Below are 52,804 nucleotides of genomic sequence, written 5' to 3' on the forward strand. Positions count from 1 at the left end.
GTGCGTTGAAATGTACAAAAAGATCAAGTATTGTGAGACGGAAGAAGCGAGGTCAGCACTGAGACATAGTTCAAACGATTATGCTGAACCTGAGATTCTAAACGATTTTCTGTTGAAGCACATAGGCTATATGTGGGAAACGATAAAACCATACTTATGAACAATGAACCTGGGGACTATGAGTATCAGGACTTTGGAGACATTTAGTGTGTTATGATGTTTCAAGTTTTTGTAGATAACGATTCAATTGTAAAATAAAAAATGAAAAAATGAAATATTCTTTGTCTTGTGTTTTCGTAAATGTGTAAAACGCAGCAAATATAGACAATAGTTTATTGTGTCACCAACGGTTAAGACTTGCCCTGTTACTGTTGTCAAAACATTTGAATTACATAAACTGAATGAAATTAGCTTAACACTATATTATTGAAATATTGTTGAACCTTTTAAATAAAGTATGGCTCACAACAACGGTCCAAAAAACTCAAAATGTATTTCGTATGATAAGAGACTCGGAAAACGTTTCAGAGCTTGCCATTGGTGCGGTGGCTACAGTAACATTGACTATCTCTTGCTCGTTATGAAACAATGTGCATTCGAACATTCCGCGTGTCCAGGCTGTTTTGATAAATACAACGGCTTTTGTCCTGCTTGTTGGATAAACCACCCGGCACAAAAAATGAATAGAAGAAACATAAAACGTTACTACAAAAGATTGGGTAAAATAAACAATAGTAACTCAGAAGGAAAAGATTATCTGGCCAGAATCAAGCAAAGCGCAAGAGAACAGTTTAAGCACAACGTACTGAGATTTGCGTTCTTAAGACTTATGATAACATAAAATAGACATAAAAACGAATGCTTTGAAATTGCTTTTTATTGAATTTCGTAATATTCACTTGTAAGTGGCAAAGTAAAGTAATTCATGAAAAATCTTGAGTGTTTTCGTTGAATAGTTCCATACAGGCAGCTTCGTCTAAGAATTGCTGGTTGTCTGTTTGAGATTTCAAGCGCAAAACTTCGTCTTCCAATGCCGTGTTATTTTGCTTTAGCTGATTGTTTTCCGCAGTCAGCTGTGACAGATTCAATGTCAAGCGCAAAACTTCGTCTTCCAATGCCGTGTTATTTTGTTTTAGCTGATTGTTTTCCGCTGTCAGCTGTGACAGATTCAATTCAACTGTATTGAAGTTATGCAAATGTTCTAACTCAGTTGTTAAACGAGTTATTTCATATTGTTGTGCTGTGTTAGTTTGCTTTTGCCGATCGTTCTCTCTGATCAACCTAAACACCTTTTGTTGTAGTGCGCCACATTTCTTGCGATACTCGGTCGTTTCTAGTTTGTTTTGCAGAAATGTTTTTTCGATATTGTCAAGTATCGAGACGATGTCTTTGAACGTAGACTCGTGCTTGTTATCATCCATACATAGTCTCGCTACGAAGCCTGTAATTTGTAAATTAAGGTTGCTTATGTCCGTCATGTTTGTATTGTGAGCTAGTTCACTGTAAGTGTTATATATCGTGGAAAAAAAACACAAACAAGTGAATTACTTTGTTATGATATAATGACTGTTGTTAAGATTAGTGTCATACACACTCTCAAACAATTATGTCGAGCCAATCAGCCACTCATTCTGATGATGATTCTTTCGAGCGTGTTGTAACCGAATACTGTAACGGTGATTGTTCTGATGATGATTCTGCTGGTGATTCTTTCAAGGAAATTGAAGCCGAATATGAAGATACATATACGTATTATGACATATTGAATCGTGTACAGGATGCTTTAGCAGGCATGGACAAAGGTAAACTTATGGAAAAGTATGAAGGTGGATATATATTCAGCAATGGTAGAAGTGTAGATATCAAATACATGGACAAAGGACAGTCGTACGTAGTATTTGATTTGTTTAGAAGTCGCAAGGAACGCATTAACTACGAGATCATTGAACTCAAATATGGGAGTTTCGACAACACGAAATATGAAAGTAAAGAGTTTGATCCACCAGTAGTGATAGTTTTCACTAATGATGTTCCATGTTTGAAGAAATTTCCAACGTATCGATGGTGCGTGTGGAATATTATAGACAATAGACTGAAAAGTTATGATCAAGAAATGTGTCAATGCAAATGTTGTAGAAATTCTTCCACATCAACACCGAAAAAAGAAAAGATAAAACACTAAAGAAATTTTAAAGATAAATGTCTTTACGAGATGTTTATTTCCTGAAAATTAAAATAACAATTACTACTAAATATAACTACTCTGTCCCCATCTCCGTCTTTAGTCTCCACTCAATAGATAGTTGGAGACAATGCATTATTTTTTTCATATTATAAGGCTTGAAATTTGTTACTTGTCATACTTATTCTCAAACAATTATGTCCAGTCAAGCATCGACACAGCAAACAACGCCTTGTGAGAACACCAGTGAAAACGAGCAAAAAAGCGAATCTTCTTCTCAGCAACCCATGGATGATATAAATGAATATGAAAAAATGATAGAGATGGCAGAATATTATTTGCGAGATGCTGAAGAACAAAAATCGAGCGAAATCGAATCCATGCAAGATGACAACCCAGACGGGGCAGCTTGTTATATGAGAAATTGCTACGTTTGTGACGGTTACTGTTATGATAGTGATAATTTTGAAGACATTGAGACCGTAGACGAGGAAGTAAAAATTGACGAAATTGAACCAAGCATTTTTGTGAGCGAAAAAAAGAATTGACATTAGTTTTCAATTCGCTCAAACATTTATGATACTTCATTAAGTGCTTTCCGAATGAAAAGGTTCAAACAATTGTTTTGATGTTTTAACTTTGAATAAATGCGTTGAAATGCAATTTGATTGTTTGTTTTATCTCGATTGAAAAATAGAAGCATAGTAACATAGTAGCAAGCACTGTACCTAGCATTGTAGATTGCATGGTCCATGGCTTAAAATAATGCAATGAGTAGAACGAATATAGTTCATATATAAAACTTACCTTTTCCTCTCATGTCATACTTGTCAAAATCTTCTGACCAAGTAATTACATTACACATTATGGGTTTCAAGAGAATCATCAGATTATGTTTGAGGAAGCTGTGCAAAAAGTCTTCGCATCACAGAACACCGAAAGAACTTGACAGTGTGGAGAGGCACACGTGCCCGAAACTATATCCGTGTTTGATTTGTTTCAAAAAAGGGGATGCTGAGAAAACAGAACAGAAAGCTGCAAGCCACCAGTGCCCTGAACTGTACCCCTGTTTGGTGTGTTTGTTGTATGAGGACTTGTCGAGTGTTGACAAAACGTGCTGTTACAAGCGTGTTGAAGATCTCAGCACCAGCGACAACAGTGAGAAAAATCAGAACCACGAAGCACTTCGCCAGTTCTTCGCCAGGCGTGGGAGACAGTTTGTGCCAAAACGTTGTTAACAATAAATTGAGTGATGAACAGACAATAATTATTAACAAAATAAAATGTATGAACTGTTCGTGTTTTATTGTGTTTATCTATAGTAATCTAGTTGGAATCACTTAAGCTTTAAGAACAACTATGCTTGCTCATTGTTATCAAACGAGTAATGGTCATATAGTCATATATATGTGCAAATCGCTATGCATAACTCCTCAAAGGTACACAGAATGTATCGTAAAATGCTACAAAGTACGATACTTAAGCAAAATAAATCATGAAATAAAGTAAAACAATCACAGACTAACATTACGATTTTCGGTACAAGCTATACTGAGCTGATTATTATAAGGGAAAGTGTTGCCTGTCGTGTTCACTTGGATACGGTTGAACCCATGTAAACAATACTCTTTGTGTGTAAAATTTGGGATATTTTCTGTGTTTGAAGGTACGACCTTGGTAGTTATAGTTTCTATAATGTTTTCGCGATTGAATCAAGCCGGGTTTATGCATATACAAGAGATATAAATGACTTTACGAGGTTTTAAACATTTCCAATTTCAGAAAATATTTCTACTTTCGATTTCGTTTTTCTCAAAATGAACAAACATTTTATTTTTTCCTAATGTTTAATTTCATAAAACGATACATAATACATAATTAAGATAATTTCAATTATTTTTAATGAGTGTATTTTCTTTATTTTCGTAAAAGTTTAAAAAATAAATAAATAATGCAATTCATGGAATGATATGACGTGATATGTATGACGTCATATTGCAGAGTTCTCGCTGTGCGCTGGTCGGCAATCTTGAAAAATAAATTGTGAAGGTCGTATTTCCAGCTTTCCTACGGTAAATATGACATGCATGTTTAAAAGTTTTATGCGAAATTGTGTCTAAATATATGATGTATCATATTACCAGCAAGTTTTGTCGATGTATCTATTGAATTCCATAAAAACTTCTGTCAAAAGAAATTGGTCCCAGCTCGTTTTAGAATGCTTCGAACATTCTCGAAGCCCGAGCTGCCGATTTTAGAAACTTTAATTCTCGGCTAGATATATTGAAAAACAAAGTAAGCAGTGTTAATTCATATCTCTTGTCTTGTTTATGTCATATTTTGAGTGATTTTAACTTTGTTTAGGGACCAAACTGACAGAAATAAGAAATGGCAAATCATGCAAGATTGATAAATATCTTCTTCTATTTCTTTGTTTGAAAAATATGTTGAAACTTATTATTTTTAAACCAGAGACGGCAGTTCAGATGCAGTCGTCTTATGTGTCAGAAAGCTGGTGATCAAAATGGTTGAAAGCAGTACCCAAGAAAGTACATTTACTAGTAAGTAAAACCACTCAAAATTAATTCCATGAATTGAACTGTCATATCATAATCTCAGTGCTTAGTCTGTTTGGAAATATGCTTGGAATATTTTTTTTATAAACTGATAATTTATCTAATAACAGACACTGTGTTTGATTTATTACATTGAACTGCTATTAAATAAATTTTCAGTTTGTGTTTGATATCTACCAATGCCATAAATGCATAATTTTGTTCCTGTTGTAAATGATAAGAAATGTTGGGAACATAATACCTTCTGCATGTGAACAGTTTTTCTGTTTCTGTTTGTATGTAGTAAGTATTTTGTTTTCAGGATTATTTCAACATTGTTGATGTGGATGAAGTGTGCACTTAGCCATGCTTTTAATGGAATGGAAAATGTAAAAAACTAACAAGCAATATGTGCAGTTTTGTTGATAAAATGTTTTGTTCCAGATTTGTGAGGAGTAACCTTGCCTATATTACGGTATATTACCTGAAGCTCACCCAATATGCAGTGTGTTCTGCTCTGTCAATAACAAGTAAGTAATTTCACCAAATTTCATCAGAAACAAATCTCAAAGTTACAATGAACAGTAAAGTTAACTCATCTTGGTACTTTAATATACTGAAACACTGAACCAACATGATTTGATTTTGCTCTTTGTACTTATTTCACATTATGATAGCAAAATTACAGCTATGTGTCAAAGAGATTCATGACATTTGTCATACATTTCACTCTTTCAGTTGTCAAACCAAATGCTAAGTGTCAAATCGATTCATGATATTTAGCATGTGTCATACATTTCACTCTATTATTTGTCAAACCAAAAGATGAATGTCAAATTATTTACACATGCTAAGCAGTTTATCATAATTTTACTCTTATTATTTGTCAAACCAAAAGATGAACGTCAAATTATTTGAAGATGCTAAGCATTTATCATACATTTTACTCTTTTTATGACAAATCGACTCACAAATTTAAGCAAACCAGGTGACGATGTACAAATCATTTAGGGTGACGAGCTTTTTGGTTACCTCGCCCAGCCAAACTAAAAGACTTAAAGTATATCTATAAGTCTTTTAGTTTGTTCGGGCGAGCGAGCCAAAATCTCGTCACCCCAAAATATTTGTACATCGTCTCTTTGTGTGCTTAATTTTGAGATTCAACTAAATCGTTCTAAATTCAATGTAAAAAAAAGTTTCATAAGGGGGTTACCCAGTGTGAAAAAACTACATCGCTTAAACGCAAATGCGCTTTGGTAGGTATATAGCTAAAACGCGAATGCGCTATGGTGAAAATCCAAAGTCAAAAAATTTGAAAATTTTGAAATGTTGTCCAATAAATCATGATTTTAAGCACTGTTTTAGTGAACTGCTCTGTCATTTGTAAATCAAAACTGAGGAATGGTTAATATGTTTTGAGACTAAGCATTTACAACTCACTGCAAATATTTTTTGGTGGTCAAAGACTTAATAGAAGTTAATTAGCCTGTGTTCATATTTAGTAAATGAAAATTAGTGAGGTGAAGCTTATATTGTTAAGTTTTATTGTATCTCATCTGGCAGGGAAAACAAGATCATTTAAGATTCATGTTTTTGGTGGCAAACAAATTGAACAAGTATTGTTCTTATATTACTCATTGATGTTTTCATTTTTCAACAGAAATGTTTTGTTTTTTTCAGCTCTGTATGGCTGGTCTGACCTCAGTGGAAGTTGTTCGTTTAAATGGTTTCGGGACATTGAAGTACAACAATACAAGGTAAAATACAAAGTGCTTATTAATTTTTTAACTTGTTCATCTAGTAGTATATGATAAAAAGTTTTTGAACTTGTTCATCCAGTATTATATGGTACATACAACAATAATGTAGAATATTAAATCACTGAGTTGCGGCTTCTCTGAACAAACATCTGTTCACTTTATGTCCAAAGTTTTTTGAGAAACAAACAGGGCATCTGTTTTCCCAGTTTGTAGATTTTCTCGTTTTGCAGAATGTCCCACCAAGAGTGAAGGGCTGCCTGTTTGCTTCAGATTACCAGTCCTCCTCGCTGATGATTTCTGAAGTCCTTACTCTTATTATTTGTCAAACCAAAAGATGAATGTCAAATTATTTGAAGATGCTAAGCATTTATCATACATGTTACTCTTTTTTATGACAAATCGACTCACAAATTTAAGCAAACCAGGTGACGATGTACAAATAATTTAGGGTGACGAGCTTTTTGGTTACCTCGCCCAGCCAAACTTAAAGACTTAAAGTATATATATAAGTCTTTTAGTTTGGTCGGGCGAGCGAGCCAAAATCTTGCACCCCAAAATATTTGTACATCGTCACTTTGTGTGCTTAATTTTGAGATTCAACTAAATCGTTCTAAAATCAATGTAAAAAAAAGTTTCATAAGGGGGGTACTCAGTGTGAAAAAACTACATCGCTTAAACGCAAATGCGCTTTGGTAGGTATATAGCTAAAACGCGAATGCGCTATGGTGAAAATCCAAAGTCAAAAAATTTGAAAATTTTGAAATGTTGTCAAATAAATCATGATATTAAGCACTGTTTTAGTGAACTGCTCTGTCATTTGTAAATCAAAACTGAGAGAATGGTTAATATGTTTTGAAATTAAGCATTTATCATTTTTGTAAAAATCGAATGTTATTAATGAAACCAAAATTTACCAGAGTAAACATTAATTTGCTATTGTATGTAAGAATGTTTCGTATTTTACACTGTTTCATTTCATTTTTTCAGATGAGATGCCATACACAGGGGATCCGACAGAAGACAGCAGACAGAATTCGTCGATCTATTTGAAATGTCATTGCTTATTTGAAAAAAGTTACCTATCCACACTTGTTCGTTTTAAAATATTGTTTTTATTATATGTGCTTCGTACCGTTGCTTTTTGTTAATCAGTTATTCTCCAACACTTGTATTTCGTGTTTTACATGAACATTGAAAATTTAACATACAGTAAATAATTTCAAAAAATAAAAATCAAATGGAGAAATACTGATTTATCTGCTTTGCTTTTATGTTTGTGCTGTCTTGCTTACCCCAGTAACGCGGGTCTTGTTTGCTATTGTGAGTACTGTTGTTTGTTTTTTGACCATCCAAAGTATTGTTCACGAAAGATAAACCATTTTTTTCATAAAATTGGTTACATTTTGGTCTGTCGATTTTTTTAACTGAAACCACAGTCAAACGGTTTTTCACAATATTTTTTTTATGAGAAACAGCCAGACTTGGTCACGGCTGAAACCGAGGAACATTTGTGATTGAACAAAATTTTAGCAGTAATGCTGCTTGTAATTCATAAATTTATTAAGCTTTGGTCTTGTCATATTGATTACGATATTGGTTGGAGCATAACTTGGTAAAATGGTAAACATTTTGATAGTGTGCACAAGAGCAAAATTTGCACTGCATTTTAATTTTTTTCATTTTTTTGCGAAATGCTGTTGACAAAATGATTTGTTTGTTCGTGCCAGCATGGGTCTACGAGATTCGTTTCTCACTGTCCTTTATGCGGCGGTTTAAGATGCAAGCCTGTTGTTTTGTCAATGTCTATAAAGTTTAGCTTGAATGAAAATTGAAATCAATATTGCAAGATCAAGCACTTTTTAAAAAAAATGTTAGTCAAAAGTGTTAGAATGTAGATTCGTTGTGAAATACCAGTGAAATGTACTAGGTTCATTGCATTCTTAGTTTGGTTTCGAAGTACAAAACTTCATTCATCACAAACATTCCTCTTGAACGACCGAACATTGATATGTGGCAATGTTTTCGTTCAGCAAAATGATTTGGCAAAAGTAATTTAAAGGCTAGCATGAGTATGGAGGTGTCGTTAGACCAGCTTAGTATTGGTGTAAGGTGGTGTACAGTGCCAATACTAGGAACCACTCATGTTCACCATTTCACGCTACAGGCAATGAAAGATAGGGAGTGGCAACTTCTTTGTATTGCCGTGGTCCGACAGTCCACACAGTCTTTACAATGAGAGGGGAAACATAGGCAATCGGATGCTTCTTCCTAATTGTGCCTTGTCGAGTAACTGCCTTTGGCGTTGCCTTTATTTTAAAATTTGTGAACAAATACAACTAGGTTAGGACCACATAGGCCCGATTGTTCAGAAAGTCGCTAAAAGTTAGCGAATCGTCAAATTAACAATCGCTACATTTTTTATGTATCGCTTGCTAACAAATTGTTAAAATTCCGATTGTTCAGACTATTGTTATCGCTATCGCTAACTAATAATCGTTAAACTATTTAACGATATCGCTAGGAAGTTTAGCGATATCGCTAAATTTTAAGCGACAAATGTATAATGGGGTTGACCCATAATGCATTTGCTTTTTCCACAATGCATTTAAATGCATAAAGTATTACCCACAATGCATTGAAAAAAACATAATGGCTGCCCAAGCAGACAACACTTTGTCATTGTCAGAAAAAAATAAGAAAAGAGGTTGCAACTTTAGTGCATATGAGAGGGAAATTCTCATAACTGAATATGAAAAAGTAAAGGACAAATAAAATAACTCAAAGGTATCACAAGATGCGAAACAAAAGATGTGGGATTGTATTGGAAGTGCTGTTTCACTTGCTGGAGTTGGGATAAGAACAGGAAAAGATGTGAGAAACAAATTTCACAACTTGAACCGGGTTGCAAAGTCAACAGAAATGCAACAAAGAAAGCATTTGAAGGGAACAGGGGGTGGACCACCATCTGAAAAACCGCCCGAGGAGGTGCTCCGCCTTATTAACATCAATAAGGCAGACCCAGGCTTCAGTGGGATTCCTGGTGGGCTAGAAACCACAATTGCAGCAGAGAAGGGTATAAGACTTCTTAATTCATTGTTTATTTATAGATTTAATCATCAAGTACTACTTAATTCATTAAGTATCATGTTTATTTACAGATATATTTCTACACTATCAAATGCTTATTAAAATATTTCCGTCTGCTAAAAAGATACATAAATGAACTCGACATGTTCTAAAAATAGAAAATGGAATTCCTACCTCCATTTTGTTCCATGTGGAGTGTGAATATGACAAATCCTTGAATAATGATAAGATGTCATGATAATTTACCATAGTCAATTGGCCATGACATAAGTTCATACCTTTGCAGATACATGCTACGTGTCGCAGCATCAAATATTATCCAGTAAAGCGATTTTTTTCTTCCAGCGCTTGCCAACTTCTGTCATGATTCATGTGCCACTTGATTGTAGAATGGTTTAACCGGTTTATGTTATTAAAATTCGAATGTCACAAACTTTTAACACGATGAAATAATCATTAAATCACAAACAGTTGTAAACAAATAAATGTGATACATGTTAAATGTATCTTTTGCAAGCATTTATATCATTTTGTTTAGATCTATTAATTTATTTATTTAAAATTATTATCAAGCAATTCTATATTTCATGACAGTGCCTTCCCTTGATATTTGAGGCCCTGACATGGGGTCACCATAACCCATTGTATAAATAAAATCCAAATTTTGAGACGGTTATTAGTATTGAACTGCTTCGATACAGCACATTAGATGCAATGGATTTTATTTTATCCTTTCAATTTAACTTTGTTTCATCTATCATCGATGTAACTTTATAAAATAAACATAACATATATTTTCAGAATTAAAGGTCGATGAGCTGCCAAATGGTGATGTGGTTATTCAAGTCATACCAGAATCAGATGTATGTTTATTTTATTCAATTGTAAATTATCATGTTGATATAATGTATACATTTATGAATTAAATACCTTAATTTTTAGCAATTAAAATTGAATTATATATCAACAATTGATCATTAAAGAGTGAACATGTAATCACACCCTATTCTTAAATAGTACACTTCGATGTATGCTTTATACATTTACAGTCAGAAGCAGAGAGACGTGCAGTGTTCGATTTGGACGTAAGAAATTTAAAATTATTTTCTAGGCTGTATTAAAAATGTTAATGGATTTAGAGGCTGAAGGAGGAAACAAATTCTGAAATAAAATATATAATTAAATGGGTGTTATTTAGGGTTATTTAGGTCAAACTCAGCTGCAAGATATATATTTTATTACATTGAAGGTAAGGTACACACATACGAAGCCAAAATCATGACTTGTAAAACAAAACAATAATTCTATCCAATGTGTATTAATTCTATATCTTAATTTGCTTTCTCATATCAGACGATAGAATTAGACAGAGGAAGCCAGTCCACCGGCAAGGAATTCCAAAGTAGAATGCAATCCTCGAGTAATCAGCAAGTGAAAAAAATGAAGTAAGCAATTTTATACATATAAGGAATTGTTAACTTTAAAATGGAATACTAACTTATTTGAACTCTGGAATGAAATATGTAGCTGTATATTTATGCAACAAGACGTGAATAGACATAATAACATTGTATTTATCGCATTGAATGTTTTCGTCTAGATATGAAGATGATACTACCTTCAATAAACTTGGTTTCAAATACAAGCTGAATAAGCAATAGATGGGCAACGCTGCAAATGTTGTTTTATTTAGTTATTAGATACAATAATTTTAAATTTTAATTAATGTTTTTTTTTTCATTAACATGTTATCCTTGCAGAACATCTCTGCAGGAAAAGGTGCAGACAGCTCAACTGGAATGGTTCGAAGGACAAAATAAAAAAGTTGAGCTGGAGATGGAGCTTTTGAGGGAAAAGATCGCAACGTCTAGGGAGAAAAGGAAGCTGTTTAAAGCTTTGCAGATAGAGTTGAAGGGGAAGGATGACATGGACATAATTCCATTAGTTTGTGACGAATAGGGTAAGTGGATCAGTTAACAGAAATGCATAGAACACGTAACATAAACTTTACTTTGTTACATCAAAACAACAACATAGCACCAGCTGCATGCTTCCTTCCAATAGGAAATGTTCCTATCCAAAATAGGCCTGCGCAATATGGTCACGGATGGCAAATCCATTTTCACCACCAACATAGGGTATAAGTGGAAGTTCATCCACATCGCCGTCATCAACGTCAGGTTCACCAAACAACATGGCAATGTTATGCAATACTGCGCAAGCGACAATCTCTCTACATGCTTGAGCGGGTGTCTTCCTTACCTAGAGTATAGTATATAAAACAAATTGAATAACTTAACATATATAGGCAAAGCTTCGAGCTTATATATATATCCTTTTTTATATCATTTTTTTAAGATATATAGCATTATTACATAACCTAAATTAATCTATCAAACAGACCTTCTTGCACATGACGGAGAATCTTCTCTTCCATCTACCAAATGTTCTTTCTATAACAACCCTCGAACGGCAGTGGGCTGTGTTGAATCTGGTTTTCACCGGTGTATCAGAGACTCTGTACGGCGTCAACATGTAACGCGAACAAGCATATCTTAAACAGACAAGAGAGAGAAATACTTTAATCTTGTGGCTGTTAATAATGTTATAATTTGTTGTTTCAGATTGGACCATAGCAGATAAGAAACAGGGGGAGATCATCAGTTCTGAAAATAATACTGTGTTAAAAAGATGACACTATTCATTCTGAGTATTAATAATGTTTTAATTGATCTCATATGATAAACATATTGAATTCAAAGGTTTGAAATATACATTATAACAGTGTGATATACTGTTGTAATAATAATTAGATTAATTTTTTTTTTATCTTTCAAATGTTTGTGTATATTGTGTGTTGCCCAAAAGTTTTAATGTGGACCTGCCCGCTGTCAGCAAGTAGAACACCATCTTCAAGTGTATGAATATTTTCCTCCAGAAAGTCCTGTAGCGAAGACGCTCGAAAAACAAAACTGTCATGCGCAGAGCCCGGTCATTCTGCATTTATGAAAGTAAATCTTCCTGAAAATAAGGTTAATTCACTGAACTTTATCAACAGACGATTGATTATGGGATCATAAGGTCAAATGACCAAGTTAATTGTTATCTTTTAAAAAAGGATTTCACCTTGATAAACATAAGACCCAGCTCATCCTACATCTTCAAATATAAATTCAAATACTGATGTTAATACACAAAACATGATTTTGAGGTCAGTGTCCTTTTGACCAAATCACTAAATGATATTAATCCTTTCCAATAGGCGAAAATTCAGATTCAGACTTTTACTTTTCAAAATCGGGCGGAATACTCAGTTAATATGCAATACACACGATAGTTTATGATAAACACATACGTGAACAATTAAAACAGGATTCACCTGAATAATGTATTGCAATATTATGTACCTTTATTATCACAAACTGCCATTACATTTATGGATGCCCTTCCCTTCCTGTTAATGAACGGCCTTTCTTCTGTTGGGCCTGGCTTCGTAATTTCAACATGTGATCCATCAATGGCACCTGTTGTCGAAACACATTTTATTACAAATGAGCATAATTAATATAAATTGATCACTATGAAACGGAATGGAAATTCTTTAATCCATCTACAAATATTTGTTTTTAAGATTAATGATAAATTTAACAACAGCTTTAAAAAAAAAAATGAATGAATTGAACCAAAATTAATGCAACATATGAACGTATCAGTGATAATGTGATGTTGGTTACACTCATAATTTTTATATTTTTTAATACATATGGATGATTTCGCACCAATCACATTTGGAATCCCAGCTACATCCGCAAACCCTGCCATAATGTTGCGACGGGTGTCCATTCTAGTCGGCCAACGTATAAAGCGATCTTTCATCTCTACAAGACCTTCTGTTACATGTTTTACCACGCGACAAACTGTCGCCTTGTCGCGCCCCATGGTGTCCCCTACCACATCGAAAAATGCCCCAGTGGCATAATAACGTAGAGCAATGCAAACCTGAGGGTAAGAAAACATACGTATGTTTTCACGTAAGTTTTTGTTTCATTGATAATACATTTATGTTTTCTACGAATTTATTATACAGTTCTCAATATTACTAACTGTACTATTATTTAAATAATTATAACGCTCCTTAGCTTTACTTTTTGTTCATTTCTTGAGATTCTGTTTTCCACCGATTTTTGTATTGAGAATATTTGAAGACGGGCCTCTCTTAAACACTACGAAACCGGTTTAGCAATAAAAAAAATTAATCAATGCTATCATAAAATTGGATACAGAAATAAAAACACCAGGAAAACCGTGTATACATTTGTGGATTACACTCAAATTGCAAGACACATAAGGTACTTTACGATTTGATTCAATGCATTAATTAATCATTGTTTGAATCTTATCGTAGATAACTTGTATCTACCTGTAGATGACACAAACCTACTATTCAATTTCAACAGTGGAAGGTAAATTTTGCTTTGTCATTCTGGCATAAGTATAAAATTAACAATTAATATCACGGGTCTATTAACTGATTAAAGGTCCATGTTAATATTAATGATTGAAAGGTATATATATATACACATAAGTCCAATTATAATTCCTCTGATTAATTGAAATTTGTACCCAAAATGAAAAAAAAATGGTATAAATATTTACCTGCTCTGCGGGATCCATGGCACAACCTTTACCGGTAGGTCTACGGAGCCTTTCTTCAAGCTGGTCAGTTATAAATTGCAACCCTTCCTTACCAAATCTGTACTTTGCACGCAGTTCCTTGTCTGTGAGAGTTTTATATACAAAATTTGGCCGATAAACACGTTTTTTCCTGATGTTTACATTCTGAGCACCAATTATTGCGGCCATTTTGTTTGTCGTCGTTAACCGTCGCTAAATTTTTGATATCAGGGTAAGAGGTGATTTAAATTTGTTGTTAGTTTAACGAAAATGTTGACGATCGCTATTGCTAAAAACTTCTGAACAATCAAAAACAAATTAGCGAATATCCTAACGATCGCTATCTGTTTATCGCTAAATTTAACAACGATTTTCGTCGTTAACTATTTAGCGACTTTCTGAACAATCGGGCCATAATAGGGTAACGATAAAAATTAGGTTTCCCTTTTAATGTTTGAAGATAACAGCCACTGGCGTTATACTTCAAAAAATGGCTCGCAATACATATCACACAAACATTCAACATTTCAACATTTTGTCAGCAGCATTTTTCATTTTTCAAAAAAAAAATACTCAGATGTACAAAAATAATGCAAAAACATGAACAGCAAATTCACAAATTCTGCTGTGTTGAAATTTAAAAAATCAAACATGAGATTGTATGAAAAAGCTTCTTTTTTATTTTCAAACATATTAAATCTGACGATCATAAGCCATATGTACAAAAATAATGCAACTCTGAATTGTAATTTCATGCTCTCAACAAAAAATATGCATCGAAAATTGTGAAAAATTGTGAAAATCTAGAAGTTGACGAGGATCTCAAGATTTCAAAAAGGAACTATAGGCTTTATTTCACACAATATTTCATGAAAAAAAAATCAAATCTTCATAATGTTCAAAATCTAGAAATTAACGAGGTATCTCAAGATTTCATAAAAACATTATAGGCTCATGCAACTCTCAAAAAAAATAACAAATTTCAATAATGTAGACCCACGTCCATGTAGCACGCAGAAAATGTTCTTGCTTCAAAAAACTAGCGCCGACATGAAATTTTCATATTCATTTTTTTTTTCAAACAATTGAGATATCACAATCATAAGCCATATGTACAAAAAAAAACTCTGAATGACAATTTTATGATCTGAACATTCGAATATTTTGAAAATCTAGAAATTAACGTAGGATCTCAAGATTTCAAAAAAACGAACTATAGGCTTCATTCTTCAAAAATTATAGGCTTCATAAAACTCACTCAAACACTCAGATTTCAAAACCTTCAACATTTGTGCTCTGAAACTAGCGTTCACACCAGTTTTCATGAGAAAAAAATAAAATCTTCATAATGTTGAAAAAATATAGGCTCATGCACATCTCTCAAAAAATTACAAATCTCACAATCATAAGCCATATGCACAAAAAAATGCAGCTAAGTCGATGAAACATGAAAAATTGATATCTTTCTGAGACTGGCGTTCACACAAGATTTCAATTTTTTTTATAGGCTTCATTTATTCAAAAAATTATAGGCTCATGCAAATCTCTCAAAAAATTATAGGCTCATGCAAATCTCTCAAAAAAATACAAATTTCACAATCATAAGCCATATGCACAAAAAAATGCAGCTAAGTCCATGAAACATGAAAAATTGATATCTTTCTGAGACTGGCGTTCACACAAGATTTCAAAAAAAAAATTATAGGCTTCATTTATTCAAAAAATTATAGGCTCATGCAAATCTCTCAAAAAATTACAGATCTCACAATCATAAGCTATATGCACAAAAAAAATGCAGCATCAAGTCCATGAAACTTGAAAAAAATGATATCTTACTGAAACTGGCGTTCACACAAGATTTCATGAAAAAAAATAATATCTTCAAAATGTTCAAATTCCACCAAGTCCATGAAACTTGAAAAAAATGATTTTGCTGAAACTGATTTCACATAATCTTCATAGAAAAACTACTTCATTCACATATTTCAAAATCTCGAGCCATTTGTACAATAATAATGCAAGTGATAATTATGAGACTACTTCATATGAGCGTATAAATAAAAGCGGTTAAAAAAATAGTCCTAACAATTTATGCACAATTATAATGCGATGCGCATTAATTTTGGCCATCGGGTATATAAGCTCCACATTTTTCAATATTCGTCATTCCAGTAGCAAGCTCTTAGCTCAGAAGTGCTATTAGTCTGCTGGGAGCCCAAAGTGGGTTTGAACTTCTCAGATTTCTCCTCGCACTATGAACTTGGTGCATCAGAGATACAGAGAAAATATCTGAGAGTTTTTTTTGACCTTCTGGTTTGAACATGAGAACCGTATGTCGCGATACCTCATAGTTTTTCGCTCTTGAGTCTGGCCAGCTCATGTTGTCGATCACTTTGACATTGCCTGACGAATACGATCATTCTCTGTGATAACCATTAGATCATATACAATTCAAAAGCGATTTTGGCAAGTGATTTGTTATTTGCGTCTGGTAGCATGAGCATAGAAGTATAGCTTCGACGAGATTTGTTTCTCATTGCTCAATATGCTACGGTCTTGGATGCAATGCGATGATTTTGTCAACTTCGCAAAACATGTTGGCAAAAGTAAAATTTGAGAGGCTACCATGAGTATGGAGGTGTCGTTAGACCAGCTTAGTATTGGTGTAAGGTGATGTACAGTACCAATACTAGGAACCGCTCATGGTCATCATGTCGCGCTACAGGCAATGCAAAATAGGGAGTGGCAACCTCTATGCTCACGAGTACCCCTTTTCTGTACGCTAGTGCATGCATAGAGAGTGGACGAAGCGAATGGGGCGCTAGTCCTAAGTGTGCCCTGTCGAGTAGTTGCCTTTAGCGCTGCCTCAGTTTTTTTTCAAAATTCAAAATTCAATCGCTTCTTTGCTCATAAGGTGCGCTCATAAAAGGAAATGCTTTCTGAGATTATAGTTAGCATTTCCTGCCTGCAAGTAAAGCGAGCAAATATGCCTCTATGTGCTTAAGAGGTGTGTTTGAAAGTGAACTCTGTAGCCTTCTCTTAGCTCAAAAGAGAAATAAGTCTACGAGTTTTCAAGCCTAACTTATGGTTGAGGTACTTGAAGTTGATCGCAGAAATCCCTTCTGTGATCGGACAATGCGGCTGAGGCACTCGATTCTTGCCCCAGTACAGGCCTTCTTGTATCAGATATCACTAGTTCGGCGTTGTACCTACAACGAGTCAGCAATACCCCGTTTGTTTCACCCGAGTAGTCCAGCACTCTACATTATAGGTGTAACAAATTGTAGAAGGTCGCCTGGAAGGCCTCTAATGGGTGCTGATTTTGCGTAGTGTATGACACTAGGAAAATAGGTTTCTGGCTCAGAGTTACCGTTTTCCGATCTCGCTCTTACTAAAACAATCGCTTCTTTGCTCATAAGGTGCGATACATAAAAGGAAATGCTTTCTCAGATCATAGTCAGCATTTCCTACCTGCAAGTAAAGCAAGCAAACTTGCCTCTTTGTGCTTAAGAGGTATGTTTTAAAGTGAACTCTGTAGCCTTCTCTTAGCTCAAAAGAGAAATAAGTCTACGAGTTTTCAAGCCTAGCTTGTGGTTGAGGTACTTGAAGTTGATCGCAGAAATCCCTTCTTTGATCGGACAATGCGGCTGAGGCACTCGATTCTTGCCCCAGTACAGGCCTTCTTGTATCAGATATCACTTGTTCGGCGTTGTACCTACAACGAGTCAGCAATACCCCGTTTGTTACACCCGAGTAGTCCAGCACTCTACATTATAGGTGTAACAAATTGTAGAAGGTCGCCTGGAAGGCCTCTAATGGGTGCTAATTTTGCGTAGTGTATGACACTAGGAAAATAGGTTTCTGGCTCAGAGTTACCATTTTCCGATCTCGCTGATGCCGTGGGTAACCTGACCAATGCCAGTCACAAGTCTGGATGAAAAACAGGGAGTGACCACATTGCATAACAAAATACTTTTCACATTGAATGTTTGACATTATAACAATTGTAAACATTTGCTTGTGTTTGATTTCATGAAAACAATTGTTTATAATTATGTATATTGATATGTTTGCAATGTTATGTATGTTATGCATGTTTGTACTTTGTTATCTGCTTACATTTTGAATAAAACTGAAATTAGAAGCATTAGTCGTATATGAGAAATTTTCAATAGTTATGCAACGATTGAGTGAAACAAAATTTAAGCATCATGAAGACTTCCGTCTTTTGAAATGCTTCAAACTGCAATCATTATGCTCACTTCACTTTCACGTGAAAGCAATTTTTAAATTTCATATATTTTTCAAAATCTTCAAACATAAGAAAAAACTCATGTTTCCTTTGTATTATAATTTCAAGCTCTTATAATCTTCACTTCTCAGCTCATTTGCACCAAGTACGGTGGTCGAGTGGTTAAGGCGTTGGACTCAAGTTCCAATGGACGATGTCCGCGTGGGTTCGAACCCCACCCGTACTAATACTTTTGCATTTAAGGCAATATATATGGCCCGGAATTAACATAACTGGGTTTTCCCATGCCGGTACAAATAAAAGGTGAATTTCGAGCTATTGAAATTCATGTAACAGTCCAATGACTCTATTGTTTCCGAAGTAACGTGTGTATATTACAACGGTTTAATTTTGTTTGTACCGGAGGATTAGGTTGGGAAAACCAGAATATTTGTAATTCCGGGTTTAAACTATTGTCCATTCGACTAAGCGTAACTGCAAAGTTTTGTAAGGATTACATGAGCAATTTGGCAGATCGTATGACCTTTGCATTATAATTTCAAGCTCTTATAATCTTCACTTCCCGGCTCATTTGCACCAAGTACGGTGGCCGAGTGGTTAAGGCGTTGGACTTAAGTTCCAATGGACGATGTCCGCGTGGGTTCGAACCCCACCCGTACTAATATATTTTGCATTTTGGCTGACATGCGATTAGTATCCAAGATATTTCGTAATTTGGCATCACCTCAGCATGAAAGAAGAAACGCTACAAGAGTTGCAACTACAAAACGATGAAAAAAAAACATTTGTCAAATTTGTGTTACGGACAAAAAGTGTATTGTGTTTACGCCTTGTGGCCATTTGACTTGTCATGAATGTTCAATCAAAACTAGTAAATGCTATTTTTGCAGAACTGCTGTTATTGGAAAATATCAAATTTATGAATAAAATGTAAACAATTATTTGTATTTTTGCTTTCTGTTTATTTCATTTACATGGAAAGGTGAACTGTGTTAATCACTCAAACACTACCAGTTCTGATTCACACAGTTATGCTGTAGACAGCCGCAATACGCTAGTTAGCTCAAATTTCTAACATTGGTTAGCAAAGTTGACGAATGCAAGTTCGAGAAATAATGTATACGCTTTTAAGAGCATTTCAAACTATTTAAACACACAGCAGTGACTGTACTTTTCACTAACTATGGCAAAACGATATACTGACATCGTTGGGTTTGATGGACTACAGTACAATGATTATTTCAAAAGATTCTGTTGGGAATGCCAATTGTGTTGTGCTGGAGTCTTTACGTTAGAACCTTGTCAACGACATGAGATTTTGAACATTTTCCCTCCAGCTGGCTACTGCCAAAACTGTTTTAAGTATGTGTGGTAATGTATTGATTGTAAGGCTGATGAAACGCCACCAAAAGTGCGAATGAGAAACTATTGTTTGTCATGCTTCTTCCACCGATATGACAATCTTGCAATCTTGGCCGGCTAACCCTGACGTGGTTGAAGAAAGTTTTCGATTTGACAATTATCTTGTTTCACAAAATAAAAAATAAAAACTTGAAATAAATTACTTTGTTTTTGTATCTGATACCAAGACGCTCATTTTTTTCTCTGATGATTTTCAATTTTCATTTTCAATTTTCATTCTAAATTTTCATTCTAAATTTTCATTTTCAATTTTCACATTTTTCGTTTTTTCATTTTCACCCTCGTGGGACTAAACGCACCCAGCGCCGATATCGGGTTGTATGTTAAATAGTACTTCAGAACGCCAAACAACATACTGAACCTCACCTTTTGAAAGAGGCAATCTCGAGAACAATTTGGAATTATCGGAAGTGGTGTGTAAGCTGCCGGATACAGTTGAAGAAAGATGAACGACTGACACGGCATAGGCGTTGACATGCGTTGTGAAAGAGGTGGAAATTCCGGGGGTGGCGTTCGGGTTGATGGCGGTAGCACTTCTTGTTTCAATGTACGAGTAGGCAGTTGTCGGGGTTGTGTCGCGATCACTTCCTCCAACTCCGGCCCGTCGGACTTCTTTGGGGTAACATGAAAATGGTCCATCATAACTTCCACTACATCCACAACAGAAATGTTGGCTTCAGCCGTTATAGAAAATACACTAAAGAAAAACAGGCAAACACACAAAATTTAACGGTCAAAGTTAAACGTTTTATGCCACCACTACGTTAAGAAATATATTTGCAAAAAGTTCGTTTATTAACAAATAAGACACGATAAAACTAACCTGAAAATAAAAAAATGGTTCTATTGTAATCATGAATACGTGTTCACATTACGCTTTTGTGCAATTGTTATGAAGACAACGCATACCACTGCAAATAACACACATTTATATATAAAAGAACTAGTTGTCTGAACACTGGAGTAATAAGCGCAATATCTGGTGTTTCCGTGAAACACAAAACACAAATAATGTAAACATCAATCGTTGGAAGAATAATAAAAATGCAACCAAAATAATAACACAATCCCCCACATGTTATCTACCTTGAAAGAGAAATTAATCAATTTCAATAACATATTTTATGTTTTCTATTTCATTACATTACATGCCAAACATAAATAATTTGAAAGAAGTTTATACTATCCCGTCTGAGCGTCGAATGACAAATTCAATACTATAGAAGCACGAGGAAAACTACTTATTTACGCACGAGTAACCAAATCTATACCAAATAGTACTCTTATAATCCTATACCGCAGATATAATAAATACATTTATGTTTTCTATTTCATTACATAACATGTCAAACATAACAAATTTATTATTTACCTAAAGGATAATAATATAAAAAGAAGACAATGTCGATATGCCACAGACGGGATACTTTAATCGAATGAAAAAGAACGGGAACCTTCTTCTTCATGTTTTAAAACAAATTCATTTATTTGTTACAGTTGATACAAGTTATACTACAAATAATCAAATATCATGACAGAGAAATATATTTACATATGCATACAGATATATAATTATATTCAGTATGTCGTCCGAAACATATTATCAAATATTTTAAAAAGCAGACGGAAACAAGTTGTATCGAGTTTTCTCAAAACATGTAAAACGAGGGTTGCGTTAGATCGATCTGCAAAGACGGTCCTTAAATGATGTTTTGCAAATATCACTTTATGCCAATAACGTAAGATAAGGAATTAACGTCTTATCGTTTGTTTTAGAAGGACGAAAATTAGTTTCAGAGTTCGTGCAGGGGCCTTAAAGCATGGCACAGAGAAACAAACGATCTGTTATTACAGTCACGGGCGGTTCCCGGATTTGATGTTGGAAGAGGCGAAACGTAGGGGCGTATCCTTTTGACTTTCACACCTACCTCAGAACCGATTTGTTTGTTTAAAATGTTGGCAGAGAGTTTGAGGGTATTCCTGCAAGAAGTTCTACTCAAGTGATTGTTAGATGTATTTTATGACTTTTTTCACTAACATTGGACGTTTTAAGAGGTCATTATCTTATACCGCCCCCACCGGATACGCTAATGCATCATTTGATGCGACAATTTGAATTACCCCTATAAATTGTTATTTTGAGCACTCGTGGAAGTACAAAACTACACATTCAGTAAACGCCTTCGAAAAGTGAGAATAGTACTTGAATCTAACATCGGCATGAAGAATTCACGCACGATATACCGAAATTTGACACCTCATTCATGTATTGGGCCGCTCTGTCATGCTTGTGATCGCTTTGATATTTTTTGCCGTGATTATTACAAACTCAAAATCTAAAACGTTTCTTTCATTGTGACGAGAAGTGATCTTCTGTGTCAAGGTAAAATGCTCGCTTGCCACATAATCTTTTCTTTTCATTTCGATTAAAACTGGTCGAGGAGTTACGAATGTCTTTCGGTACTTTACATATAGTAAACTAAGGTGGTAACTTTACAGTGTTTCATATCATACAGAGCATTATAATGGTATCACAGCTGCAGACGAAGCGATACTTAAAACTGTTTTTATCTTTCATCTTGATCACTTTAGTAATTATTTTAAGTGGAACTGGATATGTATTTACAAAACCATCATTGGAATATAATGAAGGTAAGTCGATTATTTAAGCTGTTTTAATATCAACATATACAATTGTGTAATTTGTTATCATTTGAATAAAAGTCGTAATTTTTTAGAGTTCTTGAACCCTCACTACCATAGTGTGCGAGTATGTGGGGTGGTGGGGGGATATAGCAGTATAAAACAGAACAGCATTACAATTATAAAAACGTAAAGTGGATGAAATCATGTGTATATGTCAACAAATTGGTATTTCAATTCGTTTTGTTATTAAATTATCATATCAGGGATATTTCAGTACAATTGAGTATGAATAGCACTTGCTTTCAGACGCAAAAGAACTACAACGGTTTTTAATGGGCTTATATAAAAGCAATCTGAAACTAATCTCGATGTTTCAGTCAAAAGACATTCTCTTCGGCCACAGAAATCGGCGGAAAAATCAGTTAACGAAACCGAGAGTTTATGGAAGAGCGTCCGTGTTCTCTGCCTCATTCTCACTTCCAAAACCGGTCAAGCAAAGATGGCCGCCGTGAATGAAACCTGGGCCAGCAAGTGTGATAAAAAGTACTTTTTGTTTTGTAAGTGTTAAACCAAATTTTGTTATCTAGATAAGAAATAAGCTTTACTTGAGAACGAATGTTTGACGTGGATATATTATATTATTATTGTGTACATAGTTTATACATGTTTAACCCCCAGTTAATTTACATTTACTGACCGTTCCAAGGCGGTGACTAACAATCCTTGATAAATATACCTAGTTTTTTATATATAGTATGTATGGACTGGTTTTGAATTTTAGTTTTTGTGTTCTATGTATTTGGCGTTTACCCAGTGCCATTAAACCGAGTTTATGTTTAAACATTTTGCTACTGAAGATTTTCACATTAGTATAAAGTAAAGCTACGCTAAGCATTGGGCAAACTGTTCAGAACTTGCCTAAACTTACCAGCGATGTTAAGGTGAACTTTGTTTGATGTGCTCAGGAATTTAACTCAAACAGCTGAACGTTTAGTTTCATGGACGAAATAAGTTTGAAGTGTCACAGCTTGATAAAAACACTGCAGTTTACAAGTATATCATGGAAACATCTGAAGCAGTAAAGAGTTTAAACTTATCAATCTGACGTTCAACTGTTGTTGAGTCAAACAAAGTTCTGATCAATTGGTCCGTTATCTCCTACATTTATATTTATACACACTGAACAAAATTTCTACTTAGGTAGCCTAAAAAAGATATAAATTTAAATAGTTTAAATCCGGTATTAAATGTGTGAATTATACTTAACCTATCGTATGCACTAATAGAATACATAATGTTTAATCTAATGCACTCGAGTGAAAAGAATTGTGTATGCACATTTCGCGTGAAATGTTCTCGTGCAATCCGTGGTTTTCGTACATGATGATCTTCACTTGTTAATACACATTTTATGAACTGAAAAACATAACAAAATGGCAATAATGATCATAGAAGAGCGTGGTTTAGCGGTTGGAATGGTTCCAAATTCCAAGCAAACCGGAAGTGTCAATGACCGCAGGCGGAATCCTAAATCGAGAGTTATCACACGCCGCCAGGATAGGTACATTATTTTGAGTCATTTGAGTCATCGTTTTTAACCTGCGACGTCGACAGCGAGGCAAACCTTGGGTTAACATGGTGGAAAAATACACCGAAGACTGTTCGTTACAGCCTCCGCGAGGTCGGTATCAGATCTAGACGACCAAGAAAATGTATCGTATTACCTCAAAGGCATCGGCATGATCGGCTAGTGTGGGCGCGTTCTCACCTACGTTTCATGCAAGCTGATAGGTCTAATGTCCTTTTTTGTTGACGAGACGAGGGTAAAGTTGCAACAAGCTAATGGTCGGGTGCGGGTCTACCGTCGCCGAAGAGAACGGAACCACGCGGAGTGTGTAGTTCAACAGAAACCATTCGGTTGTGGTTCAGTTATGTTTATCTGCAGGCATGTGCATGCACACCAAAACGCCATTGGTCAGGGTACAGGGTTATCTGAATGCACTAAGTTACCAAAATGACATACTAAGACCTGTTATCCTGCCACACATAGCCGCCAATCGAGGTTTGTTACTTGCCTAAGAGATTATGCCGTGTCATGACGCAAAAGCAACGCAGCAATTGCTAAAAATCAGCAACATCCGAGAAATGCAATGGCCAGCTAGGAGTCCGGACTTGAACCCCATAGAGCATGTTTGGGACGCGCTCAAATGCTCAATAAGAGAACGGCCACAACCAGGTTATCTCGGACAACTTGATCAGGTGGTGGTGGATGCATGGACTGGGATTCTCCAGGGAACTATCCAAAAATACATTCGCTCCATGAGGTCGCGCTGTTGGACAGTGATTGCTGCAAATGGGGGCCATACAAAATATTAATTAAATTGTGACTTTCTAAACTGGCAGTGGTATTTATGGAATTGGCACAGATCATTCACTTTTCAAATGAATTTAAAATATAATGCTATGTAATTGTGTCAGACGAGTCGAATAGTCTTCGAATAGTTTTTGAGTTATTGTCTTTAAACTCATGTGACTTATTAGAAATTTTGTTCAGTGTATATTGGTATTTCTTAATGCTTAATTCTCCTTTCTTCAACGAGATGAATCTAAAATACCTAATTATAAAGTAACTGAAAAGATTTATCAATGAAAATATAGTTTTCCCTTAAACCACAATGTCCATTGCCCAATTGTAGATTTTTACGGTGGTCCTTTTCTTTAAACAACCTTACTTCACTATTAACTATCACTTTCCTTTGCAATCATCCATCGCCTTAGCAACAACAAATTTTGTTTGCAGCAATTTTTTTTTCTATGAAACTTATAACTTCCTAAAAAGCAGCTTGCTTCCTTAATAACCACATCTTCCATCAACAGCTATGGTCCTCCCATGCAACCATCAGCCGACTGCCTTTACATCAAGTTGCTTTAACAATCAAACTCTTTGTAACTATAGACGTCCACTTATTTGTCTCAAATAAGAGTCCAATGACTTCCATGGTAATAACTTTCTTCCTTAGTCCCTTTATAACATAAACCTTAAACTTTCTTAGAAACATTATTTTCTTTAAACGAGTGATCACCTTGGCCTTGGCTTGCTATCGTATTAATCACCACATGAATCAGCAACCACTAACAGAAACTTGCTAAGCAACCAGCTAATGCCTCAGCAACCACTTACTCACTTGGCAATAATTTGCTTCCGTAGTTTCTCAAGGTTCTCATATGAGCAATAGAGGGCCATATTGACCCTCTTGTTACGTACAAACGCAATTTAATGGTGTAAAGCTGCACTCTCATAGATAAACCATTTTTACATTTTTTTTGTCTTGGAAAGAGCAATTTTTGCATAAATTTCTGTAAACCAATGATTAAAGATTGCTGACAATCACCAGATCGTAGATGTTCATATTTCCGCTTAAACACTTACTAATGGTTTAAGAAAAATGAAATTAACATCATTTTTGAACTTTGATATAAAAATCTGCGATCTATTTTTATCAGCAGTCTTATATTACTGGTTTCCATGGATTTTTGAAAACATTTGCTCCTTCCAAGACAAAAAATAAAATAAGTCAAAACGTTCAATCTGTTAGAGTGCAGCTTTAATGGTTGATTATTTTTTCGTTTTATTTTTTCATCTTCTTATTGTACATAAACATCAAATAACAAAATGAAAACTATAGGGAAGAGCCCCGGGGTCAAAATTTAAATATGTAATATGTTAAGAGTCACATGGTCATGGCCCAAACTCCAATGAAAGTGAGACATCAGCGTACACACACCAACACACACACATACAAACACCTAAAAACATATACGCCTCAAATTAGCTTTAGGAATTATCGCATTGGAATGGCATTGACACTCCACTTCACTCAACACGAGTCGACTGGGGCTTTAAACAAGTTGATATGACCATATCCCTATATCATCGACAAATGCTAGATATGAAGATTGATCAATGCACGTCAATGTATTCAATAAGGGTTTATTCATCCGGGAGCTTCTTTGTGAGTTTATGAGTTGCCTACACGCAACGACTTTAAAAGAGTGTCTATTTAAACATATATAATTAGGAGGAAATCAACCAAAACTGTGGTCGAGCTACACGATCTATCGGCAATCTAAATAAAATTTGTTTTACCTGGCTATCATCGATGGTATGTTTTTGTAAAATTGTAAAAATGTAATACCCTTTTCGTAACCTAATGACTTCGTTAAATATTAAACTAACATTTAACATTTCAGCTCGTGAGATAAATAAAACGGATAATGCTGAAATGCTTTTCCTTCCTGTAAAAGAAGGACGAGCACATTTAACGGCCAAAGTAAGATATGCCCTGAAATATGCATATGAAAAACACAGGAACGAATTTGATTGGTTTCTGAAATGTGACGATGACACTTACATCATAATGGAGAACCTACGTCATTTGTTGGCTAGTACAGACCATAACAAGCCGAGTTATATGGGATTTCACATGAAGGTAAGCTTTTTAAGATGTTCTTATTTTATATAGGAAGTGAAGAAAAAACAAAGCAGCCACACTTTTCGCTGTTACTGTTTTTAAGGTAACCCATCTATCATTTTAATGTGTTGTTGTTGTTGTTGTTGATGTTATTGTTGTTGTTGTTGTTTAATTTTCGCTGGCTTTACTCTTCCAAGATTGCCCCTTCCTTCATTGGGCGCCGCCATTTTGTACGACCCGGATTTAAGATCTTAATATCTCAAAAACTAAAGATTTAAATATCATCTTCTTAAAATGGGTGTGTAATTGATCTTAATTAAACTCATCATTTATATTGTATTTGAAAATGAACATAACAAAAAAACAGTTTTATTTCGAAAAAGTAATTAAATGTGTCAAACATGTGTTTTTTTTCAACCAGACTAAAGTCCAGAATTAGCCGATGGTTTCCTCAAGTGTGCGAAAAATTTTAAGGTAGTACGAAATGAGCCGACAATGCATGATCAAATGATTGACTCATAAGAGAGACACACGCCGTCTGATAAGAAACTCAGAAAGGTCAACTGGGTAGTTCCATCAATATTTCTAACTTGATAAAACAATTACAAGCCTGGTAGTATAGGGCGTTGTTGCATGTGACTAATCAGGCATTAGGTCGACAGACAGAATTTTCCAGTGTGGCATTGGAACTGAATTTAAATTGTATTTCTCTAACATTTTTGTCACCTATTTGAATCTGGGAGTAGGATTACTGGTTCAGGTTTTAATATGCATTTCCTATTTATCACCTTTTTTTCTTCTTCAATGCTGGCTTTAGCCATACCCATTGAAAGATAATGATAACTATAGGTAAAATAATTATATTACATCTTGGCTGTTCGGTTAGCGCAGTGGTTAGCGCACTCGCTTCTCAACAAGGCGACCCGGGTTTGATTCCCGGTCTGGAAACATGTGAGTTTCGTTTGTGGTCACCAAGCCGGACAAGTGGGTTTCCTCCGGGTACTCTGGTTCCCCCACAACACAACACTACACTCTCGCGCATCATTGTGCCAACGAGAGTGATTGCTATAATTTTGTAATAACTTGTTTCACAATCGTTTTAAAATAAATAAGTTTAGACTAAAGTAATTATATTACAATCCACGTCTAATGTTAACAACCTTTCGCTCTTTGTTTACACATAAATTTCTGAAAAGAATGCTACAATTCATACATAATTACTTAACAGCTGTTTGTCAAGAATGGCTTCATGAGTGGTGGTGGCGGATACGTCATCAGTTCTCGGGCTCTTCATGACGTGGTACGCATTGGTTTTGAAAACGGCTCCTGCAAGATCGATGGCCACGGTGAAGATGTAGAAATTGGAAAATGTCTTCAGGTAAGATCACTAGCAGCATTAATATATGTTAAAATATTTTTGTGAATATGGTTACTCTATAGACGCATTTACTGGTCAGTAATATGACACATATGAATTGTTATATATTCAAAGGCTTTGTAGTATACGCATGGTAACACTATTAGAAACGCATAAAACCATAAAACCAAACACATACACACGCACGCACGACCGCAAGCAAGATCGCCCAAACGCCAATACACACGCACGCACGCACGAACATACGAACACGCACGCACGCACGCACGCACGCACACACACACACACACACAAACAAACAAACACACATTAAGATATAACTTTCAAAGTTCATTTGTCTGTACCCAATGGCAGATTATTAGTTCGATTAAATTCAGGAAGTTTCAGGGACAAGCACTATATCACGGGGGGATTTTTGTTCTGCAAAGTTCCGGTGACGGTACTATCCACGGATATAGGAAAGGTAGGTGGTCAGCATTTCTTTGGAGAACGGGGAATGTGATTCGATGCCCGTTGGATTTATCGTCACGCTGGTCTAATATGAGACCAATATATCAAAACATCGTTAAGTTATGACGAACGTTCCGGCTCTAAACTGAGTGAAATTCAATAAGAGGTAAAGTGTTGTACGATTTTCATGCAGTATTTAGTTGTATTCTCGTCATATATCACTGCAACAACAAAATATTCGTTCCGTTATTTATTCCCAGTGAGTGGTTTAACTCTGTACGCTATTTTAAGGAAAATGCGGGCCACAATTTTACGGTAGCGGTAGTGATACTGGTGTGGAGGTTGTGCAAGATAACATATATTAACGTTATCCGCTAGGATCACATGTTAAATGTACTATCTGGTCAGGTGAACGTCCGTTCGTCTATAGCTTTCAAAACGGAATCGCAAAGCTCAGCATATCCAAAAAAATCATAAAGTTCATAATTGATGCCGAAATGTATATATGATAATATGCTTGTATTGCTTTTTAAGCGTTTTTTTTTAAAATGTGTTGGGAGAAAAATGGAAACAAACAAGGAATGTGTTTACTTACTTTTGTGATATGCGTATTTTCATATGTCATAACACATTAAATTTAAAACTGCATTCTTACAGATTGAACGTTTTCACATATTTTTTTTATTTTTTGTCTTGTTAGTAACGGTTTAAGCCATAAAACATTAATTTTCGAACAGAAATATAAGAATGTGTTATCTGATCTTTTGTCAACAATCATTTGTCATTGGTTTGCAGATATTTACGCAAATATTTACTCTTTCCGAGACAAAAAAGTTGTAAAAACGGTATATCTGTGAGAATGCAGCTTTAAAAACAAAGACACATTTAAAAAAAAACACACTTAAATTCAAAAAAATGAGTCAAAGCTGACCACCTAACCATCCGTTGACAGTACCGTCACCGGACCTTTGCAGAACAATTTTATCGCTTCACCAGCGGTAACGGTTACGCGCGATTTGCATAGCGTATTATAAACATCATTTAAATTCATGAAATGCTTGGAAACTGTCAAAATGTCATGTTTTTGTCGAGTAAGAACAATCGTCTAAATTGTCAATCCGAAAAGACTAGCACATCATAAAACTTCAATTTGATGGAAAACGTTAAAAAATATGATGCTATTTTTACCTTGAAATAAAGTAATCCATCACATCATCCTGACTACATTGTGTATGCCCACTCACATGGGTCATGCATTTGTAAAACAGGAGTTAAAATATATCGATACTTTTCTTGATTAAAACAAGAATTATTATTCTCACCATATATTCTACAGTAACTACCAAATGATTAAAAAGATTTTTGTATTATTTATATGTTTCTGCATTTTGTTTTCTGGACTATTTATTGTGCGGAGGATAAAAAGATCTTATAAACCAAGGCCGACAATTGCTCTTACCATTTACATTTGCTATTGCGTTTTGTTCCCTTTGTTGTAATTAAAGACTTGTTCTCGAACTCTTTTAGGTCGAAACATATAAAGAAATCAAAATGGAAAATGTCAATATAAGGATTGCTTATTTTTTTTCGTGCGTTCATGCAGTATGAAGGCTCGGCCGCGATTTTGCAAAAAAAAACCAATGAAGCGCTTTAGCTTCACGAAAAATAATAATCAATTCTGAAATAAATGTATGCAATTTACATACCAAATTAAGTGACTTAATATTAAACTAATAGTTTTGGCAAATAATTTAAACTCATCCATTCTTATTTTATGCAAAAGTAAGAACATATTAAATAAGAATTCTCTTTTACTTGATATGTGTTACAAATACAACATATATGTTTAGTACTGATCTCTTCTCTTCAGATATAAATCATTCGTGCACTATGGAAGATTTTCTTTACCTACAGATTTAATGTCCTTGATATTATGTTTTCCACTGTTAAGTAAATTTTGTTTGTTACATTCAACGCTTTGAAAACAATCGAAAGCAATATATATATATATACTTTGCACTTCATTCTTTACATACGTATAGCCAGCAAATGTTTTTTTTCGATATTGTCGCAATGAAACTTTTCACAACTATGTGAAAATAATACTTAATAATATCTTCGACAATCAGACATCTTAAATGTGACTGAAGAGTCTATTTCTTCTGTCCAGGCTTCCGGTGTCAAAGTATTATCAACCCTTGATACGACTGGAAAAGAGACATTTCACGCATCCAAACTGTTCCAGCACTTAAGGGCAAATCCCAAAACCTTCTGGCTGAAGAAATACGCATGGAACAACCATTCAATGGTAAGTTTAAAACAAAAAAACCTGACATGCATTGGTGGTATTTCATCGCTGATGTTTGTCTTCTTAATAAGTCAAAACACATTTTGGCTTTGAATAAGCAAATATTTTTTGTCCTTGCCTCTGTCTGCTCATTGTCAGAAGTGTGTTTGTTATTATCTATGCACTTAAAATCTTGTATGTGGTACATACCATATATACAAAGTATAAATCAGAAAATAAAAAAGTGATGTTTTCCCTGTCAATTAATTTATTATGTTTCAAATAATGGGTTTTATCTAATATAATTCGGCTTTTATATTATATGAATAACTTTGTTTTCAAAATAAAACAACCATAATTCTAGGATCATTTCAAGAAATACATGTTTATTAGCTCACCTGTCACGTAGTGACAAGGTGAGCTTTTGTGATCACTCTTCGTCCGTCGTCCGTCCGTCCGTCCGTCCGTCCGTCCGTTCACAATTGCTTGTGAACACAATAGAGGTCACAATTTTGACCTAATCTTTATGAAACTTGGTCAGACTGATCATCTCTATAAAATCTAGGTCAAGTTTGATATTGGGTCATCTGGGGTCAAAAACTAGGTCACTAGGTCAATTAGTAGAAAAACCTTGTGAACACAATAGAGGTCACAATTTTAGCCTAATCTCAATGCAACTTGGTCAGAATGATCATCGCTATAAAATCTAGGTCAAGTTCGATATTGGGTCATCCGCGGTCAATAATTAGGTCACTAGGTCAATTAGTAGAAAAACCTTGTGAACACAAAAGAGGTCACAATTTTAGCCTAATCTCAATGCAACTTGGTCAGAATGATCACCTCTATAAAATGTAGGTCAAGTTCGATATTGGGTCATCCGCGGTCAACAACTAGGTCACTAGGTCAATTAGTACAAAAACCTTGTGAACACAATAGAGGTCACAATTTTAGCCTAATCTCAATGCAACTTGGTCAGAATAATCATCTCTATAAAATCTAGGTAAAGTTCGATATTGGGTCATCCGCAGTCAATAACTAGGTCACTAGGTCAATTATTAGAAAAACCTTGTGATCACAACAGAGGGCACAATTTTGACCTTATCTTTATGGAACTTGGTCAGACTTATCATCTCTATGAAATCTAGGAAAAGTTCGATATTGGGTCATCTGGGGTCAAAAACTAGGTCAGTAGGTCAATTAGTAGAAATACCTTGTGAACACATTAGAGGTCACAATTTTAGCCTAATCTCAATGCAACTTGGTCAGAATGATCTTCTCTATAAAATCTAGGTCAAGTTCGATATTGGGTCATCCGCGGTCAATAACTAGGTCACTAGGTCAATTAGTAGAAAAACCTTGTGAACACAATAGAGGTCACAATTTTAGCCTAATCTCAATGCAAATTGGTCAGAATGATCATCGCTGTAAAATGTAGGTCAAGTTTGATATTGGGTCATTCAAGGTCAATAACTAGGTCACTAGGTCAATTAGTAGAAACACCTTGTGAACACAATAGAGGTCACAATTTTAGCCTAATCTCAATGCAACTTGGTCAGAATGATCATCTCTATAAAATCTAGGTCAAGTTTGATATTGGGTCATCCGCGGTCAATAACTAGGTCACTAGGTCAATTAGTACAAAAACCTTGTGAACACAATAGAGGTCACAATTTTAGGCTAATCTTAATGCAACTTGGTCAGAATGATCATCTCTATAACATCTGGGTAAAGTTCGATATTGGGTCATACGCAGTCAATAACTAGGTCACTAGGTCAATTATTAGAAAAACCTTGTGAACAAAATAGAGGTCACAATTTTAGCCTTATCTTAATGAAACTTGGTCAGAATGATCATCTTAACATAAGCTAGGTCAAGTTCCATATTGGGTCAACCCAGGTCAAAAACTAGGTCACTAGGTCAATTAGTAGAAAAACCTTGTGAACACAATAGAGGTCACAATTTTGACCTAATCTCAATGCAACTTGGTCAGAATGATCATCTCTATAAAATGTAGGTCAAGTTCGATATTGGGTCATCCGCGGTCAACAACTAGGTCACTAGGTCAATTAGTACAAAAACCTTGTGAACACAATAGAGGTCACAATTTTAGCCTAATCTCAATGCAAGTTGGTCAGAATAATTATCTCTATAAAATGTAGGTCAAGTTTGATATTGGGTCATCCGCAGTCAATAACTAGGTCACTAGGTCAATTATTAGAAAAAGCTTGTGAACACAACAGAGGTCACAATTTTGACCTAATCTTTATGAATCTTGGTCAGACTGATTATCTCTATGAAATCTAGGTCAAGTTCGATATTGGGTCATCTGGGGTCAAAAACTAGGTCAGTAGGTCAATTAGTAGAAATACCTTGTGAACACATTAGAGGTCACAATCTTAGCCTAATCTCAATGCCACTTGGTCAGAATGATCAACTCTATAAAATTTAGATCAAGTTCGATATTGGGTCATCCGCGGTCAATAACTAGGTCACTAGGTCAATTAGTAGAAAAACCTTGTGAACACAATAGAGGTCACAATTTTAGCCTAATCTCAATGCAACTTGGTCAGAATGATCATCGCTATAAAATGTAGGTCATGTTTGATATTGGGTCATTCACGGTCAATAACTAGGTCACTAGGTCAATTAGTACAAAAACCTTGTGAACACAATAGAGGTCACAATTTTAGCCTAATCTCAATGCAACTTGGTCAGAATGATCAACTCTTTAAAATCTAGGTCAAGTTCGATATTGGGTCATCTGCGGTCAATAACTAGGTCACTAGGTCAGTTAGTACAAAAACCTTGTGAACACAATAGAGGTCACAATTTTAGGCTAATCTTAATGCAACTTGGTCAGAATGATCATCTCTATAAAATCTGGGTCAAGTTCGATATTGGGTCATACGCAGTCAATAACTAGGTCACTAGGTCAATTATTAGAAAAACCTTGTGAACAAAATAGAGGTCACAATTTTAGCCTTATCTTAATGAAACTTGGTCAGAATGATCATCTTAACATAAGCTAGGTCAAGTTCCATATTGGGTCAACCCAGGTCAATAACTAGGTCACCAGGTCAATTAGTAGAAAAACCTTGTGAACACAATAGAGGTCACAATTTTAGCCTAATCTCAATGCAACTTGGTCAGAATGATCATCGCTATAAAATGTAGGTCATGTTTGATATTGGGTCATTCACGGTCAATAACTTGGTCACTAGGTCAATTAGTACAAAAACCTTGTGAACACAATAGAGGTCACAATTTTAGCCTAATCTCAATGCAACTTGGTCAGAATGATCATCTCTTTAAAATCTAGGTCAAGTTCGATATTGGGTCATCTGCGGTCAATAACTAGGTCACTAGGTCAGTTAGTACAAAAACCTTGTGAACACAATAGAGGTCACAATTTTAGGCTAATCTTAATGCAACTTGGTCAGAATGATCATCTCTATAAAATCTGGGTCAAGTTCGATATTGGGTCATACGCAGTCAATAACTAGGTCACTAGGTCAATTATTAGAAAAACCTTGTGAACAAAATAGAGGTCACAATTTTAGCCTTATCTTAATGAAACTTGGTCAGAATGATCATCTTAACATAAGCTAGGTCAAGTTCCATATTGGGTCAACCCAGGTCAAAAACTAGGTCACTAGGTCAATTAGTAGAAAAACCTTGTGAACACAATAGAGGTCACAATTTTAGGCTTAACTCAATTCAACTTGGTCAGAATGATCATCTCTAGAAAAATATAGGTCAAGTTCGATATTGGGTCATTCGCGGTCATGTGGGGTAAAAAACTAGGTCAGTGGGACAAATAAAAGAGTGGCCTCTAGGGGCCATACTTTTCATTGGATCTTTATGATAATAGGTCAGAATGTTCACTTTATTTAGCAAAGCTACAGGTGAGCGATACAGGGCCATCATGGCCCTCTTGTTTTAACATAAAGATGAAAATAGTTATTTGTACCATTATAGTTGTCCTTTACATGTATCATGGTCAAAAGTTTCATACATAAAGGTTAAAGAATCACTAAGAATGGTTATATGTCATAATTTCGTTAACATCTAAAAGTAAATACTACTTTCTATCACCAATTTTGCGTTCACATATGTACTATATATAACTTTTAGATGTAATATATAGAATTTTAAAACTGGTGTTTGCAGTTACTTTTTCTTTACACTTTTTGAAGAAGATTAACAATGATTTGTTGTCATCATTCATTGAATTAAATGTAAATCATTCACTGTGGAAGATAGTTTTAGTCTTAAGGCCTAGTATACATGAAACTGAAACGACAACTGTTCTTTTGTTTCAATGGAATGGAACTACAAATAAGGCGTATTTTTTACTCTTCTGAAATATCTTCATATATGCCCGACTGCAACGTCACATCTTAACTTGCATGTTCTACTCTGTGTTTAAGTGAAATGCACTTTGTTACATATTTTTTTCTATTTCATTTTGAATTTTAAAAAGGCTATATATTTTTAGCTTGCTTTTACCAAATCCAGAAGAACCATAAATGAAATATATTCTATCTTGTATAAAGATATCCGTGCATTGCTCAAAAATCGTATTACAATATGATTTATATGACATATTTGTACAAGCAAATGACAGATCATTTAAATAGAGTTCTAGCATTTTCTTGACATAGACCCATATATTTGTATTGTCAATTTCTAACATTACCATTTCTCCTATTAGAACAATTTGAAACTATTTTGTAATTAACTCGGTTTTCGTTCATTTTCACAAATCTTTACCAAAGTTTCACTTAAGACCTCCAGTGTTTTACATATGTGGCTTTAATGGATAGTACCTCATACAATGTATTATTTGGTTTATATTAACCAAGACACAGAAAGAAACGCATAGCCCTATTTTGGATAACTTCTATACGTGTATATGATCGAGTTCCCCATAAGGAGAAACCGTACGATATAACCCGGCCAAACAGTTATATCATATACTCTCTTAAATATATTGCATGGGACAGGACCAACTGATTTGCATTTTGCTATCAATAAACAAAGAACTCGGCCAGCACTGTGAGCAACACATATAACCATTATGTTTAATTAGGGTATCCATACAGCAACATGCCCATATACTGATTTACAACTTAAATATTTTGTCCCCATATGCAAAACTAAATGTTCTGTTTATAAATCGGGGTATAAAATGGACTAAATTACTTTAAACAGGATTTACAACCATGATATTAGATGTACACCATGTCTGTATAACATTTAACATACTTTGTAATCAATTCTCGTTATAGAGTAATAGAGATATTTTCTAACTATCAATACAAGTTCTTTAGTCTGGTTCTTTGCTGTTAACAGCTAAATCATTCATAAACAGGTAAAACAGTTATGGCAATAGTCTGTTTTAAACCAGATTTAGACATGAATATTAACTCAAATTATTGACATAATAGGCATAGTGTGAATAAAATTGAATCTCTCATTAGAAAATAAAATGCTTAAATCAGCTTTCCATGAATCTTAGACAACATGATTATAAGTTGTTTGAAACACTGCCATCAATACATACCAGTTCCATAAGTGAATTTTTTTTTCTTTTGAACTGCGATATTCCTATATTACCGATGGTCCTCCAGAAGTCGCTACTATTACTTTTACAGTTTGCAGCTAAATCATCCTAAAAAGAAATCCAATATGCACGCTGAGAGCGCTGAACTTTTTGATCGGAGTATTTTCATGTAGAAATGATGACAGCTATTTACTTACTCTCTTTTATGATTAGTTTCGTTATATCTTAACAAAGCTCGTTCTGAACTCGTTCCGCTCTGTTCACGGCCTTGCTGATGTTTCGCATGGTTAAGGCTGTTTATCTTTCTTCTTTACACAGCTCGGAAGAAATGGACACCGCACTGTCAATTGTACCATTGGGTTGGATTTTGCTTTCAGAACCTGACGTTGCTGCTCTTCAGATTCCATTGTTACAATGACAACACCAGGTGTTCGGTGGTTGTTATTCTCCAGGCGTTTAACTGCCTTAATCTGTGCATCATGACCATACCAGAGTTTCTACCTTAGACACACAGATCTTAATTCACACCCTTTGGTAGCTTTCTAATAACAATGTTCATGAATTTCTACATCTGAATTATTTTCAGTTTGTATAGCCTCAACAAGGAATCAACTTATCCTGTCATCGTATCAACGTCATTTTGCAATTCAGCTTTTATAATTTGTATACGCTGATCAACAGCTTTATTAATTTTATAAATTTAATTGTTCTCTCCTTTATCCACCAACTTGGCTAGCTTTTCAGAAAGATTGTCAGAGAGTATTTTTCTCAATCTCATTCGCTTAGTGATCTATACGTTTAGTATTACTCTTACTTACTGTTTTCATTTAAACTGATAGCTGATTAAGGTTGCCACGAATTAATGAAACTCCATCATAAATGTCTGTGGCACTTGTTGTTGGGGATTTGGACTTAAAAGAGTTCTTACTATATATAAATTAAACTGGCTGTTTAGCACATTGTTTGTATCTGAGCATGATGTTTCATTACGTTTCTTAGTATTATTCATACCAGTATCACTATCCGAAGCGTGTCTTTTGCGGCCTGCACCTACTTTAATAGTGGCTGGCGATTCAGTAGCTCTCAAAATGAAAAGTAGCTGGGAAGCATAACTAAGTCAACTGGCTAGGATGCGATGACTAAATCAACATACTCGGGTGCATCTGCAACGTCAATCGGATCGGAATCGGGGGGGGGGGGTAAGCCGGTATAATCGTTTGGGAACTTATTTACCCGCCTACCGGTAGCAACAACGATGTGATCGGTGCCTATCCAGAAGTGTTTCACCAACAGCTCACTTAAACTGTGATTTGCTAACGAAATAGTTACCATTTACTGTTATATGTATGTTATTTAATATTTCAGGGTCCGATGTGTTGCAGTCGTTACTCGGTCACTTTCCACTATGTTCGTCCAGAGGACATGTACAACTTCCACCATCTGCTGTACCACACAGAGGTGTTGGGAAACTTGCGTCCACCAGTTCCGGATACAATCTTTAATTTACAACCTGTCAATCCCCCTCCGTAAAAATATGTTATCACGCTAATTTTTCATTTTAACATGTCTCAAACAGTTTCGTCTGTTACAATATTTGGTGGTTATAAACTAATGTTATTTCGATAAATCGCTTAAATGAAATATAAAAAAATGTCATTCGGGCTATTGAAATATGTTTCATTATGTTCACCTAATTCATGGGGAGGCATTTTTTTTTTTGCCTTCTTTTTCATTCAGTCAGCCCGTACGTCACAAATTGTTTCCGATTAATAAGTATCGAAGTCATGGACCAAGGAACTTCATACTTGGTACGCAGGTTGATTTTCACCAGTAGATGACTCTATTGATTTTTATATCAAATCGGCCATGATAGTTAGATCAGGCCCAATTAATTTTAAAGTCAGTAGGTCAATATCACATTGACCTTCAGGTGATAAAGGATTTATGATCACTGATCTAATGCAGTAGATGTTCACTATTTCATACGGATTAATAGACCAAACTTTAAAGACACTGTTGGTTCGTCTCAAGTCCGAAAGAACAAGTTTCATGTCCATGGTCATACAAATTGTAAGCGATTTTAACTATGTTGGGTTTGTATTTAGTGAAACTGGTAATTTTATCCAAAATCATGGAACATTTGTTGGCAACGAATGTTTTATTTTGTAAATGCTAGGTGTATGACAAAAGTATGTGTCAGTTATTCAATCCTTCGTTGACTATTTCTTGATTCTGCAGGAGAAGTTTTGTAATATTGTTTAGACCAATCCGAGTGGAAAGAATACCTGCAATGCTAGTGTGGACCCATGTTTAATTAGGGAGATAACTATTTATATATATTTAGATACGTATATAACTATTTACACTATTGCTTTAACGTGGTTACCGCTGATAATAGTGTTAAAATACATATAAGCAAGTTGTGTGTGAATATAATAAAAGTTGCCGTAACTAGTATAGATTGCTCACATATTGGATTATTTTTAATTAAGTTATGTCTTAGATAAAGCTCTTAATAATGATAATAAGACATGCATATAAGTATTCAATATAGAAAACATAATGTCTTTGCTGCAATTGCATTTATGTTGAAAACGAATTTTCTTTGTGTTTCGTCGATCATATTACGATATTTGAAGAAATTAACATAGCTTAGATGTATTCGTAAGACCATCTGTGTTTAAGCTTTTACTTGTGTTCCAATAAACAATTAAAATCGAACGACAAAACTATGTTCTTTTGTTACGGAGTCTCTTAAAGAAAGTCATCGGAACATAATTTGGTTGTTTTCATTAACCTTCTTATTAATAAAATTATTAGACATGTAAACTACTGCAAAGTGTATTTTTGTTGTTTTGCTTTTTGTATTGTATTGTGCACATACACCTCTACATATGTCATATTATATGTTAGTTTAGACATAATTTATTGAGCAAAATAAATAACATTGCAATACAAGTACATTGTCAAAGTTCAGGATAAGAATGGTAGGAATAAAGTAAAGGGGTTCCTTTCCGTTTTATAATAAATTACAATTACCACTTGAAGCAGTTAATTCCAATATTATTATTACTATGCAAGCTCAATCTCACAGATGATTGGAAGTGATACTTCAAATGCAATTACTTATATTTTAAACTAAAATGTTTATTTTGGATTTTTGAAAGTATCAATGTAAAATAAATTGAGAAAAGAAGAAAAAGAAAAAAGGCAAGGGAAAAGATGTTTGAGTGTGGGTCGGTGAAGTCGATCACTGGCTTTCAAATCTTTTTGACATGTAAATAAACGATTAACCGCATCACACGTAGTACTAGTTTGCTCTTAAGTCAAGGTGTCATTACCATATAATAAAAACGGAGGATTTCCTCAGTCAGAGATTCAACAGGAGTGAGCATATGCTGTGCACAAATGAAAAAAAAATGCTATGAGGTGTCTTGTCTTCCACACCTACAAAATGGTGAGGGAATGATATAATTGGCATAAAGTTGAAGATTCAGGGAACTTCATGCGTTATGGAGGCGAGTGCTCAGAACCTGTATCCGCCGTTTCCCATAATAGAACAGTCTTTGTGTTTTTGGCTTATCCGAATAGAGGTATGATAACTGTTAACAGATTGTTTACAGCCTTTTACTCAACTTGGAGACATTTCAATGCATATTTTGTAGAAAGAATACATTAGTTCATATACAAAGATGTGCGGATTCCGTACTAGATATGTTGGATGAATTTCTTAGTGATCTCATTGAAGCTTGTCCTACTGTCTGGGGCACCAAAGCCGACAAAAGATCTGGAGTATAACCTTTTTTCATTTTAAGGAAGTAAATCAGTTTGTGTTTCTCGAGTCTAGTATTTAAAGTATCCCAACCAAATTCGAATTGAAACAAGAGCAGAGAAACAATACAAGTAAAACCAGTGACTATACGTTCATATTCATTTTGTGTTTAGCCAGTTCGTATTTTTCATAGTGTGTACTGTTATCTAAGAGAGCGTCGGCATACATAACGATTGGCCTAATAAAGGGGAGAAACAATACCTCCAGAGACCGGCTAGTCGATAACGAAGTTGTTTTATAATATTTACTATAGACAAGGCATGTTCTTGATGTAGGCAATATAAGCATACAAAATGCAATCATCAAAGAGAAAAAATACCTAGATGTTTATGAGATTTAACATAAGGTATAGCTGTGTAGAACATTTACACTGGTCGATAAAGTGGTTTGTTTCATTTCCGAGATATGGCCATCGATTTCGATTTTGAAAGATTGAACTTAAAAAGCCATCTGTTAGCCCAGACAAATATTATATTAATGTCTGCATGTAGTTTTAAGGCTGCAGTTGTAGGGACGTCGACAATCACAAAGAGACTTATATCATCTGTTAAAAGGTTAATTTTGCATCAACCTCCACAACAATATCGTTCATGTATACAAACACAAAACAGAACCCAAAATTGAGCAATGTTGAATCCCGCTTTGATATCTGATAATGAGATAGATCCTGGAATTACAACGCGCTAACACTAATTTTCTAAGTAGTTGGAAAACCAAGACGATAAGCGAATACCCAGTCCTGTTTGATCGAGTTTGTACAGTAGACAACGATGCCAAACTTTATCAAATGCTTTACTTATATCGAAGAAGACACCTCTGATTCCAAGAATATCATCGCGAGCATGACAACGTATGCATTAGAAGTTAGTTAGCTTGTTAATAAATGAGTTACTTGGCAAACCTGATCGGAAACGGGTAAAGAAATGTAAATCACGACGAAAATAGAAGGTATGTTTAAAATTTAAATTTTTAAACATTTATTCATGGGATTACCTGATGTTAACTACCTTACTTGAAATGCAACAGCCGGTTGTATCAGAAATTTTTTGGGTTAGATTGGTCTATATCAGCATTCCTAATACTTGTCTAATCTCTATCCGAAAGCTTCTTGTTATTGATCACTTTTGCCATTTTTATGTTTCCAAACTTTACGAAGATAAACCTTCTGAACTGGTTTTGATACTAAAAATTTCAAAAACAAGGCAATGAAAGGGAATGTTTTGCTCGGGAAACGTCTCACCAATACCTTTATGATTTAGAGATTTGAACTAGAAACAGAAAAATGGACGAGATGGAATTTGATTCCTTATTCCTTATTCCTTTTATGAATAAAGTTAATGAACTAGTTCCTTATTCAAAACGAATTATTTTAGATGTGCATAAAATCACTTCTTTGTAATGTGTTTCGTATTTTCATTACTATTAAACAACTACGTGAACAAAATAATGAAACGAACATATATAAAAATCGAATAAGGAATAAGGAACTAGTTTCCTATTCCTTATTCAAACTTTTTTAAGTAATACATTTTTTTTTCAAATAACTATGCAGAAGTGGTCAACATAAAATATTACAGAAATTGCTTGTCTATTCAAGAGAATTTTGGGTACTTAACATGCTTTGAAAACGTACTAAACTCCGAATAAGAAACAGAAATCATGAACACGTCAAAAATTTAACTTAGTCGGTTTATATCTTTTTGACAAAACAAACTATGCAGACGTGATTAATTTAAACAGTTTACAGAAATGTTTTGCCTATTTAAGAAAGTTTTTGTGCTTAAGGAGCTTTAAAAACGCTCCAAAACCCGAATAAGGAACAGAATTTTCGAAAAATACTCAATTTCAAAGGGCATCATATGCTCACCTTTTGACGAAATATCAACTGCACATTGATCTTATTAAATAATTTGAATAATTGCGTTGACTTATTCAAAGGGATGGTGCGTGTCAAGTACTTTATAACGCGCAATAAGTCCATTAAGGAATAAAGGACTAGTTCCTTATTCGTAAAAGGAATAAGGAACAAGTACCTAACTTATCGTCCATAAGATCTATGATCGAATATGAATGCTAGTAAAATGTGTTGGGCCGAAAGCTACATAGCTCAAGTCTATACTGCTGTGACGGAGAATGAATTGACCGCCCTTAATTATCCGCATGAATGTTAAGATTTAAATTAGCTGCTTCAATACCGCTGTCTCTCGCCGAGACTATTGAGTCTTCAATGGGGTTATAGTAGTTGTTACCAGAACTTGGAGGGCGATACAGGACACCAAGTGGAACATGTTTAGTTTTTGCGGATCTTTATTTCCGATCAAATACACTTAATATGATAAAATTATTAATTATTTCTTTCTTTCTTTTAAATTGATACCGACTTAGATATAAGTGGCAACTCAAATCATACGATTCTTCGCAACGATCTTTCCGGACGGGTCGAGCAAGTCCAGGAATAAGAATTTGGTTGCCTTAGTAGCTAACAAAGCTTCCGAAAAGATAAGTATATTAAGGCCACACCAAATTGATATTTCGTTCCTCGGATTTACCGCTCCTATTTTTTTGAAAATGTAAAAAAAATATTTTTATTTTTTTTTGTGCGCCCGCACCTCCATTTTGATCGCCAAGCAGAATTTTTTCAGGTAATAATTTATTAAAAAGCTAAAGATAATCAAGTATAATTTTTCTACGTTAGTTTTCGTGTTTTTGTAAAGGGAAGTTACCGATGCGTAGTGTTTTTATACTGTATCTCGATCGGTTTAGCCTGGGTTTCAATAAATTCAATCAAAATGGCGGCTTCCGGTATAAACAATGTGGCTCGAAGTTTGGAAATTAAATATTATTTTTGACAATAAATATGTTTTGAGCATGCTTGAAGTCATTGTTGATCGTCTCATGCACTAAAGGATCATTATTTAAAGAAATCATTATGCAATAAAGCATGTGTATCAGAGACTGGTAGCGATTATATTGCGTAATTAGTGACTCGTTTTGAATGGAAATCGGAATGATCAACTTAGTACTGTACTATTTTATACAAGTCATAATACAAGGGACCAAAATTTTACCTCGTTACGACGATGCTGAAGATGATATGGAACATGAGTCATGGTTTGGTCCAAATTGATGTATCAAGCTCATTTTTGATCAAATTCTGACAAAACAACAGTTTTGAACAAGAATCTTTTCACAAATAGCGATATAAACACTGGTCTGGATATAACTCAACATAAGTAAGCGTAAGTTTATCACCTTATATTTTGTTTTTATTTGCAGCATAATCCGGGATTGCAATGCACTTGTCAATTGTAACCACTGCCCCGCCCACCCCTCGCCCTTGTTCCAGGGGTATACCGGGGACAGCAGAGGCAATGGGCTGTGTTTTTACCTTACAGGTGGCCCCCAGTGCCTAGTGAATGTGGTTTTGTCTTCATATTGAAAATAGTCGGGAATGGGCCTCACATAGGTATTCGGGGTTGCGGGGCCATTTGGCAGGGATTTTACCAGCAGTGTGTCCTTGCAGGTCGGGTATTTTACCCGGGTTTTGACCGGGAGTCAAAGTCCCCGCTATTCCGGATTAAGGGGGGGGGCGGCATATAAAATTGGCTGGTGCATAAAAACATCTAAATAACCAAAAAAGTACTCTAAAAAATATCCTTCTTTTTGTTTTAATAAGCACATGTCATTGCATTTCCTGTGATAATAAGAACAAAATTTAGTCTATGTTAAATGGAGTCTGATGTTTGATGATGCCTGTGTAAGTGATCATTTTTTACAAATACAAAATCAATCCTAAGTTATGTCTAAATACAGTTGCATATGATGTTAAACTGATTCAGGTAGATTTATATAAGTCGTTTCAAACTTTTTACTAAAAGCAGGGTTATTTATTATTATGAATGATCGTCATATTAAAGTACGTTTTAATTATATAAGAAATTAGATTTATCCATATAATGTTTGTACTAAACACGGATGAATAAATAGTGTCTATTCCGACATTTTCCTAATGTCTATTAGAAGTTCAGTTTAAGATGGCATTAAAATGGGTTTAAGGGAAATTATTTTGAACAATCCTTCTTATTTATATTGCATATAAGGAAAAATATTTTTTTCGCTCTTCCCTCGCTTCGGTTTTAATGAAAACTGACAAAATTTTATTTTTATTTTTATTTCGCTCGCTCGCTCCAATTTTGTTTGGCAAAAATCCGAGGAACTAAACATTAATTTGGTGTGGCCTAAAGGATATTAGCTCAGTTGTCGGTAAATCCAGTTTCGGTAAAGGACATTGAATGTTATAGTATATAAGGGACAGGTAGTTAGGACTACACAGAAAATTCGAAAGATTAAGAGAAATTTCACCACGCCGGTTGAAGAATTCGATCTGGGTGAATATCACCGGACAATGAAAGAATAGTGTACAACCAAGCTATTATAACCGTTGAAAACATAACCCGATCATCATAATACACGGTGCTACGAAATGTACGAGTACAGAAAGGTAAAAGTAGGATTTTTTTACGTCGCAATGACCATTGACAATCAAGAACATGTCAGAAAATCTCTGTAGAGCTATTTAGCGGCGAACGTATGCAGTTTTTAAATTATGCTATGTACAAGTTGTTAAAAACCAGTAAACGTTTATGGGTTGTAACCAGTATTATTATCAAAAAAGTTCCAAGTGGAGCTCGAACCTGGGACCCTAAGTTTAAGAGCGACAATTTATCTATTCGGCCATCGCCAGCAATTACTCGACCTCCTCGGCCATTTTTCATCGGAAACGACCTCGGATGTATGCCGGTACATCAGTAGTACACTTTTAAATAATAGTATTAAAATTGTAATGTATGAACGTGTATTTCGTATTATTAATTTAAAATTGATAGCCGGTGAAGGGTGTTATTGCACAAATAAATAAGATTCTCTAGAGTTTATTCTTTAAGTTAAACTGCTTTATTGAAATAACTACGCGATCTACTTGCAGCATAGTGAAATGTAGAAACAATCTGACTTGTAAACCTTCCATGTTCATCCGAGTTTGTTTTCGATGGAAAATGGCCGAAGTGTTCGGATGCGACATGTCGTGATGACGTAATGGTGATAACAGTATGTGTGCTTCTTTATTTTGTTGTAGAGGTAAGAGGTATTTCTCTTAGAGAGGCACAATTTAGGTTAACATTTGATTTGCAGTTCAATGAATTAGTCTTTCTATCTTTGAAAAGGTTTTTGCATAAGGTGCTCTGAATTGTATTCCTCCGTTTGCAGATAGAGTTGGGAGCTTTAATTAAAGAAGTACTTGGGGTTTACCTATGAATTTATTATTATTTGTTTTATTGTTAAGTTTCCTTAAGTTAATGCATACTTTGATAAGAATTACCTTTTGCGTTTTATCTTAATTTAGGATTGTTGGGATAAGAGTGAGGTTTGTGCACTTAAACTGGTTTAAACCCCCAGTAAATTTACATTTTACTGACCGAGGCGGTACCTTTGTAAACATACCTAGTTTTTTTATATATGGTATGTATGCACTGTGCTGCTTGTGCTGTTCTTCCATGTTTCTTGTTTGTGATTTTATGTCTTGGCTTTTACTCAGTGCCATTAAACCGGGTTTATGTTTAAACTTTTTGCTACTGGGCTTGTTTCTGTAGCTTTTCACATAAATAGTTCAATGATTAATTAAATGGCCACGAATTCCTTAGTTAAAAAGGCGCCAAAATTTCGCTCACATATTTTAATCTGTAAACAAATCATGTTTTGTTTTGTTTTGATCATTATATTCAAATGAATTAAACATAATATACCAGAAAAAAAGTATAAAATTTGGCACCTACCAAGTGTTACCTATGTAAATACTTAACTTTGTCTAAAGACATTAATAACGTTCAGTATAGTTTGGCTTGCACGCCTGGCAGTGACATGCACGAATCCCTTATTCTTTAACGCCGACACAACAACGCTGAAGCTGCTTTTTCCTTGAGTGTTTGTAGAAGAACTATCTTTTCCACATAGAGCACTCAATATTATAAGTGACTGCAAAAGTATTTTTATTCCTTGAGTGGCACAAAAAACATTTCTTTTTCCTGGAGTGGCAGTAAAAACATTTCTTATTCCTGGAGTGGCAGTAAATAAACATTTATTTTCTTCGAGTGGCAGTTAAAAACATTAATTATTCCTGAAGTGGCAGTAGAAAACATTTCTTATTCCTGGAGTGACTGTTTAAGCAAATTCACAAACGACGTTCATTTAGTCAACATGTTAAACAAATAATAAACAAATATATATTTTAAGCATGTTTTTGCTATTATAATTAAGAAATCAAGTATTAAACATTTTTCAGCAACTTATCAAATCTGATGTTCAACTGATCTTGTCATTTATTGCAACGTTTATGATAATGTTAAATACTGATGCCTTATGTGGTCCAATATAGTTTGGTATAATTAATCTGCCAACATTATATTAAGCAGTGGTTCCTGACATAACATATTATACTACTGTAAGACATTTTTTTTATAATTTTCTAGTAGGCTTTTAAACGTTGAAAATTACAGGAACCTGGTGAACCTATTGGAGTAATTCAAATTTGAAAACAGCTTTAAGGCCACACCAAAGTTGTTCATCGGATTTTTTCCAAAAAATAATGGGGCGAGTGAGCGAAGTAATAATAAAAGAATTTGTTTTGCATTTAGCAAAAAAGAGGAGCGAGCGAAGAGCGAACACACATATATAGTCATTCAACTCACTTTTGCTCACATTGTATTCACTAATTAACTAAACAATGATATTGTAAACAGTACAAGGCTAACATCCAGTGAAAGAATGATAACACTAAAAGCTAATTCTATACAAATATTAGTTTTGAGATCAAACAAATGCTATTTGAGATCAAGCAAATGTATTTCTTTAAAATATTTAATAAATGAGAAAACTCAAAACCACAGTTTTCCAGTTTTTTAAACCTTTTTATTTTTTTTCCAAAATACCCTATGCATGGCTAAGTTAAAGCCTAGACACAAGCGCCAATGGTCACAGCCACCTGCCTGCCCAATGGCATATCCAAATCTATTAACTAAGTTTTCCACTTTTCCTTAGGAAGACTTGGTTAAAAATAATTCTCTATTAAAATTCATTGTCATATCTCATGCCATGGAAATGATTAGACAAGGTGACTTGAAAAATAACTCACAAAAATAAATATAGGCATTTACAATCAAATATAAACTACATCTATCACTCATGCAATGACTACACGATTGGCCTTGGTAGCCATCTTAGTTTTGGAAGAGAATTTACAAAAATCCTACACCGTATTGTAAACCATTTCAGCACCAAATATGTCACAGAAATTAAAGCCAGCGCCAGATTGAATTTAGGCTTTCTCAGATTTTAACGCCTATCTTTTTTAAACTTCCAGATTTTCCATATTTTTTTAGATATCTTGTTAAAATTTAGACAAGTAATAGAAATAAAAAAGACTCTTTTACTTCATTTTTACTGCAAATACTGATTGTGTCAATTTTCTTATATAGCAAAATAATATTTCAAGAAAATACAAGAATATGCAATATTTTTTCATAGACAAAAACCAATCAGCATAAATATTTAACACTTGAATGATTTCCATATATAGTTTAATATACACATGAACATCTAAAATATCTACAAACATTTATTCACAACACAAAGTGGGATTAATACCTTTTTCCAATCACACAGTCTGACACCATTTTGTTTATCCTTTTTGACTAATATTTACACAATATACACAATCCGGCTTGTTTGATGTTTTTTTGTAAATAGTAAAACTCATGGAATTGCATGAAGCACATAGGAATGTCAGCCAGGTTAATTTTTAGCGTCATCCTACTGTCCATGAACATTGACTCATCGGCGACCAAGGCCTCCACCACGAGCACGCCCTCGTTGCCTCATGGGGACAGGAATTTCATGATCTGCTGCATCGGAGGAATCTGAAATTTTAATAAGCATTATTATGCTTAAATGTTCATATCTGATTCCATGTGCCGATTTTATATCAAATTTCAAGACCAATTTCCATATCTGATTTCAAGAGCCGAATTTATATTTGAGTTCATGCTCAACTGTTGAAATTATGTCCTCAACACATACACGCTTCTCGAATTCTTAATTTCCCGAAGAACTCTTGTTATCATTTTAGTATTCAATACAATTCGTATATCCTTATATCAATAATTCCAATTAGACTATTGGCTAGTTATTTTTAGCTCAATCAAAACAATCAAAATTGAGCTCAATCTAAGTTTTTTTTTAATTCAGCCCTCAACTGACAAGCATACCTCTCTTTATTGTCAAGAATGTCGTGCAAGGTCAAAGCTTTTTCCTCTCTCTTCTCAGAGAAGGTTGACTGTCAGCGTAGACTTCTCTGTGCTGTAATTGCTATGACCATTGATACTGCAGGCGGCAGACTGTAGTATAGTTAGTGTTCAGAAATACATTTTTTTTTCATTTAAAATTGTAGATGTTGCTCACAGCACTCATTTTCACTTTTGTCCTGTTCCAGTTACGACTTGGCCCATTTCAAACCGTAATCGGCCATTCCACCTTATCACATTATCTAAATTTGACTATTTTTTTTTGATTTCTCGCTCGTAAATAACCAAAATATTGAAACACATTCTAAATTTGTTATTTTACAATAATGTGCCTATGCTCTGTGACCTTCTCCCTCTCCCTTTCCTTTGCCAAGTTAAGCCTATATTCATTCCGCTTACATTGCATGAACTTAAAATACGACAGTGATTGATCTTTAAATAATTTCGTATTGATTTTTGTTTAAGACAACATATTTTGATATGGATAAACAACGTACAAGCTTTGTATATAACGTAGTGGTAAAAGTGCGAAGGTAAATAAGTCAGTTATTATTTTTTTTTGAGATATGTACATACAGAACTGAAAATCTCCGATCTTGTAAGCATCCAACAGATAACACCCGGCCCTGTTGGCCGTAGATCATCAATTGGGAAAGTTTACCATAATTTAAATTAATATTGAATTACAATTCAAAATATCAATTTTGAAATTATAAATGTTGAAATATGATTTTAGTCAGCTATTTAAGCTAACGACACTATTATGGAACTGGTTATAAAATTTAGCAGGACTTGGTCGAAAATAGGACACTGAATAAGAGGTTTTTTTATTTTTGGATTTTTAGAAATATAACTACCGCATACAGTTCTGCAGTCATTATGTAGACTACAATCGATCACGAAATTTTTTCGTCTTCAATGGGTCACATGTCAGACAGCCAACAAAGTCTGTGCTCCACCGGTTCACGGAAAAACCTACCTGTCCTTTTTCTTAGTGGAAAGTTCAACATCTAAACTGATATAAGATAGAGCCTTCACTTGTACACAGAAGCAGGCTGATGTTGTTTCCAATCTTAAATGTGTCATTAAATAGTGTATATGTTCCATCTTGAGGAACGTCTACTTGCCATTTTCTACAGTGAAAGTCTTTGGTTGTTCATCAACTTTAGCTGAGTTCACAGTCTACTTTGATTTAAGATAATCACTAAGATTTAAACGTTCATCAGCTGTTCAAATTCATGAGACCAATTGTTTTCGGTTCTATGAGTAACATATTCATGGTTGAAAACTTTCTTGGCGGTTCTATCGTCGCTCTTAAGGTTAATCATATTTCACATTCAGGTGCTCGGAAGCCAGTCCGTATCTCCAACATTGAAAATTATGGGAATGAAAATATGGTCGCCTATGAGGAAATGCATTGCTATTTGCTGCATATTGTCTATGCTGGTACGTTTATGCTAGGACCTAGGTCATGTATCTATCTTTTTAAACATTCAGTTCTACGTATACGTTGGTAAATACGTTCCTTGACGTAACATATTCGGATCGAAACTGAAATCGCCTCTGTAGTTGTCTTCACATTTGAGAAATGCTTCTCCCTTCTTTCGTATCATGTCCCAGAGACTTTGCATGTCATCGTCCCAAATTGATTGACATAATTTCAAAAGTTTGATCTTTAATTTCAAGGCACGTAGTATTAATACCTTATTTCTTAATTCCTCTTTAATATGTTCATATTGATAACAAAAAATACAGTACATTTCTGCTTGAATTGTTCGTGCAATCTGATCCTTACGATCAGATTTCCAATACCAAGGTGCGAAGTTTCACTATTCATATAACCTGGGAACTGGGAAGTCTTTAAATTATACTGCTGGAACTATATTTTACACTGATACTTATGTTTGCTAGTTCAAAAAGTACTGGTGTTTCGATTGACAATGTTTGTTTTGCATCTTTGCAGTTTACCGACCGACTCGGTGGATTGATTTCCTCGTAGTTTGCCAAGTGGGTAGTGTCACGTGCACCCAGCTGAGGCACAGGATTAATTTCACCAATTGTTTGCTGGAAGGGGGCCGTCGTATGTCCTTTCTAGTTTTGGTGTATTGCCGGGCTTCCATATTTTGGCTAGCAATCAAGTACTTAACTTTGTAGTTGCATATTGCGACTTTGGTGTCAAAAGCGTGTTTGTTTGCCGAGCTTCATGATTAACTGTGTCTGATTGTTTCCATATTAGTCTTAAATGTATTTCAAGTCATATATTAAACTTAAGAATTCACTTATATAATGAGGAAATTGCAGACATCATTAGATCTGATGACATTAGAATATAATTATATATATATATATTATATATGTCTGACAGAAACTTTTATCTGTGTATAAGATATCCTTCGATATATTTCAAATAAGAACTTCATTCATAAGAACAACACTACCAAGTGTTCAAAGAAAATATAACCATTTATGTGATACCCTTACGTGATTTATATCCCTAGTAGAATCCTGTTTCGCTGACACTTCAAAGCGTTGATTAATCATTTACTTTAATCTTATATATTTTACAACGATCGTAAAACAACAGCATTGTATTAATCACTCTCGTTGGCACGATTTTACGCGAGAGTGTGATCTCGTGTTTTAGGGGCAACCGGAGTCCCGGAAGAAACCACTTGTTCTGCTTGGTGACCGAAAACCAAACTCACAAGCGCACAGGCCGGGAATCGACCCGGGTTGCCTAGATGAGAAGCGTTGATCAGTTAAATTTTTGAACATTGCATCTGTTAACATGGTCTTTGTTCAAACAAAAATATTTTTTTAGGATATTCAATAACAATAGTAAAAATTATACTCCTTTTATTTTGAAAAAACAAGTGAACTGGTCAAAATAGTGAACAGGACAAAACGTTAATAGGACAAAAAAGTTAACGGGACAAGAGTACACAGGTCGAAAACGTAAAATAGATAAAGGGTTAACAGGTCAAAAGGGAAAACAAGACAAAAGGGTGCACAGGCAATCAGGGTAAACGGGACCAAATAGTTAACATGACAAAATAGTAAATAGGACAATAGTAAATCAGGACAAAAGTGTTAACGAGATATTAGGGTTAACGGACCAAAAGGGTAAACAAGACAAAAAGGTGCATAGGCTAAGAGATTAAACAGGACAGGAGAGTAAACAGGACAATATTGTAAACAGGACAAAAGAGTAAACAGGACAAAATGGTAAACAGGGCACAAAAGTAAACAGTATAAAGAGTAAATAGGACAAAAAAGTAATGTGACAAATAAGTTAATTGATACACTCTTTAATACTTCAAATAATGATTAGATGATTTGACTGGATATATTCGCATCAGTACTAGATTGAACTAATCGCACGTGGACAAATAGACAGAAAACAACTTCATATATGACAGGTTGTTTTATTTGTGGCGATCTGGATGAAGTATAACTGTTGTTTTAGCATAACACTGTTAACTATAATTTTCTAAACGTTTTAGTTCCCTTGAATAATGTTGAAATATCATCCGGATCATTGATGTTTCGTAAGCATTGCATATATTACAAGTATGAATTCATAAACTTCGGTTTAACTGAAACTTTTTACATTCATTTACATAGAGCATTGACGTGTAACCAAGCTTACTCAGTACCTTACACCGCTTATGGAGGAACCTCACGTTAACCTTTTAAATAATACAGAAGGAACAGAATGTAATATAAACACTGTTGACTAAGAAAATAGTATATGTTTCGGCGTTTTCGCAGGAACTTTGAGAAGCGAATACTTTATCGCTTTTAAAACATTTAATCAAAAGGTTAAGTTGTATTATTTCCGTCAAAAGGGTAATGGTAGGAGTCAGTGTTGTGCAATATCTTATCG

General features: G+C 34.6%; 3 protein-coding genes, 2 long non-coding RNA genes and 2 other non-coding genes across 8 annotated transcripts; 5 read left to right on the plus strand and 2 right to left on the minus strand.

The window, feature by feature from the left end:
- The first annotated feature begins 3,669 nt into the window (after positions 1 to 3,669).
- On the plus strand, positions 3,670 to 7,579 carry LOC128231647 (uncharacterized). 2 transcript variants are annotated; one of them, XR_008260411.1, is made up of 7 exons: positions 3,670 to 3,848; positions 4,184 to 4,254; positions 4,655 to 4,743; positions 5,182 to 5,267; positions 6,418 to 6,494; positions 6,728 to 6,799; positions 7,485 to 7,576. It is a non-coding gene; the product is annotated as an uncharacterized LOC128231647 (long non-coding RNA). The 2 variants fall into 2 exon arrangements; XR_008260410.1 differs by having other exon boundaries at positions 6,728 to 7,579.
- Positions 7,580 to 9,287: 1,708 nt separating this feature from the next.
- LOC128231652 (uncharacterized) lies at positions 9,288 to 12,316 on the plus strand. Its single transcript, XM_052944705.1, has 6 exons — positions 9,288 to 9,570; positions 10,386 to 10,447; positions 10,634 to 10,669; positions 10,938 to 11,029; positions 11,345 to 11,544; positions 12,209 to 12,316. The coding sequence occupies exons 1-5, from the start codon at positions 9,306 to 9,308 to the stop codon at positions 11,541 to 11,543; spliced, it is 654 nt and encodes a 217-aa protein (XP_052800665.1). The 5' UTR covers positions 9,288 to 9,305; the 3' UTR covers position 11,544; positions 12,209 to 12,316.
- LOC128231661 (uncharacterized) lies at positions 11,575 to 12,061 on the minus strand. Its single transcript, XR_008260412.1, has 2 exons — positions 11,988 to 12,061; positions 11,575 to 11,846 (listed from the first exon to the last, which is right to left on the minus strand). It is a non-coding gene; the product is annotated as an uncharacterized LOC128231661 (long non-coding RNA).
- Positions 12,317 to 12,732: 416 nt separating the features above from the next.
- On the minus strand, positions 12,733 to 14,653 carry LOC128236187 (putative nuclease HARBI1). The gene is made up of 4 exons (XM_052951082.1): positions 14,241 to 14,653; positions 13,364 to 13,583; positions 12,992 to 13,108; positions 12,733 to 12,743 (listed from the first exon to the last, which is right to left on the minus strand). Exons 1-4 carry the CDS (start codon positions 14,445 to 14,447, stop codon positions 12,733 to 12,735), a joined length of 555 nt encoding a protein of 184 aa, XP_052807042.1. The 5' UTR covers positions 14,448 to 14,653.
- A 4,001-nt stretch (positions 14,654 to 18,654) lies between these two features.
- Positions 18,655 to 18,736, plus strand: Trnal-caa (transfer RNA leucine (anticodon CAA)). The gene has a single exon. It is a non-coding gene; the product is annotated as a tRNA-Leu (tRNA).
- Positions 18,737 to 19,089: 353 nt separating this feature from the next.
- On the plus strand, positions 19,090 to 19,171 carry Trnal-uaa (transfer RNA leucine (anticodon UAA)). The gene has a single exon. It is a non-coding gene; the product is annotated as a tRNA-Leu (tRNA).
- Positions 19,172 to 22,375: 3,204 nt separating this feature from the next.
- On the plus strand, positions 22,376 to 39,598 carry LOC128231668 (glycoprotein-N-acetylgalactosamine 3-beta-galactosyltransferase 1-like). Its single transcript, XM_052944725.1, has 6 exons — positions 22,376 to 22,584; positions 22,956 to 23,135; positions 26,830 to 27,068; positions 28,279 to 28,428; positions 31,049 to 31,186; positions 38,098 to 39,598. The coding sequence occupies exons 1-6, from the start codon at positions 22,458 to 22,460 to the stop codon at positions 38,260 to 38,262; spliced, it is 999 nt and encodes a 332-aa protein (XP_052800685.1). The 5' UTR covers positions 22,376 to 22,457; the 3' UTR covers positions 38,263 to 39,598.
- Positions 39,599 to 52,804: the final 13,206 nt, after the last annotated feature.

This window comes from Mya arenaria, chromosome 1 (assembly GCF_026914265.1).
Source record: "Mya arenaria isolate MELC-2E11 chromosome 1, ASM2691426v1".
Lineage (NCBI taxonomy): Eukaryota > Metazoa > Mollusca > Bivalvia > Myida > Myidae > Mya > Mya arenaria.

Bases quoted from the DNA above. Each gene is read 5' to 3' on its own strand.
- LOC128231652 (XM_052944705.1), top strand. From the start codon at position 9,306: ATGTGGGATTGTATTGGAAGTGCTGTTTCACTTGCTGGAGTTGGGATA. The intron at 9,571-10,385 runs GTATAAGACTTC...ATATATTTTCAG, and splicing joins CACAATTGCAGCAGAGAAGG to AATTAAAGGTCGATGAGCTG. The intron at 11,030-11,344 runs GTAAGCAATTTT...TTATCCTTGCAG, and splicing joins CAGCAAGTGAAAAAAATGAA to AACATCTCTGCAGGAAAAGG.
- LOC128236187 (XM_052951082.1), bottom strand. From the start codon at position 14,447: ATGGCCGCAATAATTGGTGCTCAGAATGTAAACATCAGGAAAAAACGT. The intron at 13,584-14,240 runs GTAAATATTTAT...TCTTACCCTCAG, and splicing joins CCATGGATCCCGCAGAGCAG to GTTTGCATTGCTCTACGTTA. The intron at 13,109-13,363 runs GTGCGAAATCAT...TTTCGACAACAG, and splicing joins TGGGATTCCAAATGTGATTG to GTGCCATTGATGGATCACAT.
- LOC128231668 (XM_052944725.1), top strand. From the start codon at position 22,458: ATGGTATCACAGCTGCAGACGAAGCGATACTTAAAACTGTTTTTATCT. The intron at 28,429-31,048 runs GTAAGATCACTA...TCTTCTGTCCAG, and splicing joins AAATTGGAAAATGTCTTCAG to GCTTCCGGTGTCAAAGTATT. The intron at 31,187-38,097 runs GTAAGTTTAAAA...TTAATATTTCAG, and splicing joins CATGGAACAACCATTCAATG to GGTCCGATGTGTTGCAGTCG.